The sequence below is a fragment of the Hibiscus syriacus genome, unplaced genomic scaffold (genome assembly GCF_006381635.1).
Source record: "Hibiscus syriacus cultivar Baekdansim isolate YM2019G1 unplaced genomic scaffold, ASM638163v2 tig00001478_pilon, whole genome shotgun sequence".
NCBI classification, from domain to species: domain Eukaryota; kingdom Viridiplantae; phylum Streptophyta; class Magnoliopsida; order Malvales; family Malvaceae; genus Hibiscus; species Hibiscus syriacus.
Window position 1 is genome coordinate 2,430,024 of NW_024061874.1, and position 72,089 is coordinate 2,502,112.

Here is a 72,089-nt window from a genome sequence, read left to right on the forward strand (position 1 = left end):
ACATTTTAAATCATCATGTGATGCTATGATCCTATTCATGCCTACGATGTATGCAATTATGCAATTTAATGCACTTTCTTTTTCAAGGGAACACCATCTCTTGATGGATCTCGGTTTTATCTTGGGCACAAAACATTTTACCAGTTTACCCCAATTGATAATCATAATTTTTGGCTTGGCAGGAGTTTGACTTCTTTCTTTCTTGTAACCCGCCAAACAGTCTCTTTGGGTGATCTATTAATGGCTGGAATTTTCTATGAATCCCAAGGTTTCTTCTTCCCATAATCATACAAACATACATGCTAAAATCAATGTTAGCTTCAGAATACCTGCATTTTTCAAAAACTTTTGCATAATAATACAAAATGATCTCATGTACCCCAAGTTAAGCTATATGTTTTAACCTTTTCAAAATCAGACGCTTGTAAAAGGGAAATTGAAAAGGGAAAATGTCTCTTTATTTATATAAACGCAGAGAATTTTTAGGCGACTACATGAAAAACTTTTAATTGGAAAAAGAACAAAAGGATAGGCGTCTTCAAATATCAATAACACAAATGCTTTTGATTTGGCATGCCGTCAGAATGACTCGAGTGTAGCTTCTGTCAAGAGGATCTCCAAAATTGTGATGACACCTAAGAGTGCGAAGCTCCTTCTGAACCCCATCTTCCTGTTCCACCATCTTTAGCAATTATGAAGGATATTACCCTTAATTAAATTATGTAAATACGTCGAGCTATGCACATGAGGCTAACATGCAAAAACTAATTAAAGTATGCCATGCATTCAAACAAACTTAAGTCTATAAAAAATATTTACATGCATTTATGAATTTTTTACTAAAGGAAATTTTCAATTATTAATATTTAAAAACATTAAACCTATCCTAATCATATTTTCATACAACAAGGATTCTTATTCTAGATTAATTAGCAACTAAAATAACGTTTATTTTACTAAAAAAAACTTACCTAAATTAAAAGGTACCTACCCCCATGCGTGCATACATACAATAAAAGGCTTATTCATTGAAAAAAAATTTACTACCAATGACTATATATCCAAAATATAAATCCAACAATAAATTTAACGAGAATGCTATAGGATCAAATTATCAAATAACAAAGTTACAGGTTAAAAATGCGAGAATGAACAAAACTAAAAAAACAACATAAACTCGTGGCTAAAATAAAACGTGATTACATTTCGAGAATCGAATTAAAAGACATAGCAACTTCAATTTAATGATCAAAATACAAACATTAAAAGCTAACAGAAACTAGAATGTAATTAACCCTATTTTGCCTAAAACACAGACGGTTCTTGTCTCTCAATACACAGTCGTTTCACACCCCTAAGAAACTACACCATTTTGGGAATCGAATATATCATTATTTGGGTGAGTTTTTTTAACCTAATTCCTATTTCTTTTCTCCAATCAAACATACCAAGAACCCCCCCAGCCGTTTCTCTCAACTCTTCCCAACCATATTCAAAACCCTCAGCCACACGACCCTCACCTATGGCAGCCACCACAGCTACCACCTCCGAGCCATCCCGACGACGAGACCCTCGCCACTAAATCAAAGCCCCAAAACCTAGGTTCCAATGAACCCTCGAGATCCCTTAAAACCAAACCCACGTCCACCGTAGGTCTCCCTCTCCCTAAGTTTCGACGAGGAACCAACTAGAACCCCTAGACCCGAGGACAACCCCAGCCGAGATCTACTTAAAACCAATCAAATCCCTAAATTCCATGGCCTAAAACTAACATGCATGACTGGAGAATAACGAAAAATGAAGGGATTACCTTCTCACGGGTTGTGGGTTCCTAGCAAGGGCGACCAAAGCTTCCGGGTTCAAGAGGTAAGTCTTTTTCTTCGTTTTTTGGACTGATGGTTTATATTTTTTTTGGACTGTTTTTTTGGTTTATTTTTTTGTTCTTCTCTGTGGCTGATGAATTGTAGACTCTAGGTTTTTTTATCCCCCCTTCTCGTTCTTGTGTTCACCGATTATTTCTAGTTGATTTCTTCTAGTTTCGTTCTCTTCTATTCCTGCTTTCGTTTGGTGTATTTGTAGGTCACGGGGGCGAGCTAGTCACGAGGCTTCAGCTGTGGGGAGCCGAGCTGTTGTCCAGTTGGGCGTGTGTGATCTGGCAGCGTGGTGGTGGCTTCAAGTGGGTCTATAGTGGATCTTATCAGATCCAACGGTGCGGGCTTCGTTCGACGTTAGAGCTTGACAGAAACCCTAGAGGTCCTTTGATCTGGACCGTTGGATGAGACGCAGATCCAACGGTCCAGGGCATGCGACGGCTGAGAACCAGAAGCTAGAAACCCTAACGGGTTTTAGGTTTTTTACACTTGGGCCTGGACTGCGGAATGTTTGGGCCTACTTGTTGGGCCAGTCTGATCCAATTTGTTGTAAAATGGACTGTAACACAAAAAAAACATTAATTATTACTTATTTATTTATTATATATTTATATATGAGTAGGATAATATTTATACTTACTCATCATACTCGTATGCATTACAAATACAAAATGTGTGACCCCTACGACACCATATTACTAATAATTTCGACTAATATCAACCTATAGACTCGATAACAACCAAAAAAAGAAAATAATAGAAAATGATATACATATAAATTCAAAAGGCGCCCCAGACAAAATGAGCATCTACACCATTGAATCAAACGCATATAACAAACATACTCATAAAAAATAGTACAATAAATATGCATTACATACATATCGCATCAACCAAGAATTTTAACCCGAATCTGAATCGCACAAGTGGTTCTGATGCCACTGTTGGGACTGTCGGGGCACCCTATTATGCTACGAAAAAAAACACGATGGCCTCACCAACGATCTAAGTACGAAAAACTCAGATTCAGGAGGAATAGATATGATTTCTCACCTTGGGTTCCTTGAATAACAACAATACAACAACGAATCACGATCTCATAAACGATTCGAATCCTAGCCTTCACGAATATTGTCTCGGTCTTTACTCAGTTCACCCAGTTGAAAAACCGTTGAGAGTAATTTCAAAATTTTTGAAAAAGGATAAAAAGGGCTACTAGACCAACATCTCCCTCTTATATGTGTCGCCCTAGCTATTACAGTTTTAATCCGAATTTAATATGGAATATAATTACTCTAATTATATTCTTTTAATTAAGTTTGGTATTTTAATGTGTAATTAAAATTACACGCGCATATATTTCGTATATATACATATTAATATAAAACGACACATTTTATTCATATACAATAAAATTGTGCATAACACATTTATAAATTGCTCTTTTCAACCATTGGGTGTGACCGTGTAGGTTCCTGTAACGTTAGTAGTAATAATTAGAAAAATTTTAAGATTACAAACAATGAGTGACATCTAGTAATATATCATTGTAACCTAGGTTACAGGAAGTCATGATTCGACATAACATGTTTGTGACTAAATCTTTTAATGTATTAAATCCTTTTGTCATTTATATCCAGAATAGGCACAAGTCTTGGAATAGTCACATTTGTACAACTCATCTATTATTTCTTGATATCTAGAACTGGCTATAATAAATGAATAATTTGTGATATCTCATAACAACTTATTCGAGCATGGTCATGAATTTCTAGTCTCTCGATTATTCACACCCCACAACATATGTCGTGATATGTTCAATGTCAGTCTTTATAGTACAACCAGTTACGTGCGTTTAACTATATCAAAACATACAACAATATATGTTGAGATAGTAATAATCTTAAGTCTAAGGATCATACATATGGTTGTCACCATAAGCAGTATTGTGACCGACACATAATAATTCAATACATATGCTCATAGAGGGTCAATCCAATATATTTTTCTCTAACAACATATTCATGCATCAATTCTGACATATCTATGTCAATGAAAACTTAGTGTCATCAATCAGTAACATGTTATTCTAAAGTGTATTATTATTTTCCATGTTCATAATAATACTTGACTAAGGTTCTTTTAACAATAATCATATTATTGTATGGACACTATTATCTTTTAGTATATTTAATACATAGAAATATAACAAAATAAAATAACGATAATGCATTTATTCAATAAATACGGAAAAGAAAATATGTCAATACAATCATCATATGATTGGTCTTTGGGCATACTCTAACACATATCGTATATGATATGTTGTGTGCTCGATATGTTTACTTGTGAATATAGGTTGATGCTGAAATGTTGAGATTTACTTTTATGTTGACTGAATTGTACTTGGAGAACACACTGAGTTTTGTAGCTCATCCTATAGATTCCTTTCCTTTATAGATTCACAACCGATAGGATGATTCTGGTACTTGGAGGATTGGTTAGAGATATTTTAATATTTTTCACAATATGATTATTTTCATATTACTTTTATATTTTCTACCTTAATCGGATTTAAGGTTTATTTTGTATTTGAATTTTTTGGGAATTTTGGATTATAATTTTGTATGCATTGATTTACAAATTTATGAATTCATTATTATATTTTATCTATTGATATGTATTTAGTCTACAAATCATTGTGAATGGTTAACGTTTCTTAACTAAAAGCTTTATATTTGTGATTTATTAATAATTTGATCTCCAAGACTTGATCGTAACGAATAGGCTGACTCTAGGGGACTATATTTATTTATATCAGAGCCGATTACTATATATTATAGATTCTGTTACGCAAAGTGTTGTAGTTGATTCTTTGTTCAAGGACATTTACCACTAAGGTAAGGTTCACGCTTTTGATTGCTAGTTGCTGAACTTTTTTTGAGAAATAAATTAAAGATACCATTTAGATCGCCAAGGATAACATCGTCATCAAGAAGATCAATATCGTCGTCCTCTAAATCGAAACGCTCCTCATTAGGGAGGGAACTCGGTTGTCGGTTGTCCCATTAGCATATCTCCGTAAGATGGGGGAATGATAGTTCGAGTATCATCACAATCCATGTCAGAGTTGAATTTGGGTGAGATTTTTTGGTAAAGGGAAAGTGGTTGCGAGAGAGAAATGTTTGATACTAAAACTAATTAAATAATAAAAACTTTAAAATTTTATTTAAATTTGCCCAACAATTTAGAAACATCCATACCAAATTAAAATTGATTTATAACTAGAGTAAAAATGTTTATACAAAACTAGAATTTCGAATGTGACATAGTTTAAATCAACATAAATCAAACAATTAAACAGTTTACAGATTGAAATACTAGCAAGATCCTATTAATACATATGCTCACTAAAATAAATCAAATATTGTACTTTGGATAGAAGGAGTTGGAATCCCTCAACGACGATGCTCCTTAAATGCGAACATAAACCTATTAACTTGTAAATAAAAACAATTCGAACGTTCAAATTTATATGCTCATTGGTATATATCAGCACTACTTTACTTCATGTAATTCATAAACATAAGCATTCAAATCAAACTTAAACATTGAGACATGACATGATATATGCATCTTATCTTGACATAAGCATCTTATCAGACTTAATCGTCAAACTTAAACAGACTTGCTTTCGCATAACGATTCTCATACGAGCATGGCATACGAATGATACCATATTCGCAATACTTAAATTATTGATTCGGGGTGTATGTTAAACATACAAATATTGAACGAACGAATACTAATAAACAAAATTGCACATGTGCTCAAATAGTATGAGAAATTGAGATAGTTTCACATCACAAATGACCATTATTCAAATGATTTTGAGTGTCTGAGCTATTTTCCCTAGTGACACAAATGACCCCAAATCAAATAATTTAATCGAGTGGCTAAGGTGTTTTCCTGAGAGAAATCAAATTACCAATTTAACCAACTATCATTACAACAACTTTGATATGCAAAGCGCAATTATACGATAAGCTCAATCCAACATTGAAGTTATTTTAAAGTTTTATGCTTAATTCAAATCTTAATCAAGTTATGTTGTATTATGTTCAAGGGTAATTAATCATTTCAATCCTTATGGTCATTTTTAGGCTTATCACATTTAGATATTAATTTTTATTAACATTAGAGGCATTTTAGTCACTTGTGGTATTAAGACCCTCACTTAAGCTTACCTGTTTGTTTTGAAGTAATTAGAAGGTGATTAAGTACAATGAGAAGTGTTTCTAATATTTTAGTAAGATGAGATTTGAGTACTACAACAGAAATACAAATACTACAAATTCAAGAGTACATACACTACTAAGTCAAGAGTATCGATATTCTACCTTGAGTATTGATACCTAACTATGAGTATCGATACTAAACTAGGTATCGATATTCTACCTTGAGTATTGATACTTAACTATGAGTATCGATACTAAATTAGGGGTATCGGTACTAAAATGACACACTGAAATTTTATGAATCATTCAATGTCGATTTTACATGAACAATATTAATTTTGTATGAATCAATATGAATACTCATCCTGAAAACCTATATTTTCAAGGCTATAATCATCTACTTTCGATACTACATTAATAATATCGAGACTACAACCCAAATAACATAGAACAGGGCTTAAAACATTTATCCAAAATATCTCTAAACAGTTGTTTTAAAAACCTACATGATTCTTAAAGCTTATGGGATTACTAGCGCATCATATGGCACCATTTTAAATGTTTTCTAACATAAAATGTACTCAAGTCCTCGTATCATGCTTATCACCCAAAAAAATCAAAATTAGAGATTTAAATTACGAGATTTAAATTACGAGTCATGTTTTTTGTTGCGAACATAACTAATGTTGTTGCGGTCATTATGAGTATTGTGGTCGTGAATTATTTTAATTCGCACCACTTATTGTAAAACATAATAATTTTAATTGATGTTATATTTTTTAAATTTTACCGTAATGAAACAATAACAGGAATAATAATATGTTAGCCTCTATTGGTCATTACTCATTAAATTACAACTATGATCCAAAGTTATTGATGTGCTTCTTCTTCACACTATTATTTTCGTAATTATAGTTTCGGACGGTGTCGCTATCGCTATATAGCAACAGCTATTATGCTACCCGACCATTATTTAAATTCTTGCTCAAAATGCATACATTTGACACACAATGCATCACATTTATGATTCTTTCTCCTTCCCATTAGCTCTAGAGAGCTCACTAGCCTCTTTAGCTAATCAAGTAAGAGGGGAAATAGAACTACAAGTTTACAATTTAAAAATGAATTAGAACTAATTGAAAAGGCTTAGAAAGCCTAAATCCCTCCAAAACCTTTCAAGGAGATTCACACCAAATTTTAGAGAAGATCGTGAATTTTCTTGAAGCTCATGGAATGAGAGCGATGATTCTTACAATTTTCAATCCCATACAATTGGAAATCATTAGAGAGATCACTCTTTTGAAGACTAAGGCTCTAGTGTTTTTGGTAGAGAAGATGAGAGAAGAGAAGTGAAAAAACTGAAGAGAGGGTTGATATCACGATGCTCACCTTGGTCTCTCCCCGTCCAAACAAATATATTGAATGAGATTTCAGCCATGATTTTCATCCAAAGCCAAATCACACTTTTAGTCCATTTTCCTTTTCAACTCAAAAATCTCGTTTGTTTTTATGATCAATTGAGCTTAATTCCCACCCTTTAAGCCCGAACTTTATCTAATAAATCTAATCATATTTACTAATTCGATTCATCTAAGACATGGATCAACCTTCGAATATTGATATGAGAATTCGAGTAGTTACAATTGTATCGCAATTATTATAGTTGTGAATGCACTGGTAATCTCAAAAAATACTTCTTTTATTCATGAAATAAAATATGTTGTAGAAATAAATTGCCAGGATACTATTTGCCATTTCCTTATCATTTTTGCTTCTCTAGCGAATATTTTGATTTGTGGCGAAGATTAACAATTTCACTTTTAATTATGTACATTAATTATCTGTATTAAAAGATAATTTCAGGCTCATGCTCATTTAACCGATTTAAGTGGGAAACTGGGAAAAAAGTGTTAATATATCTTGTAATATAAATATTGATGAAGCCGCCCTAATGCTACTGTTATAGAGTTAAAACTGATATTATAAATATATATTCAAAAATTTCATATAAAATTCATTTTTATTATTTGTTTTCCCTTATAATTAGGGTTTTAAATATATTCAAAAATTTCATATAAGAAAAGCTTTTTATATTTTATTTTTTAAAAATTAAAAGAAATAAAAAAATTAGATCATATGTCAAATATTAATTGATTTTTAACGATTTTTTTAACAATCATGAGAATATGAGAACTTAAATTAAAAGGAGAAGGAGGTATAATTTGAGAATTTTTTTATATTAAGCCTAAAGTGAAAAAAAAAGTAAAAGAGTCAAACTTTAGAACCCTGTTGGCTGTTGCTACCTATAATTACAGTTTAAGAGGGCTTAGGTGTTTCAGTTAATTAATAAAATAATAAAAACCCAATCCCGCTTCTATAAATCCCCCACTTCTCTATCTTCCAATATCGAAACCAACCCCTTTCTCTCTCCCCCCTTTCTCTATCCCTCCCCATTTATTTGTTCATCTCTCTCCTCTCTGCCTAAAAAAATATCTTTCACTCAAATTTAATCATTCTTTTTTTTCTGAAAGGAATAATCAGAAATGGATGTTAAGGCAAGGGAGTGTGCTCCAAATGTTCAAAGCAGTGAAGAGGAAGACATGGAGTTGAAACGAGGCTCCTGGACTGTAGAAGAAGACTTTAAGCTCATCGATTACATTGCCACTCATGGCGAAGGTCGATGGAACTCCCTTGCTCGTTGTGCGGGTAATAATAATATTGATTGTTATTGGTCGGTATCCCCTTTTCTTTTTCGGCTGATTATAACATGTCGGCTTTCAACTTTATATTTATGGCTCATCTGGTCTTGTTCTATTATTCATGCCGTTTTTCCTGGTTTTGTTAAATGAAAACTTTTTATTTGGAGTTTAAATCAGTGATTTAAATAACTTTTACGGTGACGTTTATTGTGGCTACGAATATAACAAATATCATCGCAGTTATTTTAAGTGTCGCTATTGTGAATTATTTTAAAATTTATACTATTTATCTTAAAAATAATAATTTTAATTTTTTTAAAAAAATTAATAATTTTTTAATAATTTTTTAAATAAAAATAATATATATATAATATAATTTAATCAAATATTAAACTCAATAGTAAGATAAAATAATTAATTAATAATAATATTATGAATATATTATTATTTAAAATAAATAAGACTAATAAAAATATTAAAAAAATAAAATTGATAAAAATAATTACTTGTTATTTTTAATTTGTCAAAATCAACATATTATAAATTAAAATTTATAAAATTAAAAAAAAATATGTTATTTAATTTAAAATAATCTATAATATTATAATTAAAAAAATATTAAATCTCAGATATAATTAATTTATTAAATCTGTTTTGGTTCAAACTCAAAACATTAAAAGTAAAAAATTAATTAATTTATTACTAAACCTATTTTGATTCAAACTCAAAACATTAAAAGTAAAAAAATAATTAATTTATAATTGTGTCTATTTTGATCTAAATCCAAAACAGAAAAAGTAAAAAAAAAAATTATTTAAAATATAAAATATAACTAAAAATTTATAAAATCTATTCTTTTTCTGTATCGTACATAATTATTTAAACAGAGCAAATTATTATGAAAAATAGAATATTTTTTGTTAAAATTTGTCCTTTTTATTTTTTTTTATCTTTTTATATTCTTAAATTTTCTTTGCTTAGCTTGACTCTGATAAAAATAAATAAAAATATTTATTTTATTATTGCATGTTACACAAAAAAAAATAAGAAAAAAAATAAAATAAACATATACTTCTCAAAGTGAACTTTTTTTATTTATTTTGAGTTTGGATAATAAAATTTGAGAAAAATTTTAAAGTTTTATTTTAAGTTTTCTGTTGACTTGGTGTAATAGAAAATAACAGGAATAACGAGTCGTTATCGTTGCAATCGACCTTTATCCGTTAAGTTACGACCGTTATCAGTGTGATTCCTGCATCATACCGCTTTTTTGAACAATATTGATTTTTAACGACGGTGCTATCGTGAAATAACAGTCACAATAACGTTTTTATTCCGCTATTTGATACATTGACTTCAAATGTTAGATCGACGTTTGACTGTAACAGTTTATGATTCTTTTTCTGAGAAAAATATAGATCTCAAAAGGACCGGAAAAAGCTGCAGATTAAGATGGTTGAATTATCTCCGGCCGGATGTTCGACGTGGGAATATCACTCTTGAAGAGCAACTTTTGATTCTGGAACTTCACTCTCGGTGGGGAAACAGGTTATTTGATTTATTAACCTAAAACTTATGTATCGATTTATATTTTTTTCTTACTTAGATCGTGGATTTAAACGGAGGTCCTATTTTCGGTTGTTTTGTGTTTATCGTGACTACAAACATAACTGATGTTATTTTGAGTTTCGCGATCTTATAATAATTGTTTCGATCGACACTCCCGTTAATGTTATTATGATAACAAACCATCATTTAAATCGATTGAGATTATAGAGATTAATTTTCATGTTGTACCCTTTTTTTGTTTATTGAAGATGGTCAAAAATCGCCCAACATTTGCCTGGAAGGACCGACAATGAGATCAAGAACTACTGGAGAACTCGAGTCCAGAAACATGCGAAGCAACTCAAGTGTGACGTGAACAGCAAACAATTCAAAGACACCATGCGTTACCTTTGGATGCCTAGGTTAGTCGAAAGAATTCAAGCTGCTGCTGCCTCCTCCACGGTGGCTACCACGGCATCCACCACCACCTCAACTTCGGTTGTGGGATCGTGGAAAACAGTATTCCCCGATGACCACCTTGGGGGCACACAAGTGAACTCCTCGAATTATACTGTAGAGAATTCCAGCACCACCACAGCATCGTCGGACTCTTTCGCGACTCAAGCCTCACTGGTTTCGGATTTCTCCGATTATTACAGCAGCAACAACATCTCCATTAATAATTCTAATCCGAACTGTGTCGAAGAGTTCTCCGGTAATTTCTACAACTATGGCATAGATTTTCAGTCTTTGGAGCAAAGCAACAACCCTTGGCTAGATACCATTGATGCCTCAGACAATCTCTTCAACGCTGAGGAATTTTACTTCTTACAGCAGCAATTCAATTTTAACATGTGAAAAACAAAAATATCTCCAAATACACTAATAAACAAAGAAAATCAGATTGGTAAGATTTTAGAACACACATAGAATTAGCCTAAATGTGGATGATCACTTGATTAGTTTGTATTTTGTTGCAATGAATTTTTATTTGAGAGGGGGAGAGAACTTAATTGTAATGTTTTTTTTTTATTTAATCCCATTAATTGATATTGACAATTTATTTCCTTTTTTTCTTATAGGATTTACAGAAGAAAATTAGTTAAATAATGGGTTAGATTTGAATAATTGGTTCCACCATTTAAATATTTTTATATTATGAGTTATAAGTATCACAGGACTTTGCGTTATATTTTAAGAGCTTTTTGAGTGCTTCTTGTTGTCCATGGGGCATGAACCATAAAATACTTCCAGAATTAGATTATTACAAAAGGTTTAATTTAGTTTTGGTCCCTAAACTATACTGAAATTTGAAATTCAATCTTTATACTTTAAAATTTGAGTACACTAGGGGGTGAAATTCGTAATTTGACCTTGAGAAACAAAGCTTAAGACTAAAATTTTAATTAATGAACAAAATGTAGGAGAGACGTGGTGGAATGTGATTCAAGGAATGATGTTTCGTTTTGTGTTTATCACGTTTGGGGTGAAAGGAAGTTAAAGTACAATGGCGAACTCCATTAACTTTATTAATCTATTTTTATAGTTTGCCTTCGTACGGACACAGTGTTTTGTTCCATTCATCCCATTAACCGTGCAAAGGTTTTACATTGGTGCGTTTAAAAGTTAAATTCCTTTCACACGTTAAATACTTTTACAAATATATTATTATCCAGATTAATAGCTTAATAAATAAATAATTTTATAGGCGTTTTTCCCGAAATATCACATATATCTTATAATTTTTCTTGTCAGACACCCTTCATACTATTTTTACCTATCTAACACCCTTTGCAGTAAGGCGTGCCCCTGTAGTGCGCTTTACGTTGATTTGATGTCACGTGGGGTAAGGCGTGCCCCCTACAGAGCCTTTATGTTGATATGGACACACGTGGCTAAAGTGCGGCCCCTGAGGCACGCCTTACGTCACGTAGGGCTATAGCGCGGGTCAGAGGCCGCGCTTTTCAATTATTGCATGCTCAATTATCAGACATGCATAATGCAAGAAGTGATCATTATTTACCCGGACCTATCGGCTTTAAAGCATGCGCTCTCGGCTATAAATAACCCTCTCCTCGTAAATTCTCTCACAATTCCCTCTCAACCGAGAAATTAATACAACAATTCTTTCAACTAGTAAATAACACCCGACAATAATCTTATATTTAATTCAGAAGTTCGTTCGATCTTTCGTTATAAGGTAACTTTGTTATAATATTTTTATTATACTTATTGTTTATTATGATTATTTGAAAAATATTATAGTAATTGTTTTCAATTAATTTCTGTGTCAGTTCAAGGAGAAAGCAGGAGCATACGTCGAAATATTTTTGCGGTGCAAATAATAATATAAAATTATATTATTTAAATTATTTACGTTTATGTGTAAAAATTTTATTGTGTTATATTTTCGTTCATATATTATTTATTTAATCAGGTTTGTTTCAGTTGTTTTTTTGCAGATATGATATTGTCGCACTTTTAAACTATAAGAATGGCGCGACTTTCAGTTATTGTTTATTATGATGGAGAAATTCGATAAGATGAAACCGGCGTTGTTTTCGTATCAAATGAGCGTGTTAAAATATCATTCAAGAGAAACATAACTCTTGAGGAGTTGATAACGAAGATTTCGAGGAAGGTTCATGTTGGAAGTAATAGAAGAATGCCGTCATTGCAGTACAGATTTCTAACATCATTGTTGTCATTAACTTATACAGCGTTCGAACTATCGAACAATGATGATGTTGAAATGATGGTTGATTCTCAAAGTAATTATTCAGACGGCGATATTGAGATGTATGCAAAGTTTGTTCAAGTGTGTGTTGTTCGGGGTTTGTCATTAAGCTCTCACTATGGGCTGGCTGAACAAGTTGATCAAGTTGACAGCCCGACTACAGTAATGTGTAATGATTTTAACGCCATAATAGGAAATCTGTATCATGGTGCCGTCACATCAACTTCAATGGGGAGACATTCATCCGCAACTCCTTATGATATGTACCGAGGTGGGTCTACGAACAATCCGTATGGCAACATCGCATCCAGTTAAAGGGGAAGGCATTCATCTACAAATTTCTTTGACCTTAATATGACGCAACAATCTGTGCAGTTTCCATTTGACACGATGACTTCAAGCTCCAGGGGAAGGCATTCCACTGCGAGCTTTTCCGATCTCAATGTTGATATGCCTTCTAGTTCAAGGGGAAGACGTGCAAGTAGTAGGTTCTTTGATCTAAATGTTGAGAGCATGGAGGAATCATCATCTCCACCAGAAGAATCACTTCGTGAGCCTGGTACAGATGGTGCTGAGACTGGACTATTCATTCACCCAGAATCACTACACTTCAACTTCGATGATGATGATAATGTAGATGAAGTTCCATTAAATGTAGCACAAACTGACTCTCCAGCACACATGTATGATACTGATTATGGTGCAATGTACGGGCCAGAATTTGCGGATATGCCTCATCTCGGTAACTATGGATATTACTCATCAATAAATAATGGTGAGTTATCTTTAGGCATGGAGTTTTCAAGCAAAGAAGAAGCGATGATGGCTATAAAAATTACAATATCCGTAATTCTCTTCAATCAAGAGTCGATCGCTCCACGACAGAAAAATAATTATACTACTGTGCCTGACGTGAAAACAGATGCAATTGGATGGTTCGCGTATCGAAGAGGAAGAGGAAAAACAACAGATGGGAACTAACATTATACAACGGTCCTCACACATGTTGTGCTGGAGGAGTCAACCAAGATCATCCCAACTTGGACTCTGAAGTGATATGCCAAGCCATCATGCCCATGGTAAAAGCAAGCTCTCGTATAGCTGTTGTTGTGTTGATTTCAACTATACAATTGCAGTATGAGTACACTGTCTCCTATAAAAAAGCTTGGTTGGCAAAACAAAATGCCATTGTCAAACTTCATGGCGAATGGGATGCATCTTACAACGAACTTCCAGGCTGGTACGGAGGTTGAATCCTGGGACAATTGTGGACTTCGAAACCTCCTATGCATACCATAATGATCGAGTTCTTCACGATCGATGCCAATTCTACCAGGTTTTTTGGACTTACTCACAGTGCGTTAATGCTGTCAAATATTGCAAGCCTATGGTCCAGATCAACGGGACTTTCTTGTATGGAAAATACAAGCAAGTTTTATTATTGATAGTTGTCCAAGATGGCAATCGCAACATTCTTCCAATTGCTTTTGCTCTTGTTGAAGGAGAAGATATATATTCTTGGGCTTTTTTCCTCCAAAACTTACGTGTACATGTTATCGCGAGGGAAAAAACCTGTGTAATTTCAGATCGCGGAGCTGGGATCAAAGCAGCAATGGAGTTTTTGGGTCCAATGTGGAAACCACCCTTTGTCCAACATAGGTATTGTTTCTGACACATTGCTACGAATTACCATGGAAGGTACAAGAAGAATGATGAGCGTCAATTAATTATGTGCATAGGTAAGTGAAACTGATGTAGTTTGTTGTCTTTCGATCATTTTAATTTTTCAAAGAAAGCAAGTTAGTAAGTTATACATTTTTTGATCAGGTGTAATAGAAACATCCTGAAGTGTAATCGTGCACTCTCCGCACAGAAGATGGAAGAAGATGGAATGGGTGGGTCTCCGACCTCTACCGCTCCACTAAGGCAGAAATAAGGTATGATTCTATCTTACAGTGACCCTCATATCTACCTATGTGACCGAATCCAACCTCTACTAAATACGGCAAGACACGACTAGGTATCACTAACTTAAGGTTTCTAATAAAAGGAACTAATACACGATCCCTCTCCTAAAATTAAATAATTACAAAAATTAATTTTTAAACTAATAATCATTCATTAAATAAATAAATAAATTATTACTAATAATTTAAATTAAATTAAAATGTTGAAATATTACTGTATCAGCAAAATGTCGCGATATATGATTTTCATCCAAGCGAAGTATACCTCCTTCATTTTATATATACAAAAAAATTAATTAAATAAAATATTAAAAAATTTAAATACTTAAATAAATTAAAAAAATATTAAATATAATAAAATATACCTTAAACAGTTAAAATAGAATATAAGAGTATTTGAGAGAAGTTGACATGATTTAGTGTGATGAAAGTGATTGAGAATGAGGTATTTATAGGGAGGGGAGGGGTGTGAATGGTCGGGGTAGGTGGGTAATTAAACCTAAGACGCGCCGCAGGGGGCGCGCCTTTCTGACGCGTGTCAGCTTTAAAGGTAAAGCGTGGCCCCTACCCTGCGCTATACCCCACATGGTGCCAGATCAACGTAAAGCGCTCTGCAGGGGCACACCTTACCCCATGTGACGCCATATCAACGTAAAACGCGCTGCAGGGGGCGCGCCTTACTGCAAAGGGTGTTAGATCGGGAAAAATAGTCTGAAGGGTGTCTGACAGGAAAAATTATAGGGTATAGGTGATATTTCGAGAAAAACGCCAATTTTATGTCCATGAAATTGAAATACTAATAATTAAAAAAATATATGTATATGTACGAATCAAGTGATATTAACAGTAAGAGAATTGTTGTTATTACTTGAGTTCTCAGGTTCGAACACTAAAAATATCATAATTTATATTAAATGTTAAATGGTAAAAATTTATCTATAAATATATATTATCTTATATTTATCTTAAATTAATAATAAAATATATACGTGATTCTTTTAATTCGACTTGTGAGACTAAAAAAAACTTTATTGACTGTGGGTGGAATATTGATTATTTAATATATATGTATATTAATTTTTAATTCAGTACATGTAAATGTTTAGAAAAATTCAAATGTTGAATAAAAATATCTACCTATTTGAGTGAAAAAAATCAACCAAAAAATACTTAAAATATCTAATACATAATGAAAATATCATATTTTATATTTTGAATATTTTTATATATTTTCATTAAATTAAATTAAAAATAAAAATACTAAATAAAATATAAAGATAAATTTAACTGTTAATATGTATATATTTTTATCAATTTGACTTTGTTTGATTTTTTAATTTTAGTCATTAAATTTTAAAAAAGTTAAATTATAGTTTTTAACAAAAATATTAATAAAAATATTGATTTTTAATGATACTAATATGATAACTTATATAATTATCCACTTGAAATTATGATATTATTTAACTTTTAACATAACATATAAAATCAATAATGTTAAACTCTACATGTGTTGCTAGTTCACTTTTGTTAAAATTAATTTTTTTGTTAACATTTTTATTTAAAAAAGATAATAATTTTATTATTTTGAAAACTTAAAGATCAAATTTAGCAAAATAATAATCAAATTAAAAACTTTGTCTGGTACCCAAACATGAATATAAAATATATTTTATTTAAAAACAAAAAAAAAGTGTTATGAGCCATGAGATATACTTTTATAGAATTTACTTATAATAATATTTTCCCTTAAAGAAATGAGAAGGCGAAGCACGTGATGGGATGGGATAGTGTAGTGAGAGACGGCACAGAGGTAGGGAATTCATGATAAGCCGCGGGCCATGTGGATGAAGCCACCGATGTGGTCCACTGCCTATATCTTGTTAAGACGGCGACACGTGCATATTTATTTTAATAGGATACATTACAAATTTAGTACTTAAACTATCATATGTTTAAGAACTTACAATTTTATTTTTTAAAATTATACTTAAAATTTAGTTTTGTTTCATTTAGTACCTATGATCTAAATTTAACGTTAAGTTTAAAAAAATTGAAAGTTTAAGTACTAAAACATACCAAAATTAATTGTTTAGGTACTAAACACGTTAAGTTTTTAACGAAGAGATACTAAAATAAAATAAAAATTAAACTTTAGGTATGTATTTAAAAAAATAAAAGTTTAAATACTAAAACAAATTAAAATTGATAGTTTAAGTATTAAATGTGTAGTTTATCTATTTTAATAATAAAACTAGAGTATCTTCTATCATCTTTGGTTACTCGTCTCGCTCCAAATCCATAATTTAAAATTTTTAAGTATATATACACGAATCTTGTTATTTTAGTGGTCAAAGAACTTGTTATTTTTTTAAAAATTTACGAATTTGAGTATCAACAGAGGTATGAACATTAATTATCTATTGCTTGAGAATTTTTGAATAAATTTTTAACAAAAAAAATAAGATCAAAAACATTAGACACTTACTTTTAACAAAAAAAATACTTTATGCATCTAAAGGTATACTTTGGGCACTTATTTTTACATTAAGCCTAATTAGAACATGAAAATAATTAATCATAAAAAGATGTATATAATTATAACATATCTTTTCATAATTCATATTACAAAGTACATAGTTATACTACAAAATACATCATAATTAAGAATACTTTATTGCATAACAATTACTAATAGTTCAATACACCATCAAAGTTTTAAATATAAATCTTTAACAAATATAAAATAAAAACGATAACTCAAAGCCTCTAGGATCAAATCACAATTTAGGGACTAATTTATAATTAGTTTCAAAGTTTGGGGATGAAATTCAAATGTTCAAAAGTTGAAGGAATAATTTAGAATGAGAGTCATAGTTTAAGAATGAGATTGAAATATTTATACACTAATTTAAAATGAAAGTAATAGTTTAAGGACATATGATGCAATTAAATAATTGTTAATTTAATATCATACTTTGGGTCTACTAAAATAACTTTCCAAAACTATTAAATTAATTTACAAATTATTTTGATTCTTTTGTATATGAAAAAATATAGTTATTTAAATTTAATATAAAATATATTACTTTTATACTACACAAATAACTTAATTTTACAATATAAAGATATCTATTTTTTATAATTTAAAATTAAAATATTATCGATGATATAATAATATAATATAATTTATAAATATATTTATAATAATATTTATTCAAACATAAATAGCATATTATTATTACTTTTAAGTTTAATAAAAATATTATATTTATAATTAAATGTTAAGTATTTAATTTAAAATTTTAATAAATAATAAAATTTATAATTAAAATTTTTATTTTTTAATCAAATACATCACATCATAAACTTTTAATTCCGGATAAATAAAACAATATTACAAACTCCAACATATCTTATATGTCGCGTTTGAATTAAATTATAATCCGTAAATGATAATTGAATTTGAATTAAATTGAACACAAATAATAAGATTTAAAAAAGACCCATTTTTTAAAAAATATATCAATAATTCTATATATACTTGATTTGACTTGTACTCAACTCAACTTGAATTGACCTAAAGATCCAAAGTTAACACAAATAGAAAATAATTGATCGGATATTGATCCGACCCGAAAATCAACCGATCGGATTTGATCAAACTTGAAATCAACTGATCCGATATTAACCCGACTTAATACTCAAACCGATCCGACTTACTATAGACCCGAATAAAACTGAAAACCGAAATGACACAACCTGACTCGACTTACTATAAACTCAAATAATATTGAAATTCGAATAATTTGACCCAACCCGATTATGACCCGAATTAAGTCTAAACCGAAATGATCTGAATTAAAATAAACAAATTGAATGACCCATTTACCACCTCTAGATTAATTAAACTCGGATGTTGTTAAATTTTGTGCATACGTGACTTGGATTACTTAGCCTAATGAAATTGGAACACAACCAATTGGAAAAGCTTACTATTTGACATTTACATGGAAAATAAAACCCCCAAAAGCAATGCAAAGACCAAAGTAAGAGAAGGGGGCATTGGAGTCCACGATGCAGAGCTTTAAGTAGCCATTGGAGCCACGTTTACTACCTAATTAAAAAAATAGTGTAAACTACATGTTTAGTATTCCAACTATAACTTTGTTTTATTTTAGTCACCTAATTAGTTTTTTATTTCATAATCATACCTAACATTGTGTTTCGACTTCAGTTTGATAACCCACCGTTAAAAAAATAACAGTGATATTGATGTGTCACCATAAAATAATATCATGTCATCATTGAATTTTTTAGAAAAAATATTACGTCAACAGTATTTTAACGACAGGACACCAATGTGAAACCAAAACGTAACGTTAAATATAATTTTGAAAACAATAATAATTAGGTGACCAAAATAGAATAAAAGTGATAGTACTAAATGTATAATTTACCCTAAAAATAAGCTCATAGTTTAACATAATATTTTAATTGCTTTTGAGAGTGATGCATGGTTCCACTTGTAATTTCATTCCCTGTTAGCATAGTATATTGATATAGGTATTGTGAACACTTCTTGTCTGGAAAGCAACCTTGCAGCTCGAAGCACTCTCACTTTTCCATTTCATTCTTTCTCCATTGGCTGCTACTGGTTGATTAACTTGAAATGATTAAATTAAAAAAAAGTTAGTCTTTAAACTTGAAACATTAAACTCTAATTCAAGAACTATATTATTGAAATATTAAAAATGCAATTTTTATTTAATCAAAAGGTTAATAAGGATTATATTGAATTGATAAATTATTGAGGGGGTAAAAGTATAATTGTCCCATTAGCCAATAGGGGCTAATTCATATTCGACTTTATCTAAAATGATGAGAGAGAAAAAAACTCAAAATAACATGATTAACTCGATCGTAAATTATTTTTTTGTACATCTGAACTAAATACAAAATAGTATATATTTAAATATTTTCAATCATTTTACAATAAATGTTTATATTATTAATCATCAAGGTCGTGTGATTCGTAGATAAATTAGCCCATACACTTAGGAGCTATTCTAGAGGCAAGGAATGGCGTTAACCCTTTTGATTAATGGTCCAATTGCTATTATAGTCCTTGCAAAAATTTTATAGTTTAATTGAATAGAAAATTTATATCTCCAACTCAAAGCATTTAAATTCATTTCGACCCTCGAAATGAAATTTAAGCTACGTCTACCTATGTCCTTTTGCATATCATTGGAATGTGATTTTTCATTTTGATTTTTCGTTGGTCAATAGAAAAAAAGGAAAGAAAAAAGAAAAGTCTAATTCATCCCACTCGCTTACAGTTATCTTTCATCACTATCAATGTTTAATTAATTAATTAATTAACTAATTAAACAACATTAGAGCCACCACTATATGCGCTTTGATTGGCGATGGCGAAAAAATCATACTCCACGAGTTTTAATTTGATCAAAATTAATAATTTTATTTTTTAAATAAACTTATATTGAGTAAAATTTTAAAACTAATTGGATAAAATTGTGTTTAAGTTTAATGAAAATATGAGATAATTATGAAAATATTCTTTATATGCTTATATATTATGAACAGAGCCTGCTATTGGCGATAGCACTATAAGTAATTGCTTAGGGTTACACTTATAATCTTTATAAATAGGGCTACTTAATTTTTCTTAATCTCATAAAATCCTTAATTTCCCAATCTCTTCCTTCATCTTTCTCATTATTTTATTTAATTTTAAATTAATATAATCATATTTTCCTTTTTTATTCAAGTCTCATTCTTTAATTTATTAAATATATTTTTAACTCTTCTTCTCCAATATCAACTCAACGGTGAAATAGTATAATATTCTCAATTTTCATTTTCCTCCTCTATCTTTCTCATTAGTTTATTTAAATTTTAAATTAAATATAATCATTTTTTTTCATCAAATATTCTTTAACTCTTCTTCTCTGATATCAACTAATTCTTCAATTTATTAACTATTTTTTAACTTTTCTTCTCCATTTATGTAGACACATATTTTTGTCCGAGATTTTTCGTATATTATATTTTAAGATATATATATATATATTATAATATATTTGAAAATATATATAGGATATGTATTAAATTTAAAAATATATATAATATAGTAATATATATAATATTAATATAATATATATAGTTTTACATATATATACACTATATTATATATAGTATATATTACAATTTAATATATATATATATATAGTTTTGAAAAATATATATTATATAGTATATATACGATATTACATAGTATTATAATATATAAATATATAGGTTTTAGGAAATTATATAGTATATTATATACAATAAAATATATTAGTACATATATATTGTAACACCCATAATCCGTATAAGCGAACCAATACGAGTTAAGATGCCACATCAGAAATTCAAAACATTTATTTATTTAATTGTGTAAACTTTTGTTTCATTCAAACATCTCTAGTTTCATAACTTGAACAATTATTATAAAATAATTATTCAGAGAAAAATCATAATATTTATTCATATTACTAATTATATTTAATACTGACTATATTAAGAAACTGCAGACATTTTATTATCGTATACATGCCAGCTAAGACTTTTAGAACACAATAGGATGTCATCATTGTTACCTGTAAATATTTCCTTGGTGATTGATGCCAAGCTCAGCTCCTTACTCATTTTCTTCCATTTTTCCTACGCATGAAAATCATCACACGCTAAATGTACACTTAGTGAAGCAATCATATGAATGATTAAAGCAATGCAACACGTAATTTAAAGGAATTACAATACTCAATACAATATGATCACTTTACCTGCATATCATTCATGTTACCATAAATTAACATGATATAACCGGGTAAAAGTTTCTTACCAATATACTTGCCATTTATCCCATAAGCATGTAATCTTATTTGCCAATTTATCATTATTAACCAATAAACCATAGCTCAATTTAAACCTTGAGAACCCTGGGTACACGAGTCAATTATATGCACCGTAGTGCTAAACCTGCACTAAGCTTACGCTCTAGTGCTAATCCGGATATGATAGGTAGGATCGTGCCCACCACCTACACTAGGTTTACACTCTAGTGCTAATCCGGATATGACACATAAGGTCGTGCCCACCACCCTCACTTAGTGTCCTTACACACTACTGCTAATATAAACCTACAACTGCTATACTATATGGCATGCCAACTATACCCTGTCCCTCAATCACTTGGGCCTATAGTCTATTTTTTTTATCCATGGAAAAGTATATTATCATAATTTAACATTAAGCAGTTCATACCCGAAATAACATTCACAATAAACATCATATATAATAACTAGTGATCCGTTGCGACTCCTGGTGAGACTTAGATATGATAAATGGTAAGTTTAAGGTGTTAGATCTACCTGGTGATTCCATCTTTTAATCTAAGTCAGAACACGAACTTGGGACCACAAGAAGGACCGTTGAGATAACTTGGCGACTCCGCTGGGGACTTTGAGAGTCAGGCTAAAATCGATTATCAGTTGTCTTCTTAGGCTAAAATTGTAAGTTTAGGTTTTAATTTATGTTTGATTCGTTTTATTTATGTTTGATTTTTTTCTTCAAATAAATAGTTATACTAATCATTTTCTAATGTTTTTAGTTTTTTAAAAAAATAAAAAACCCGCATCTTAAGCTCTATACCTGACTTCTGAACCCATTCAAGTAGAGGTGAAAGAAACACCTACGTGAGAATTTATTCTCCGTGTCAGGCCTAATAATTAGTTTTCTGGATTCGTATGCTTATGTCTTCATAGGAATTCATTCCTTGTGTCAAACATATTGGAATGTTTCCCCTCGAGTTTAACTCTATAATACCCAAAATATCAGGTCAAAGACTATGTTTAAAAGATTTAAAATTTAAAGATTTATTTGAATAAATTGTAAAAGATGAGAAAATGATTTGAAATAGTGTGTTGAACTAAATTGTATCAATAGATGAATTAAGAAGGCTTTTTGGTCCTTTAAGGGGAGAATGAATTTAAAATTCTTTTTTAATAAGGTATTAAAGTAAAAGGGGGAAAGGGGAAAATAAGTTACCAAAAGCCATCTCTCTTTTCTTCTTCTTTCTCGTGGAAATAGCTCTCCTCCATAGCAAAGGTAAAGTTTTAATTGGTTAGTGTTTCCTTTCGATTCTGATTGGTTCTTGCAAACTTAAGTGATATGTAAGCTTAAAGAAAGGTTATATAAGATTAAAACTATAAGATGGAGGAAATATTAGAGATTTAAGAAAATGGGGTTTGCAATGATATGTTAAGATATAAGTGTTTATTGATGTTTACTAGTAGATTTGACTTGTCAAATAAGTAAATGAGAGATTAGAAGCATTGGATGAGTTTAAAAACAAGTTAGAAAATGTGGTGTGATTCTTATATTCAAATGATCTTGAGAGATTTTGGATGTTTTAAGGAGCTAAATGAAGGAAAATTAGTAGGGATAAGTAGAGAAGAGTTTAATAGTATTATTGGGGGTAAACATAAGGAAATTTAGCCAAATTTGGGTAAGATTCGAGTTGAAAAATGGAAAATCTGGGTAAGAGTATCGGTACTGATAGAACAGTACTGATACTATAGGCTTAAAATCAGTAGAATCAGCTGAGTAGTGTCGATACCAAGAGAGGGTACTATACTATGAGGATGGTATCGATACCATTGATAACATAATGCAACAATGGTATTGGTACTGTAATACAATATCAGTACCATGGTATAGTAGTATCGATACCATGGTAGGGGTATCGATACTCATGAGCCAAAAATGTGAAAATAGGATAAGATTGTTATAGAAAATATAATAATAGTATTTTTGAGTATTGTTTAAGTATAAATGTCAGTGAATATACTAACAATTGATATTGTACGTGTCTTTAATGAATGCTTGAGTAGATCGAAATCAAACTCCCGAGTCAAGCAAAACTAAATGCAAAGGCAAAGTAGCTGAGTAATCAGATTGACGTATTGGTATAATAGTGAGGCAAGCCAAGAGAGTGCATTTATTATGTACTTATTTGTTATAATAGTTATATATACATGTTGTTTAATATATGTATAATGATTTCCAAATGGCACTATGTGTGCAAAACTAAGAAATTCATAATAAGTTTATGAATTTCCGTATGGGCACTTTGTGTGCAAAAATAATAAATTCATAATAAGTTTATGAATTTATGTATTGGTAATGTGTGCAACCCACGTAAATAATAATAAGTTGTGAATTACTCTAATTGGCACTACGTGTGCAAACTATATAATTGATTATGAGTTGAAAGAGTTGTGCATTTGACAGAAAGTTACCAATTATGCCAGTTAGATAAAAGGTTAAATACCTTTGAGTAAAATATTAATAGCCTAGCTGTTCATTTGGTAGAAATGTGTCAATTATGCCAGTTAGATGAAAGGTTAAATACTTTTGAGTAAAAGATTAATAGTGTAGTTGTGCATTTGACAAAAAGATGTCAATTATGCCAGTTAGATGAAATGTTAAATACCTTTGAGTAAAAGATTAATAGCCTAGTTGTGTATTTGGCATAAAGACGTCAATTATGCCAATTAGATGAAAGGTTAAATACATTTGAGTAAAAGATTAATTGCCTAGCTGTGCATTTGGCAGAAAGGTGTCAATTTTTCCAGTTAGATGAAAGTTTAAATACCTTTGAGTAAAAGATTAATAGCCTAGCTGTGCATTTGACATAAATGTGTCAATTATGCCAGTTAGATGAAAGTTTAAATACCTTTGAGTAAAAGATGAATGGCCTAGTTGTGTATTTGGGAGAAGGGTGTCAATTATGTTAGTTAGATGAAATGTTAAATACCTTTGAGTAAATGATTAATGGCCTAATTGTGCATTTAGTAGAAATGTGTTAATTATGCCAGTTAGATGAAAGGTTAAATACCTTTGAGAAAAAATTTAATAACCTAGATGTGTATTTGATAGAAAGATGTCAATTATGCTAGTTAGATGAAATGTTAAATACCTTTGAGTAAAAGATTAATGGCCTAGCTGTGCATTTGGCAGAAAGATGTCAATTATGCCAGTTAGATGAAAGGTTAAATACCTTTGAGAAAAAGATTAATATCACAGTTGTGCATTTGATAGAAAGGTGTCAATTACGCCAGTTAGATGAAATGTTAAATACCTTTGAGTAAAAGATTAATGGCCTAGCTGTGCATTTGGCAGAAAGGTGTCAATTATGCAGTTAGATCAAAGGTTAAATACCTTTGAGTAAAAGATTAATGGCCTAGTTGTGCATTTGGCATAACGGTGTCAATTAGACCAATTAGATGAAATGTTAAATACCTTTGAGAAAAAGATTAATGGCCTAGCTGTATATTGGACATGAAGATGTCAATCATGTAAGTTAGATGAGCGACTATAAGTGTTTGGGTAAAAGTCTAAATGTCTAACACTGTAATTTGACATAAATGAAATGCATAATGGTACATTAAAGGCATGAAAGGATGCCATAAATGAGATTAATGAATAATTACTAAAGAATAATGGGAAAATGTACAGAAAGAAATGTATGTTGGACATACTAAGAATGTTTACGATGATAGTACAAAATAAATTTGGTTTAAATAATAGGGACTTATATAATTCTTATGGATGATACGAAGTAGTTCGAAACCAAATAAACATGATATACTTATGTATATAGAAATGTTTCTTTACAATACTATGTCTCACTAAATAAGTATTTAACATGTGTTGATTTCACACGTATGTAAAGGCAGAGATTAGTCGAGTAAGGAGTGCAATAGTAACAACAACTATCATCAATTAAGGTTGACTCGTCAGTAACTATAGGACAATCTGGGTTGTTTTGGAAAATTTAGTTGGCATGTAATTAAAGTACGAAAAATGCTTTGAATTGTATTTAAATAGAACCTCTTATTATATTTCAATTAATTTTTTCTTTATATTAAAAATGTTATGTTTTAAGAAAATTTGGAAACAAAATTTTACAGGTTTTTAGAAGAGGAAATATTTTAAAAGTGATGTGCATCTGTATCTCATGTATGAAAAGGTATACGGGAGATGAGTATTACATTTATTGGTATCAGAGCTACATGTTTAGTCGATTATTGGTAAAAAATGAGTTTATTTGAAATGAGAAAAAGGTATTACATGCCACTAAGATTTTCAATGTTACTGATATGGTGTCATTAGAGTGTAGTTGATGACACTCTTTACTAACTATAATGTTATTATTATGCATGTTCTAATAGATGTCAGAATCCTCGAACTCGCATAGAGCGGGGGAACAAGAGATGAGAGAAGGGACTGGTAGCAAAAGTTATGAGGCTAATAATGAGCAGTCGGTCTCATCTGAGAATGCTAGTGCACCTGCACATCAAGAGATATCAGTACCAGAATATGGAGCTTTTATGCAAGCTCTCGACGCTATATTGACCTGTTTTCAACCTTCTTCGCCTCCTCCTGCTCCTCCAACACCGAGAATATTGATTCCAAAAGAGCTGAAGAGCTTGGGAGCTCCAGAGTTCTGGGGATAAGAGGGTGAAGGTCCTATGGAGGCCGACTTATGGATAAATGATGTTATAATAATACTCGAAAGTCTTCACTGTTCGAATCCAAAAAAGTTAGATGGAATTGTATCTTTACTTAGAGGATCAGCTCGAGTATGGTGGTTAAATACTATGATGTATGCACCACCGGAGCAAGTGACCTGACAATTCTTCTTGGAAGAATTCAAGAACAAGTATGTGGGTGAACAGTTCAATCGAGCAATGCTGTTAAAGTTCCTTAATTTGAAACAAGGTGATCGAGCAGTACATGAGTATGAGGCTGAGTATAATAAGTTAATCCGTTTTGCTACTGAGGTGGTCCCTAATGAAAAGGCCCGAATTGATTGGTTTATTGAGGGGTTGAGGCCAACGTTAAAAGAAATGATGTTGGCTTTGAGTTTTCCTAGCTTTCAAGAAGTTATTAACCGAGCCAAAGCTATTGAGAGAGCCCAAGCGGAGACATTAGCAGCGGATCAGAGTTTGCAGATGGGGAAAAGGGTTGGAACGCCTTCAATTCCCCATTATGTTTAGAGAGGCAAAGGCTCGAGTTCTAGATATATGGACAGAGTGGGTTCAACTGCAGCTTCACAGAAAACAAAACAGTCCTAGTCTGTTGCTGCTAGCTCAGGTAGAGCAGTAGGAGAAAGAAATGTATGTCAAACATGTGGTAGAGTACACCGGGGAGTATACAGTCTTCTTAGTGGAGCTTGCTTTCAATGTGGGGAGACTTCTCACTTTGCCCGAAATTATCTAAAGAAATCTGGGGACCATTCGGTGCAATCTGAAAGATCTATGGTAGCCTCTAATATAAGTAGAGGAAGGGGAAGATCAAGGGGACAAGATGAATCCTTGCAGTGACAGGAGACTAGGGGAGTCACCAAAATCTATAATATTAAGACCAACGAGGATCGGGATGACCCAAAAATCATAACAGGTACTTTTCATCTTTTTGATGAGCCTGTAGTTGTATTAGTTGACCCTTGATCTATGCACTCATACATTAGTACAAAGTTGGCTAAAGCTAGAGGAATTCCTTTAGAACCAATCTTGAGTTAAATGATAGCCGTAAACCCTAATGGGTCATGGTACAAGTATAAGTGGGCAGGTAATAAACAATTAATTAAGATTCCAGGGGCTATGTTCCCGTTGAATCTGATGGAATTACCAATTGATGAGTTAAGATCATATTGAGAATAGGTTATTTGTCTCCAGAGACAATTAGTTTAGCAAGATGTAGAGGGTATGGAATTATAGTTTTCGAGGGAAAGTAAAATCATTGCTTAAGGCGATATTGAAACCGATTATGAAGAAAATGATGTCAAAACATATATATATATATATATATATAGCTTTTCTGGCTAATGTGATAGATGGATAATTAATTAAAGTAGAATTATCAGATAATTTCACAAAAATCAAGAATTGATAGATGTCTTTTCAGATAAATCTATGAGGTTATACATAGATTGTGACAGTTAAATAAGACTATTCGAGAGAAGAACTTGGCTTATTGGTTACTATCTAAGGTTAGTGAAAAACTTTTCGACATTTACTTGGATGCTAACCAAGTTTTAAGGAAAGATATGTCTTTTGTAGAACGAAAAAGGGTCAAGAGAGTTTTGAAATGCTAAAGAGAATTGTAATAGAGACATCAGTGTTTATACAACTTGAGTTGGATAAAGATTATTTGGTTTTTACTAATGCATCTATCATCGGTTTAGAAAGTGTTCTTATGCATAAAGGCAAGGGTGTGGCATATGCCTCAATAAAGTGAAAGACTCACAAGAGGAATTATCTACGCATGAATTAGAGTCAACAGTAGTTAAGTTGCCTTAAATGAATTGACATCATTATTGGTCTAATGAGTGGTGCTATAGTTGTGCTAATTATAAAAGCCTAAAATACTTATGGAATTGAAGAGACTGAACCTGAGATAGAAAAGATGTACAGAACCTCTAAAGATGTATGAAGTTATCGTTGATTATATTCCAGGAAAGGTCAATATTGTTGTGGAGATACTTGCTCAGAATCTTTTGCAGTTTTGCGAGCTATGGATGTGTAATTAACATTGAATGAAAATTACATTATGGGATGAATTAAAGATGAAGCCAATGTTTTTATTATATATGATAATAGAATTACAAAGAAAAAAAAATTATGTATAAGAATTTTATAAGTAGAAAATGAATAGATTAAGGACTTTTGAGGTCAGGTTCGACAGATTTTCGTATTATCGTGGGAGACTTTGTATTCCCGACAATTAAGAATTTAAAAAGATATTCTTTTTGAGACAGTAAATACATTGACTATGCATTTAGGTGAAAACAAGAGGTATCAAGATTTAAAGAATTGAGTTGGTGACCTGGTATGAAATGACCCATCATGAAACTTTTTAGCAAAATGTCTAACGTACTATTAGAGGAAAAGTTGAACATCAAGTATCTTCTAAATTTTTTCAATCAATCTTGATTCATGAAGGGAAAATGGGCCATGAGGAAAATAGAGATTCAATTAGAATTGAATTATAAAAAAGAACAAATACAAATCTGGATTAGACAAATCCAGAAATCGCGTAACAAATGGTTTTCTCTAGTTGAAGTATTGTGGTAAACGTATAAAGTCTTTAAAATCAATGATGAATTTTCTTAAGGGGATAATTGTAATACCCCAAATATCAAGTAAGAGACTATGTTGAAAAGATTTAAAATTTGAAAATTTATTTGAATAAATGGTAAAATATGAGAAAATGATTTGGAATAGTATGTTAAACTAAATTGTATCAATAGATGAATTAAGAGGGCATTTTGGTCCTTTAAGGGAAAAATGAATTTAAAATTCATTTTTAATAAGGTATTAAAGTAAATGGGGGAAAAGGGAAAATAAGTTACCAAAAGTCATCTCTTTTTTCTTCTTCTTTCCCGTGGAAATAGTTCTCCTCCATAGAAAATGTAAAGTTTTAATTGGTTAGTGTTTCTTTTCGAGTCACATATGTCCATGACAAACATTTTTGTACTTGAAAACCCGCAAAATTTTGTTTCTTTAAATAAACAATTTAATAATATAATTTATAAACCGTTCTTCAACTATTGATATATAAAATAACATTTAAAAATCCATCAAATAGTAGTTTAAGTCAAATGTAATATAATAGTACAAGAAAATACCAAGTATTTTATGAGAGCATCACAACATATCTAAGTACATGACAACTAGTAATATCAAAATAAACATCGAGAGATGTCATACTGTTACTGATGAGGAAATCCTTGACATATGATATTAGCTACACTCCTTACTCCGATTATACTCGATTACTTATGCATGAAACAATCACATGCTAAGTATTCACTTATTGAGGCATAATAATATAAATGAGGTGTAATAAAAACATAAGTATATCATAATATATGAAAATACGAATTTAATCGTATAAATCATAATAATACATAAAACTGACTTGGAAAACCAAGTTTCTTTCACATAACATGTGAAATAATATTTAGTATTCCCAATATACCCATCAACCAGTATTTTCCAAAATATCCATTTATTGCCCAATGTTTGTGAAATGAGAATACAAGGTACATGAGTTGCACATAAGTGCTAAACGAAAGCATAGGTTATATAGTGACAGCAACACTATACTAATATAACGAAATGATAATTCACAAACTCATTATGAATACCATGGATGCACACATAGTGACGAAAGCACACGAAGTACTGATACGAAAATGTAACATATGCATTAAATAAAATTGATCGATAATCATCATACACAAAGTATGTTGAAATGCACCTACGTTCTTAATGCACATATAATAGGCCTTTAAATCAAATTCGCATATTAAACATTTATTCTGAAATATCGATAGTTGTTAAAATAATATAAAATTTCATCCATCTATTTTAGGGCAGTTCATACCCTAAAATTATTTGTAAAATCATTTTCATAAACTTTATGAAAATGCTTCAAAATATGATAAATCATGCTTTTATAAAAATATTCGAGGTTTACTCATCGCAAGTCATCCTTATATCATATAAGTACATAATAAATCCACTCACCTAGTATGCCTCACTATTATGCCTTACTACCGAAATCCAATTATTCTTGAACTTTTTTCCTTGCCTTTCACTTCGTTCGTATCACGAGTTCGATCACAATCTACACAACCATCCATACAAAGTATGTACAATTATAAAATACAATGTTAGTATCCTTACTAACATTTTTACAAAATAATAATACTCAAAAGTACTATTATTTCCGAATTCCTTTAAAATTCATCTGAACTTTTCCATTTTATTCATAATGGGCATGTAACACCTAAGACTCGTATACTTATACCAATACATTTATAGATGTCACGTAAATTACTTAAAACATTTTTTTTATTGTTTTCCAACTCAAAAGTAAATTAAAATTTATTTTCTTCAAATTGTAACAGGTAATATAAAAATATTAAATCACATAAAACCATCACATAATATTTTAAACATATATTAATAAAAAAGACGTCCTTTTATAATAATAATTCTGATTCATACTATTCATAGTGAAATAGAGTGAAACAGTTTAGTTTAGCCCTAGAAACCAGTTCCAAATGTAACACCCATCTCCCGTACAGGAGATACGAATGTCACATCACTTTTTAAAACATTTTGTCATTTGAAAACTCGTAATTGTTTTTTCAATTTTAACAACCACAAAGTATGATATTCATAGAAGTAAATTGCTAAAACTATCACTTTAAATACATTACAAAATATTTACTTTAGTTCCATTACATGCAAAATAAGTTTTCAAAATGAATAAGATTGTCCCAATGTTACTGACGAGTCAACCTTTAATTGATGAAAGATTTTACTGCACCACTCCTTACTCAGCAAAACCTTGATTGGTCTCTACGCATGAAATCAACACAAGTTAAGTATTTACTTAGTGAGACATAATAATGTAAAGATATCACAATTTATACATAAGTATTTTATGACTATTGAATGACGAATTAAATTTCATAATCCATAAGTACCTGATAAGCCTTTCTCAGTTAACCATAATTCTTTCATACAATTATCGAAATTATTCTTAGTAGGCCCAAAATACCTATCCTTCTGTATATTTTTCCCAATTATTATTTATTACCATGTGTTCATCAAATGAGAAAATACTATACATGTATTGCACCAAAGTGCCAATTGATCATGTATCTTTTATAATCATCATGGGTGGCACCTTAAACACTATTAATACACCATTTTTTATTTTCATTTGGGGCATCCTTTCATGCCCATTATGTATTGTTTACGTTTTCCATTATGACATCCATTCATATCAATTATGCATTGTTGTACATTATAGATATATGGCATCCTTTCATACCACTTATGCACCGTTTATATCAAAATACATTATAAATTCTTTAATCTTTTACCCAAAGGCATTTAGCCTTTCATCTAACTTGTATGATTGAAACTTTTCTTCCAAATCCACAGCTAGGCCATTAATCTTTTACTCATAGGTATTTAACCTTACATCTAACTGGCATAATTGACACCTTTCTGCCAAATGCACAACTAGGCCATTAATCTTTTACTCAAAAGTATTTAACCTTTTATCTAACTGGCATAATTGGCACCTTTCTGCCAAATGCACAGCTTGGCCATTAATCTTTTACTCAAAGGGATTTAACCTTTCATCTAACTGTCATAATTGACACCTTTCTGCCAAATGCACAGCTAGGCCATTAATCTTTTATTTTAGAACTATTTTTACTCTAATAATTATTCATAATATCACTTAGCTCTTTCAATTCATTATAAATTCTATAATTTGTACACGTAGTACCAATACGGTAATTCACATTCTTATTATAATTTACTTGGGTTGCACACACACTACCAATACAAAAATTCATAAGCTTATTATGAATTTATTATTTTTGCACACATAGTGCCATGTGATAATCACCATACATATAGTAATCAACATACATTTATAACTATCATAACACTTAAGTATATAATGAATGCACTCATCTGGTAATCCTAACTAATAAGATGTAGAGATGTCTGGTTAATCAACAACTTTATCATTCCTTTTTTTCTTGCTAGATTCAGGAGCTTGGTTACTATCTACACAAGCATCCATTAAGTACACATAACATACCAATGTTATTATTCTCCTTAACATTATACTTTAATAATTTCAAAAGTACCATTATTTCAATTTCTATAAGAATTTCAACTATCTTGTAGTTCCAAGCTCAATAGTAACGATACTACTACCTTGGTATTGATACTTCTATACTAAGGTATTGATACTCCCTTGCAGTATCGATGCCATTTCTATATCCTGTGTTACATGGTATCGATACCTTTATTTCAGTATCGATACTACTATACTATGGTACCGATATTCCCTTTCAATATCGATACCATTTTTACATCTTAGATCCATGGTATCGATACTTCCCTTTGTTAGTATCGATACACCATCAGTATCGATACCACTTGTGTCGGTACCGATACTGTTTGCCACATTTCTACCTATTTACACCTATAGTATCAATATTGTTCTATTAGTACCAATACCCTTACCCATATTTACCATTTCAGCCCTATTTTTACTAAATTTTCCCCTTTAATCTCTAACTTTTAACTCCAACAATACTATTAAACTTTTCTTTACTTAACACTAACATTCCTTCATTTTACCTCTTATAACATTTAGAATCTTCATAGAACACTTCAACTCAAAAATCATATCATTTTTCTAAACATGTTTTTAATCAGTATCCTTTCTTTGTTTTTCATTAGATGCACCTCTTGGCTCTTGAAAGGTCACGTCTATTATTCTCCCAACTTGACAAATTTGTTGCTTGAAACATCCTGCAAATCAAAGAAACATTTTGCATTTTCATGGTTAGAAAAACGTTCTTCGATTTTCCGTCTTGATAATAAGCATTTCTGTAACAAGCACTTAGATGTATAGGCACTTATTTTTTGACTAGTTTCCTCCTTGCTTGATTTCGATTTTCCTTTCCTCATAGCCTCAACATTTTGCTTCATCTTGATTTGATCAATTTGGACTTGTTTAGGAATCAAAGGCATGTGAATAATCTTCTTCCCTCCATGTTTGAACGAATATTGATTGGTAAAACAATCATGGATAATCCTTTTATCATATTGCCATGGCCTTCCAAGAAGTAAATGGCTAGCATGCATAGGAACGACATCACAAATAACCTTCGTCCTTGTAGTTTCCAATTGAAAAGGAACCATCACCTGTTTATTGACGTTATGTTCTCCTCGTTCATTGAGCCATTGTAGTTTATAGGGATTGGGATGTTTCAACGTTTTCAATCCCAATTTCTCCACCATGATTGAACTTGCGACATTGGTACAACTCCCACCGTCTATGATCATGAAACATATCTCTTCATTCACATGGCATCCAGTATGAAAGATGTTTTCCTGTTGTGCATTGTCCTCTACCACTTGAGTACTCAGATTTCTTTTAACCACTAGAGCTTTGCCTTTTACGGGAGCCCTAATTTCTTCTTCTTCCTCAACTTCAGTTGGTGCTACTTCTTCTTCTTCATGGTCATATTCAATATCACCATTTCCAAGTAGTAACATGGTGTTTCGGTTATAACATTATGTAGAAACATGCCCTCTCCCAAGACATTTAAAGCACCAAATGTCTCTTGGTCGTTCAGGGGTCTCTTTTCCTCGGTTATCCTTGTTGAGTTGTGGAGCACTGGATGATTCAACCTTCTCTTTGCTAGGAGTAGGAGTAGATTTCTTCAAGTTGTTTGGACTCTATTTTGAAGGTGTAGGTATGACAGTGCGAGAGGTAGATCTTCTATGTATTTTTCTTTCTATTTTCATCGCAATTTGTACTATTTAATCTATCTCTATGTAATGGTATAACTTCAAGGTGTTGGAAATTTCTGGATTGAGTCCAGAAGAAACCTAGCCATGGTTGCTTTACGACCCTCCTCAATATTGACTCAATTCATTGCTACTTCCATCTCCTTATAATAATAATCCTCCACACTCTGATGGCTTTGTTTAAGATTCTGCAGTTTTTGAAACAAGTCTAGGTGATAATGAACAGGAATAAAACGTTTATGCATGATACCATTCATTTTAATTCATGTTGAGATTGGTATCTCTCTATTCCTACTTCTAGTAATAGTAAGTTGATCCCACCATATCAAAGTATAATTGACAAACTCCATGGCTTCCAATCTCACTTTTTTTTGTTCAGAGAAATTGTGTAACTAAAAACATGTTCCACTTTGCTTTCCCATTCAAGATAGGCTTCAAGATCAGTTTTCCCTTGGAATTGAGGAATATTATTTTGATGTTACTCATGTTATCATAAACATTGGCACGTCTAGGTCCTTGTAACATTGTTGGTTCTTCTTTATCATAGTTGTCTAGGACACGTCTTCTTGAAGAGGTTGTTGTCTCCGATGTGTATCATTGTTTCAAGCTTGTGGTGGATGTTAGTCTAGTTTATCATGAAGAGCATCAAAATCTTCACAAAACATTCTCATCATTTATCCAATCAATTCTTGCATTTTCAAGTTTAGTTGACATGCATTTCTTTTAGGACTTTGAGACATGGTTAGTAAAAAAAAACAAAACAAAATAACCTTACCAGCACACTCACAGAGCCTCACAAGTTTCGCTCCAAAGAAATGATATGATCACTTCACTCAACACTCGTGTTTACTCTCAGAAATATGATTTTGGCCTTTATAATTCCCCTTCTAATCTCACTCACTCAATCAGCCTTTTTCCACTCGATCTCTCTTGCTAAGTTCTTTGAAGAACTTACTCAAGATTCAAACAAGTTAATTCTCTTATTGTGTGAGTCGGCTGCAAATAGGTTAGGGTAGAAAAGGAAAAGAATAAATGGAAAGGTAGAAAAAATGATTCAAGGTAATGAAAAGAAAGGAAAGGTTGAAGACAAGTAAAAGGAAAGTAAAGAAAGTAAGAGATGACTTACAACCCAAGAAACAACACTTACTGCACCCTTTCACAAAAAACAATAAGGTTATCTTCTCTAGTGTAGATATGACTCTTGATGTACTTGCAATAGTAGAGAACTTTTCTTGGCTTTTGATTTTCTTTTGAAAATCTCTTTTTCTTATTTTTTTCTTCTTTTTTGTCTTTGAAGTTCTTTTTTTGTTGTATGAGTTTTTTCTTTTCTTTTTATATTTTTTTATTTTTTCTTTTGTTGTTTTCACTCCAATGACACTTTTGTTGTCAATCCAACTATGCTCTAAATATCGCTTGATGTAGGTTGAATCTACACTCTTCAATGGAAGTGAGTAGATAGTCTTATTTTATCCCGATATATGATTGACAAGTACTGATATCCTTGAGTTATAAGTTTAGGCTGCAACAAAGATAAGAAAGAAATATGATTAATGATGGAATAATAAGATAAGTAATGAAATGAAAGAATGGAATAGAGATGGTTGCGGAATTATGAAGATGTTGATGGCCTTGATGGAAGATATTGATGGTGTTGATGTTGAAATGGAGATGGTAGTAATGTTGTATCTCAAGCACGCCAAAGAAGAAACTATGATAGGAAACACAATCCGATCTTCACAAACTTGCTTGAGGGGTGGTGAAAGTGTCTTCAACCCACTAGATAGAAATCTAGGAATTCAAGAATCAAGGTAGAAGGATTGACACCACAAGTATAAGAAATTATACTTGTTTAATTGATAAAGTTCACAAAGAACTTTGAACAGAGATTAAACTCACAAAGGTTTGTTTATAATATGAATGAGATGTGTACAAATGATGGCAAGCCTCTCAATTTATAGGAAATAAGAGGGCTTGGCCGAATGGTCACATATTGTTTGGGCTAGATACATGTCTCTAAATGGAAGTACATAGTGCTTGAGATGAATGGATGAGTCCTTTGGCTTGGTGATAGTTCGACTACCTCTTCAAGGGATCATGATGTTTCCGGAAAAGTGGGTAAACATCACCCTTAGCCGAATGGTGCATGTTTGTTCATCTTAGTACCAAAGACATCTCTCTTAGCCGAATGATGATGCGCTTCCTCAAGTTGGCGCCAAAACTCTCATATGCAAGGCATGTGGTGTGGCCGAATAGTCATGGAGCTTTATCTCATATCTCTTGGTTATTTAGGCCTCCAATGGATACAATCTATTCACCAACGTGCTCCTTGATTAAAGAGCATTTTCATGGAAAGCATCATTCATGAAAGGTTACAATGTTTGAAAAGGTAACCTTTCATGTTTGAGCTAGTTCTACAGTGAATGAGCTGGAGGTGAGCTGGCTATAGGTGATTTGTAGCATGGTGAACGTTATGGTAGCTCCTTGTAAAAAGGTACCTCTTGAGGTGGCAACTATTCGCGAAAAGGTACGATTTCAAAAAATTTGACTTAGGACATATTTGAAGTTTCCTAAGTGGTGATGATGATGATGCAGCTCCCCAGCTAAATTGAAGTCATCATGTAGCTCAAATCTTCAGCTCAATCCAGCTATGAGCTCAGGGGTCTCCGGACAACTTTTCTCCAATTATTCCTTATGCTCTCCTAAATGTCCCCATGTAAGTTTCCTTGCTTTTTCCTTCTCAATTTAGCTTCAATATAGCTCCCAAGTTATGGTCGAATGTACCTACATTCAAAACATAAAAACTAAGTTAAGTATATCAACAATATATATATATGTATAATATAAAGATGTGTACTATAGTATATAATAATAACTTATATCTCACATAGTAATGGATAAGTTATCATCATAATAACTATAGATGTAATATATGTATATGAAAATAATTATATCATAGCATATGAAATTAACATTATTTTGTATAAAGATAGAAAGTTTCTTCCCTTAAAAGGTTGGAATAGCCAAGTTAAACATGATGTTGAATTGGATCACATCATGGCATATAGTTGTTTAAATTTAAATCGTGAGGACATGACCCCAACAATAGAGGAGTATCACTCTCTATTGAATCTACAGAAAATTAAAATAGTCAATGTTTATTCTAAATTGACAAAAGGGCCGACCCTCAAAGTTAATCTTCCAAAGATATATGACACAAGTGAGAAATGGGTGACTAGTCGCATGCAAAAGAAAAACTATAGTGAAGGAGTATGGCGGTCTCATCTGCAAAATATAGTTGTCGAGCATATTGATAAAAAAGTAAGGAGAGATATTTTTGCTCTGGGGATAACTTAATGATCTTCCCTAAATGCATTGGTCGCGTCGAGCTAGATTTGGTTGAGTTATTTTGAGAAATTAGAAGGAGAATTGAACCTTGTGCCTACAATCTTGGTTGAAACATTTAGATCATCGAACACTTGTCGAAGAGTTGAAGGTGATCATTTCTCGGGATGAGCACAATTACTTACTATATGAATTCAAAGTCAATTCTAGAAGGAAGATAAAGTTAATTATGATTGTTTCTTAAGGGGATACTCTACTATCACATATTATCTCAAGAAGATGTGGCATGTATTCTAGCACCCAAACTATTGAATTAGCTACCTAAGGAACATTCAAGACTATGATATTGCATGGAGAACAATGTTGTTGATGCATACTCAAATTTTGTATAAATGTGGCAAAGATTTGATCACGCTCCTTGGACTGTGAGAAGCGATAGGATATACCCCTTTGTTAGTGTTACGACAATATAGGACCCAATAATTTTTCCTAATGACCTTTGGACTTGCTTATGTTGAGTTTGACTTTAAGTCAGTCAACTATACAAAAGGGTTCAGGAGGCTGTAAACTCATGGGTAACAATTTTAGAATAAAACTGAAGGTAACTGATGTCTTGTTGACCCCGAACTATAAAGCATGGAGATTCAAAAGAGTGAATCACAAAATCTCTTTATCTAATAGGAAATGATCAACCTCTATGGGAGAACATTTTAGGGTGGTCTCTTCAGATCTAGAGATTCAGATAAGAGAATTTGAAGTAGAGAAAGTCGAAGATACCAAAAGAATAAGATAATTGGGAGAAGAAAACTTCACGATGTCCATCGAGGCCGAGTTCCATGCTAGACAGTTTCATATGATGTGGGAAAGGAAAAATAAAGTTAAATCCAGATTGGTAAAATGAAAGAAAGACTATCAAGATTTTTCTCAAATAAGAAGGCTAGTCAGGTCAAGCAAGACGCCTAAAAATGGGCTATAGAGGCGGCAGAGGGAAAATGTCGAATTAATAGGCTAGAAGTTGAGAACAAACGTGAACTCAATGTATTAGAGGCTACAAGGAAGAAAATGAAGGATCTAGATACTGATAAAAGAGAATTGATAAATGAAAGAAAGGTCAAGAACCGTGAATCAGAGAAGTTGAGAAAGGAAAGATATGAGAATCCGAGAGAGCTAAAAATGGATAAAAATCAAGTTCAGGGGCTAGAAACTAAAATGAGCACTATAATTGAGGACTTTAAAGCCAGAGAGTGAAGGATACAAGAACTGGAAGAACAAAGAGAGCAAAAGAACGATGAGATATGGGTTGAAAGACAAGGATGGAATCGTTTCCTAGATAGAAAGCAAGACGAAACTCAATCCTGGAAGTAGAGGTACTACACAAAGAACCAACAAATTGAAGAACTTAACAAGGAGATGGTAGAGATGCAGTTTAGGCATGAAGAATAGTTGAACCTTACTCTAGCTATAAATCATGACTTAAGGGATCATATCTCACAGCTCATGGAGATTCTTCGCCAAGAGCAAGTCCATCCATTCTTAATGAATTTGAGGCTTTATCGTGAAAAAAACAAATCCATTTGTGAACAAGTCAGGAGGCTAGAAGTTGAGTACCAACAATCTCGGATTTGAATAACTAACTTGGAGAAATAAATCAATAATATCAACGTTGGATGGAAAGACACATAAGAGTATTACAAAGTAATAGTGGCTAAACGAGAATGTATGATGAGCGAGGTGATATCTCAGATGGGAGATGTAGTTCTCTACACGAGAGAGCTGGCCAATAGGGTAGAATTTATTATATATCTTACTAGTCCAGTTTCTGATTATGGAAAAAAGGTCACTGAGCTTATGAATAAAATCGTAGACCTAAACATGAGGGTCATACCTTATCTGTGATCAAAATTATTTGTGATGGTTGAGACATTTTGTCAAATGAAAGTATTTCTATGATGTTCACTATTAAGGATCAATCTTTTTATATTACATTTATTTTCCTCATCAATTCATTCGATAGAAAAATTCAACATTTTTTGCATACATTTGTACATTCATTTTACATTTTGGTTACTTATATTTTAACTACATATTTACACATTCATTCATTTAAAAAGGCACATTGCATAATAAAATAAGGTATCTGATCATTTTTAATGACACTGGCTTTGCCACCAGCAAGGACACCCCAGACCCGTACGAAACAAAATATACTTAAGAAGATATAAAAAAGATTAGCTCGATAGAGCAAGAGAAAAATGACATGCAAGAGAATGTGAGAGACATACTAAATAATATTCAGGTTGATAGTTCAAGCTACAACTCAAAATGTTGAAAAAATAGAGGATATATTAAAAAAAACACTCATCGACTGAAAAGGCTCCTGCAGATCAACCTACATCCTCTAATCAAGACCTCCCTTGTCTACCAGGTTTCGTACTAGACCCTCAATATCGTCCGAGCTTCACACTAGATCCTTCACATCCTCTGAAATTCACTCTCGTCCATGTTTCCACTCTTCCTCTAGCCTCGTAGGAAGCTCATCTTAACATCTACTTCACTAATCAACAGCACTATATAGGACCATTTTTCCAAATAAAACATCCACATACACTAGGAGCAAGGCCAGAAGAACATGGTATTGAAGACCTACCCCCAGACCTAAACGAAATAGACGAGAATGAGAAGTACCCACTCAATAACTCAAAAATATGGAAGAAAGGGTGAAGTCAATTGAGGTGATTGAGGTATCCTACGGGGTCAACACTAAGGAAGTGAGCTTAGTCCCTAACCTCCTCCTCCTACCAAAGTTCAAGTTCCCAGACTTTGAGAAATATGATGGAACCACTAGCCCCTCATCACACATTACTGTTTTGAAGAAGAATATCCAACTATGTGGAGAATGAGAAACTGCTAATTGACAGTTTCCAGGATAATTTGACTAGATCTATGACTAAGTGGTATAATCAGTTGACTAGGTCGCATATCAAATCATGCATATAAGGATCTAAAAAAGCATTTGTATAACATTACCGCTATGTCATTGACCTAGTACCAAACCAGTGGACTCTCCAAAACATGAAGAAGAAACACAATGAGACCTTCAGGTAATATGTCCAAAGATGGCATGAGGTGGCTACCCATTTTCAACCCCCACTACTAGAGAAGGAAGCCACTATCTTTTTTGTGAACACTTTGAGGGCTCCATACCTTGGAAATATGCTTGGAAACGCCACCAAGAATTTTGTAGATTCAGTTATTTCTGGTGACATTGGACATCTCATAAATATAAAATGGAAAATAGAAAAAGATAGTATAAGGAGAGTAAGGGTCGATCCACGAGGAGTAAGGAATATTTTTATGTAGATTATTTCTTGATCTTTGATCTAGGTGTGAATTTGCAAATAAAGTAAAAAGGGGTTTGTTTAGAGATTAAATAAGTAAATAGAGATTTAAAGAAATATAAAGAATTGAAGAAAGTAAGTTAGAATTCAAGATGATTAAAAACAACCTCAGGTGTATGCTTTGGCTCAAATTCCCCTTGAATAGGATTTCACTCTGATTAAATGTCAATTTAAGTCTGCAAAGTACAATCGTTGTAGCTCATTTTTCTGTCTGGTGATTTATTTTCCCAAATCCATATTAGAAATCTCAATCCTTGTTCGGGTTAACTATCATTGTTAACTCAAAACAATTTAAAAGCGCTTCAAAAAGTCTGACTCTAATTATGTTTCCTTTATAAAGTTTGACTCGATCCCAATCTCCCCTTAGTGTATATCACTAGGCGTGTTCAAATTAATTATAAGAAATTGATTCTATAATCCCAATGATAAACCATAGCAACATTCAAGCCAAAATCTATTTTTGAAGAGAAAGCGTTTTGATTTTAAGAAAGACTATTCGCCAATCTAGTTTATAGAAAATTAAGAAATTTAACAAGAAATGTATTAGGTGCTTTTCAATTCTCACGTTAGGAATTGAGTCGTCGCTTCAACCGTTATCTATGAAAACTTAGCTAAGCTTGATACAAATCGTACTTAGCATTATTTAATAAAAGCTTTAAAGAAAAATAAAGAAAATGTAAATCAAGAAAAAGACCAAACTTTTATAAAACTAGAGAAAGAAATAACAAATGAATCTGAGATATCTTTTTATCTTATCTCGATGGGAATTTATAGTCTCCTGAAAAACCCTAAAAGAAGATTAAAAATCCTAAAAGATAATTCTTGAAATTAAATCCTAAAAATAAAGATAAATCCCGAATTTAAATTTAATTTCACAACTGAGTCTTTTGTTTTCACGCAACTGCTAACTGAAACTTCTAGAAGATGCTACTGGATTCAACGTAAATGCTTTCATGCCCACTAAGTGGCCCATGATTCTGGAAAAATAAAAAAAAAATGCATAACTTCCTATTTTAAGTGTAATTTTTAGAATTCAGGGTCTGTTATAGAAAACAATTTGAAACACCCAAATAAATAACAAAATCTAATGAACATTGAGAATTTAACTATAAAATATTAACTATTTAAAACACTAATCAAATTCCCCCTCACTTATTCAATGCTTGTCCTCAAGCATTTCCCAATTAACATGTCAAAGTCACAAATTACCTTATCAAATTTCATAAAATTTCCAAGATTTCCAAGCAAATCAAAATCAAGGCAATTATCGAAATGCAAGAACAATCAAGAAATGGCAAAAAAACTCAACGTAAACAAATCATGACATCCCGATTAAATGTTAATTTCAAAGATACAAGACTTAGCACCTCACATTGGTCCACTCATTCCAGTCAAGTGTTTCGGGTAACAAGAATTGCCCAAGCCTAAACTAATCATCTCATTACCATAAGGTTGTAGTTAAATCTAATTATACAACTATGTGAGAACATGATGAAATAATCAAGGGGGTCTTTCAATTGAAAGTTAAGTCAGAGATTCATCGGCATGTATGAAATTATAAAGAGAGTTGATTCAGTAGCTTACCAGTTAGTATAAGCTCTGGAGATGGAGAAAATTCACAATGTGTTTCATGTATCGATGCTTCGGAAGTATCAATCAGATCATTCGCAAGTGATTTCAACGAAGGAAATTGAGATCCAATCATATTTTTGTATAAGGAAAAACCAGGAAAGATATTAGCATATGGAGTCTAATAAATAAGGAATAAGACGATTCCAGTGATAAAAGTTCTTTAGCGGAATCACAAAGTTGATGAAGTAACTTGGGAGCGAGAAGAAGATATAAAAAACTAGTTTCCTCATCTTTTTACTTCAGGAATGTAAATACGTAAGGAAAATTGAAGGATGAATTTTGTTTACGGAGGGGAGAATTGTAATACCCAAATTTTTGTCAGTGACTAAAATGTAAGTTTTAAAAGTTTAGTGGCTAAAGTATTAGTTTCAAAAAGTTTAAGGACTAAAAATATAAATTTTGTAAGTTATATTTTTTGGCAGTAAATATTTTGATTCGGAATTCGTATTAAAAGTAATAAAACAATAAAATCTGGTAAAAAATCGGATAATCGGATCGAACATAAATTTCAAGAAAATCTAAAGGATGGTAGATGAAGGTCGAAAATATTATTTCCATATTTTAGAATAGTGAAATTTATTCAAGATCGGAGGAATTAAAGTCATTTTCCCTATTTAGCCAAAATTGGGAAAATTTAGTGACTATATTACAATTTTTCAAAATTTAATGGTTAAAGTAGAAAGTCAATTTCAATTTGGTTCATCTTTGACTATGATATATTTTTCTAGAAGATATTTCAATGGAAAATGGTAATTATGACGCTTCTTGAATGGAAAAGTTTGAATTTCTTATTAAATGAATTTTAAATTCATTTAGTTTGTATTAAGTCATGTGTATTTAGTAATAATTGGGGGGAATCATACAAAAATTCAACCAGCTGTGATTTCCATTGAAGGTAACATGTGCATTTTAATTTGATTTTCAAGCTTCCATGGTCGATTTTGGGATTAAGCTATTAGATAGATAATTAATCCTCTTGAAATTCTATGTAATTTGGTATAAAAAATACATGGTTAACATGTTTTTATGATGAAATTGGAAATTTGGGTTTATGAATGGTTTTTTTAATTTGATGATTTGATGAAGGATTATTATGTTTTTGATATTGTGGATTAGTTTTCAAGTATGTGTGATGGTTACAAACAAGTGTATAAGTATCTATAGCATTCAACCATATCAGGGTTTATTGAGGTTGGATGAATTTTGATTTAATTTCACATTCTTATCTTAGTGTATTCGGCCATAGGAAAGAAAATTAGGGGAAATTTTTGATAAATTTCCTATGGTCTAAAATTGACATTAGAAGTATTCTACATGTTTTGGAGATTTATTTGGATCAAATTTGAAACTTGAAATAGAAAAAGGGTTATTTTGCAAGTTTTGAGAATTGTGAGATATTGATGTATGAATTGTAAATTGGGGTATTCAATGTTGAATATTAATTGTGGAATACTGAATTTTAGGTTAGATTAATGATTTGGGACCAAAGTGTAAACTTGGTGAATTTTGAAGGTGGAATGCGAATGGTCTTAATATATAGGGACTTGATTACAAGTTTATTAAATGTGAAAGTATAATGTTGGTATAATACTACAATGTTGGAAATTTATTACTTGGATGTTAAATTTCAATTTAAGTGTTTGTTTAGGATTAATTTGTAAGAATCATTAAGTTAGTGATTGGAATAAATGATATTAATAAATAAGGATGAAATTACAAGTTTTTAAATGTTGAAGTATTGGTTTGAGTATATTATTAAGGTGTTGTATTTTTTAGTAATTATTGTGAAGTGATTATAATGGTAAAGGACGATCATGAATCAAATGGAAAAAAAGTTGATATGAATTCTAAAAACAATTCATAATGGTATTTTGAATATAATGTTGGTAGAGGTTGAAATGTTGATCATGAAAAATAAATATTTATGAAATTGAAGGATTATTTTGGGAAGTTTAAATTTGGGATGGAAATGTGATTTAGTTTGATGTCGATTTAAGTATTGATTTTATTTTATAGACTTTTATATTTTATGTTTAGATTATGTTAGGATAATACTAACATATAGTTAAATATTGTGTTATTGTGATGATGTTGTCAGACCACAATAAATCTAACAATCCGAACGACTCAAATGGAAAGGGTAAAGTATGTGAGTAAATGAATATTATATAAATGTTCGGTAGTGAGGCAAAGGTGAGTATAGTTTATTTATTTAATTATTCTGATTAAGGAAGACTTATGATAAGCAACCTCATATGATTTATTTTTTAAAGAATGATTTAATTATGATTATGGAATATTTCCATAATGTTTATATAAAGGTTGTATTAATAATTTTAAGGCATGATTGGCCCAAAGTATTTTATCCGATGTTATATTTTAAATTAAGGATGAATTCGGGTATGAATTGCCTAAATTATGAATTTTATATTGGTGAGATGAAAATGATTCTACTTTAAAATGCTTAATTAATAAATGGATATGATATTATCTGAAGCCATGAAGTTGAGTAAAGTCTGATTATGATTCTGATATAGTACATTCGTGTACATTCTGTGTTGCACCGTTCGAGCAGATGATATGATTTCACTTTTAGTGCATATTCTGATTTTGATGATAGCACTGTGAAGTGCTCAGTGCGTACATATGCCTGACTCATGCACCTTGCATTCTCTTAAGATATACATTGAGCTATGAAAATAAATGTGAAAGTTATGAAAAGTATCTAAAAAGAAAATAATATGATGATGAAAAATGAAAGTTCTGAAAACTGCCTAAATGGAAAAGTATATGAAATGATTATTTTGTTTGATAATATTTATCACGATTTTAAGTAAAATCTTGAAGATGGTTTTTAGGTTTCTGATGAAGAAAAATGGCTTTAATATTCCAGTTTGAAAGTTTTGAGATTTTATTTCAGTTAATTTTAATGCTTTATCGTAGTTATGATTATTTTAATTATTTTATATCACCTTGAGTTATTATTGTCTCACTAATTTTTACTTAGCACATGATGATTTTCATAAAAGGACATGAAGTAAGAGCCTCCTAAGCATATTTTTGGAGAGCATACTTACTACCTGTATTAGTAAGACATCTCTGATTTTACTTTTCACTATTAGTGGCATGTATATTTATATTTGTTGGTTGTTTTATCGAATTTGTTTAAAAATGTCTGTAATAATAAACTAGAACCATTTTATTTTGGCTAGTTTAGTTATGTTCATATTTATAAATGAATAGAATATATATATTATGTTTTAAAATGTTTCATAAAATAAGCAGTGTTTAGGTAATTTTATATAGTTTATGAAATGGAGTTAAACTACCTAATTGTTGCCTAAAATCGGATTCGTTTTTGAATCACTAAATATTACTTTATATAATTTTACATTATTAAGGAAATAGTTTTAAAGTTGAAAAATAAATGTTTTATAATGATCAAAATTTTAAGCATTTATGTTCAAAGAATTTTAAGCACCTCCCCCTCCTCTACTTTCACATCCTCTTCCAGCTCCTCTGGCCCCGAGGGTGTCAATTCTGAAAGAATTGAAAAGTTTAGGGGCATTAGAATTTAAAGGTGAAGCGAATAAAGGCTCAGTTGTGGCTGATATGTGGATGAATGATGTGAAAATTATGTTGGACAATCGTCACTGTTCAGATGAGGAAAAAATAGAGGGTGTAGTTTCACTATTGAGAGGTCAGGCTCGTATTTGGCGGACGAATGTGACTACACAACTTCCTCAAGCTCAAATTTCTTGGCAATTCATTCAGGAGGGTTTTTAGAAAAAAGTATAGTAGAGAGTAATTTATTACTCAGATGAAGCATGATTTCTTAAATTTGATTTAGGGAAACAAATATGCGTATGGGTGCGAATGTGAGTTTAATAAGATCACCCTATATGCTTCAGAGTTGATCCCTACAGAGACAGATGTATGTCAGAGGTTTATTCGAGGCCTCCGCCACAGACTAAAGGAACTCTTGTTCACTACAAATTTTACCATTTTTCAAGAAGTGGTAAACAAAGCTAAGGACTTGGAGATGGTTTAAAATGAAAAAAAAAGTTATGATTGATCAAATACGGTAGTCAAAGAGATCATGAGCATCATCTCCTTCTAATTCTAAAAGAAGATGAGGTTCAGGTTATCAATACCATAATAAATCAGAAGGTGGTGTTTCTGGTTGAAAGGGTTGTGATGAAAAATAAAATGTTCGATAGACTCAATCGGTAGCTACTAGAGCTAGTAGACCGGCTAAGGCACAGAATCAGTTTTTTACCATGTCAGCATAGTGGTAAATCTCACCCTGAAGTTTATAGAGTGGCTTCAAGAGCTTGTTTTTCGTTGCGGAAGAACTAGTCAGTTTATCAAAGACTGTTCGTTAGCAGGAGAGATATCAATACAAACAGAGAGGTCTGTAGCAGTGTCTTAGAGATGTGGTCAAGGTAGAGGTGGAGGGAGGGGATATGTAGAGAAAACTTCACAGTCTGATGTACGTGCCCCAGGTAGAGTTTACAACACTAAGACTGGGGAAAACCAAGATGATCCTGAGATCATAACATGTATTTTCCATCTTTATGATGAGCATGTACTTGTTTTGATTGATCTTGGTTCTACGCATTCTTATGTTAGATCAAAATTAGTTATAGAGAAAGGTATTCAGTTAGAACCCTTTGATAGTGATATGATAGTTATGAATTCGTTAGGACATAGTGCCAGAGTAAAGTGGTATAGTAGAAATTGTTTGATAAAGATTTAAAAGGTTATATTCTTGAAGAATCTTATAGAATTACCAATTGATGAGTTCGAGACCATTTTGGGCATGGATTGGTTATCTTCACATTATGGATGGGTATATTGTCGCATGAAGCGATTGTTTTTGAAAAATGTGTAAGGTTCTGAAATAATAGCAATCAGAGAAAAAGTGAAATCCTTGCCCAATGTGATATCAGCAGTGATTGCAAAGAAATTGATGTTGAAAGGTTGTTTAGCTTTCTAGGGAATGTGATTGACACCTGAACATTTGAAGTTAAGTTGGAAGATATTTAAATATTTCAGGAGTTTCCAGATGTATTCTCTGATGAATTACCTGGATTGCCTCTTGATCAAGAAGTATAGTTCAAGATTGATATTTTTCGGGTACTGCGCCTATATCAATGGCCCCTTACTGAATGGATCTAATTGAACTTAGAGAATTAAAGACTCAATTACAGGATTTGTTGGATCGAGGTTTTATTAGATCGAGTGTGCCTCCGTATGGTGCACTAGTACTTTTTTTCAAAAGAAAGATGGATCAAGGCGACTATGTTATAGATTATCGTTGGCTAAATAAAGTGATGATGAAGAATAAATACCTCTTCCAAAATTGATGATCTATTTGATCAACTCAAAGCTGCTTCAATATTTTCGAAGATTGAACTTTGGTACGGGTATCATCAATTAAATATTAAAGAGAAAGTTGTTCCAAATACGACTTTCAAAACCCGATATGGTCATTATGAGTTTGTAGTGATACAATTAGGATTAACTAATGCCTCTACAACATTCATGGATTTAATGAATCAGGTGTTTCAGTCATATTTGGATCAATTTATGATCGTGTTCATTGATGGCATTTTGGTATATTCTAAGACTAAAGAGGAACATGACGCACATCTCCGTATAGTACATAAAACACTATGGGATAAAAAGGTGTATGCTAAGTTGACAAAGCATGAATTCTGGTTGTCAGAAATTACTTTCCTTGGCCATGTGATTTCAGCTGAAGGAATCAGGGTGGATCCAAAGAAGGTGCAAGCAATAGAGGAGGGGAAAACTCCAAAGAATGTATAGAAAGTTTTAAGTTTATTGGGTTTAGTTGGATATTATCAGAGATTCGTGAAGAATTTCTCAATAATTGCTTCTCCACTTACTAAATTGGTCAGGAAAGATGTGCCATATGTTTGGATTGAAAAATGCTAGGAAAGCTTTGATATGCTTAAGAACATTATGTCAGAAACACTGATTTTAGTGCAACAGAATCAAGTAAAGATTATGTGATTTACAATGTATGTATCATAATGGTTTAGGATACATATTAATGCAAGAAGGTAAAGTAGTAGCCTGTGCTTCAAGACAATCAAAGACACACGAACAAAATTATCTAATTCATGATTTGGAGTTCGCAACTATAGTTTTTTCTTTAAATTTTGGGTGCCACTACCTACATGGTGAGCGGTGTTATATTTATACAGATAATAAAAATCTAAAATATTTGTTAACTCAGAAAGAATAAAATTTGAGACGAAGGATATGGATTGAGCTTCTAAAAGATTATGATGTGATTATTGACTACCATCCTTGGAAGGCTAAAGTAGCAGCTGATGCATTAAGCCGAAAGACATTCTCTACTTTGAATGCATTAGATGCCCGATTATCGATAAAGAATGATGGTGTGCTTGTTGTAGAATTAAGGTTGAGACTTGCACTTTTAGATCAAATTAAATACCTTCAAAGCAAATATAAAAATGTTTAGAAAAAATCGAACGAGTAAAGAAAGGTGGAACGAAAGACTTTGAAATTTCTTCTGATGGATGTTAGTATTATCGGGGTCGAGTATGATAATTGATGATGAAAAACTGAAAAAAGATCTTTTTTCTGAAGCTCATTATAGTCCTTTGACTATGTATCTAGGAGGTAATAAGATGTATCAAGATTTGAAGAGCCTATTTTGGTGGGCAGGTATAAAAAGTGCGATAACTAAGTTTGTATCCAAATGATTAACCTATCAGCAGGTAAAAGCAGAGCATCATGTGCCATATAGATTGTTGCAACCTATTTTCATTCCTTAGTGGAAATGGAAAAGGGTTACCATTGATTTCGTGATCGATTTATCTTTGACACCCAGTAAGAAAGACTTGATATGGGTGATTGTGGATAGGTAGACTAAGACCGTACACTTTATTCCAGTTTGAGTGGTTTACTTGATGGATAAATATGATGAGTTATATATCAGGGAGAGTGTTAAATTACATGGAGTACATGTCTCGATAGTTTCTAATAGAGACCTGAGATTTACTTTGAGGTTTTAGAAGTCTATAAATACAGTTTTGGGAACTCGATTAAATTTTGGCATAACTTTTCATTCCCAAACAGATGGTCAATCTGAGCGAACCATTCAAATACTTGAAGACATGCTAAGGGCATGTGTTATTGATTTTAAAGGATCATGGGAAAAATATTTACCTTTGGAAGAGATCGTTTATAACAATAGTTACCAGTCGTGTATTAAATGGCTCCTTTCAAAATACTCTATGGAAGAAAATTTCAGATGCCATTGAACTAGTATAAGTTGAAAGATCGAGATATCTTTGGACTGGATTTAATCAAAGAAGTAGAGGAAAAAGAAAATGTCATTCAAGATAATCTCAAGATAGTTACTAACATATAGAAATCTTATTCAAATTTGAAGAGGAAAGAAATTGAATATCAAGTTGGTGATAAAGTATTTCTCAAAGTATGACCATGGAAAAAGATTTTGAGATTCGGGCACAAAGGAATTGTCAGTCCGAGATTCGTTGGCCTTTATGAAATTATAAAGAAAGTTGGTCCGGTAGCTTACTAGTTATCATTACCTCCGGAGATGGATAAAATTCATAATGTGTTTCATGTATCGATATTTCGTAAGTGTCAATCAGATCCTTCGCATGTGATTACATTAGAGGAAATTTAGATCTAGTTGGATTTTTTGTATGAGGAAAAACTAGTAAAGATATTAGTATATGGAGCCAAAGAACTGAGGAATAAGACGATTCCACTGGTAAAAGTTCTTTGGTGGAATCATAAAGTTGAGGAAGTAACTTGGGAACGAGAAGAAGATATGAGAAAGCAACTTTCTCATCTTTTTACTTAAGGTATGTAAAAAAGTAACGAAAATTCGACAAACAAATTTTCTTTAATGAGAGGACAATTGTAATAACCCAAACTTTGGCTAGTGAATAAAATGTAAGTTTTGAAAGTTTAGTGGCTATAATATAAATTTGAAAAAGTTTAGGGACCAAGAATATAATTTTTAAAGTTATATTCTTTTGGCCGTAAATAAATAGTTTAGTTCAAAATTAATGTTTTCGTGGGAATCAGAATTTTGATTCGGGACTTGTATTAAAAGCTATAAAACAATAAAGTCCTATAAAGAATTGAATAATCGGATCGAACCAGAATTTCAAGTAAATCTGAAGGATGGTAGATGAAGTTGGAAATATTATTTCCATATTTTAGAACAATGAAATTTATTCTGGATCGATGGAATTATTGTTAATTTTCCCTATTTAGCCAAATTTGTGAAAATTTAGTGACTAAATTATAATTTTTGAAAATTGCATGGTTAGAGTAGAAAGTCAACTTCAATTTGGTTCATCTTTGACTATGTGATATTTTGATGGAAGATATTTCAATGAAGAATGGTAATTATTATGATTCATTAATGAAAAAGTTGGAATTTCTTATTAAATGAATTTTAAATTCATTTGGTTTATATTAAGCCATCTGTATTAAGTGATAATTGGGGGGAAATCATAAAAAAATCAGCTTATTCTTCCTCAACTAGCCATGACTTCCATGGAATGTAAGGGGATATTTTTAATTTGATTTTTAAACTTCCATGGTTGATTTTTGGATTAAGTTATTAGATAGAAAATTATTCCTCTTGAAATTGTCTATCATTTGGTATAAAAATTACATTGTGAACATGCTTTTATGATGAGATTGGAAATTTGGGTTTATAAATGGTTTGTTGATTTTGAAGATTTGATGAATGATTATTATGTTTTTGATGTTGTGGATTAACTTTCAAGTATGGGTGATGATTAAAATCAAGTGTATAAGTATCTATAGTATTCGACCATGTTAGGGTTTATTGAGGTTTGATGAATTTTGATTTAATTTGATGTTGTTATGGTTGGAATAACATGAATTTAATGTAGGGAGTTGAATTCATGCTTGAAATTGAATGGAAATCAAATGAAAGTATGCTAAGGGTATTCGACCATAGGAAAGAAAATTAGGGAAAATGTCGAAAAAATTCTTATGGTCTAAAATTGATATTAGAAATATTCTACATGATTTGGAGATTGATTTGGATAAAGTTGGAAGGTTGAAATAGAGAAAGGGTTATTTTGTTTTAAATTAGTATGTTTGAATGCATTAATTTCATAAATTTCATCTATGTTTAGTTTATGTGTGTGTACGTGCGTGAGTGTGGATTAAGTCTTATCGATTCTTATATTTTTTCTTAGTAGAGGTGAATGTTTTATAGTACTTTAAATTCTCAATACAAGATTTTGTTGTATAAAGAAATATAGGAGCATAGTTTTTGTAATTGTCATGAATATATGTTCCAATAACAAATTTTGTTTTGTGTTTTCTCTATTTTTAATTTTATATATATATATATATAAGTGTTAAACTTTATAATTGATGAGCCTTTATGTTTTATTTGGTTGGATTTAACGAATGTATTTGAGAATTGTGAGATATTGATGTATGAATGTATAAATTGGGGCATTCAATGTTGAATATTAATTATGGAATGCTACTTTATAATTGATGAGCCTTTATGTTTTATTTGGTTAGATTTAACGAATGTATTTGAGAATTGTGACATATTGATGTATAAATGTATAAATTGGGGTATTAAATGTTGAATATTAATTATGAAATGCTGAATTTTAAGTTAGAGTAATGATTTGGGACCAAAGTGTAAACTTGGTGAATTTTGAAGGTGGAATTCGAATGGTCTGAATATCTAGGGACTTGATTGCAATTTATAAAATATGAAAGTATCTTGTGGGTATAATACTATAATGCTGGAAATTTATTAATTGGATGTTAAATTTCAATTTAAGTGTTTGTTTAGGATTAATTTGTAAGAATTGTTAAGATAGTAATTGGAATAAATGATAGTAATAAATAAGGATAAAATTACAAGTTCTTAAGTGTTGAAGTATTGGTTTGAGTATATTATTAAGGTGCTGGAACTTTTAGTAATTAATGTGAAGTGATCATAATGGTGAAGGACCATTACGAATCAAATGGAAAAAGTTGATATGAATTCTAAAAATAATTCATAAATGGTGTTTTGAATATAAAGTTGGTAAAGGTTGAAGAGTTGAGGAGAGAAATAAATATTTATGGAATTGAAGGATTGTTTTGAGAATTTTAAATTTTTGATGGAAATGTGATTTAGTTTGATGTTAATTTAACTATCAGTTTTATTTTATAGACTTTTATATTTTAAGCTTAGATAATGTTAGTATAAGTCTAACATATAGTTGAACATTTGTGTTATTATGATGATGTTGTCAGACCACAATAAATATAGCGATCCGAACGACTCAAAAAGAAAGGGTAAAGTGCATGAGTAAAGGAATATTATATAAAGGTTCGATAGTGAGACAAAACTGAGTGTAGTTTATTTGTTTAATTATTCTGATTAAGGAAGACTTGTGATAAGTCAACCTCATATGATTTTTTTGAAAGTATGATTTAATTTTGATTATGGAATATTTCCATAATGTTTATATAAAGGCTTTATGAATAAGTTTTTGGCATGATTAGCCCAAAGTATTTTATATGATGTTATATTTTAAATTAAGGATGAGTTCAAGTACGAATTGCCCTTGTTATGAATTTTATATTGGTGAGATAAAAATTAATCTACTTTAAAATGTTTGATTAATAAATGGATATGATATTATGTGAAAGCCCGTTGTATGTTGCATGGAGAGTCATATGTACACTTGGCATGCCATGAAGTTGAGTAAAGTTTGATTTTGATTATGATATAGTATATTCATATACATTCTGTATTGCACTGTTGGTGCAAATTATATGATTTCACATGTAGTGCACATTCTGATTTTGATGATAGCACCATGAAGTGTTCAGTGCATACATATGTCTAACTCATGCACCTTACATTCTCTTTAGATATACATCGGGCTATAAAAATAGATGTGAAAGTTCTGAAAAATATATGAAAAGAAAAGAATATGAAAATGAAATATGAAAGTTTTGAAAAATGTATGAATAGAAAAGTATATGAAATGATTATTTTGTTTGATAATTTTTATCATGATTTTTAATAAAATCACGATATGATGATTTTCAGGTTTCTTATTAAGAAAAATAGCTTGGATATTTGGTTTGAAAGTTTTGAGTTTTTATTTGAGTTACTTTTAATATTTTATTGTAATTATGATTATTTTAATTGTTTTATATCACTTTGATTTATTATTTTCTCACTAAGTTTTACTTAGCGCGTGATGATTTTCATGCGTATATCCAGTTAAGAAAAAAGGACATGAAGTTACTTTTGACTGTTAGTAGCATGCATATTTATGTATGTTAGTTGTTCCATCGAATTTGTTTAAAATGATCTATAATAGTGAACTAGAACCATTTTTTTGGCTAGTTTAGTTATGTTCATATATATATATATATATATATATATATATATATATATTATGTTTTCAACATGGTTTTTAGGAAGTTTTATATTGTTTAGGAAATAGCGCTAAACTACTAATTGCTGCCTAAAATCAGATTCATTTTGAATTATTAGTTATTACTTTGTAATTTTACATTATTAATGAAATAGTTTTGAAGTCGAAAAATAAATGTTTTATAATGAACAAAATTTTGAGCATTTATGTTCAACAAATTTCTGTAATGTTTGTGTAACATCCTTAACTCATATTTCGATAAGCATACAAGTTATGGGCGCTACATTTCAAGTGCACGGAATGCAAAGCAGGCCACCGTGTCAAATCTTATGTTTATGGATAAAAGTTGATAGCCCGAATTTCAAAAAGGGGTAATAAAATGATGATGATCTATTTCACTCCAAAGCATATCTTTCGTCATACCTATTCATAAATAGGTAAAGGAGCCATTGTTAGAAAGAATACCATAAGATGAAAATCTAAAAGGGGGTGTTTTAAGACTGTTAAGGCAGAAACCCATAGGAAATGCTAAAGGGGTAAATCCTAAGTTGAGAAATGAAGAGAAATAGAGATTACAGTTGAAGAAAAAACCTCAAAGAGGATGAAGTGAATATTTACAAGACAATGATGCTTGTTATACTAAAATGACATCATGCATACATATATAGGCATTTGCAAAATATGAGGATACACATTCATTTTTATCAATTGTTTAATGTTTGACAGGAAATTCAATAAAGATTCGGCTCATTCATCACAATAAGGAGTTGGATCAGCATTTCCAAGAGAAGAAGTTCATAATGAGAATGACTTGTTCAACCTTTGCTTGATTCCATCACATAAGGAGTTGAGTCAGTATTTTCCAAAGGAGAAGTTTATAATGAGAAAAACTTGTTCAACCTTGGCTATATTCCATTACAGAAGGAGTTGGATCAACATTTCTAAGAGAAGAAGTTCATTATGAGAAGAACTTTTTGAACCTTTACTCGATTCTATCACATAAGGAGTTGGATAATCATTTCCAAGAAAATAAACTCATAATGAGAACTTCTTTAAACTTTTCTTGATTCCATCACAAAAGGAGTTGGATCAACATTTCCAAGAGAAGAAGTTCATAATGAGAAGAACTTGTAGCTCAAGAAGCTTGGTGGCCACACCAAAAAATTGTGTTTATATCTTTGCTCTATTCTAGTTCCATCGTAATGAGAAAAGAGGGGCAGTTGTAATCACCATTTTTTACACCTATTATTATTACTAGTAGTATTAGTATTAATACAATTAATAAGTAAAAAGAGGCCCAAAAACTAATTAAAAGAGTTTTTAAAAAGCCCAAAAACTATTAAAAATAATTTTACAAAGCCCGAGATTAGAAGGCCCACAACCCAAATATTTTGGGAAAAAACCTTAGCTAGGGTTACCATACGCCGCCTCATCCCTACCGTTGATCCAACGGTCGAGATTGAAGGAATTTACGGTTTCACCATAAACTTCTGTCAAGTTGCTGCCATCACAAGCCTTCCCTTATGCCCATGTGAGATGCATGTGATTGTCTAGCCAGTTCCACACGTAAACCGATTACATCATTTTTGTCAGATTCCCTACCGGTAACCACAGAAAAGACGAAACAAGCCTTGAGTAAAAAGGTTTTAACCTGTCCTTGCGGTCATATCACCATTGTTTGCTAAGGGTGTTATCCCTCATTGATCAGACCATAAAGCCCAAAAAGTGAAAAAAACAAGAAGAGTTAGAAACACTCTCCCTTGTGACATGCAACCCAAAAACATGAAAGGGGAGGGGAGAGGCTCTCAATATAATAAGGGAGAACAAAAACTCAAAAGAGAGAACACGACGAGGAGAGAAAATAAAAGAAAGAGAGTAGAGAGGCTTACCTTACTTCATTGTTCATCGAAAAAACCAAGCGGCACCGGGAAGTAGATTTTATTAAGGTAAATCCCTAGATCTAGGGAGTTTTGTTTGTTTTTAGGTAGAAATGGGCTTAGATATCAATATAGGTAGGGAAAAGGATCATTTTTAGTATCTTTCTAAATGCCAACCACTATAGGCAATTTACGGCAGTGTCTGTGCAGAGTTGTCAGACTGAAACGGCCTATCTCCCATGACGGAGAGATGGACGAGCGAGGGGAGAGTAGAGAAAAACACTAAGTTTATCTTTTAGGTAAAAAATATAAATGAGTAAATGGGAGAATCAATCCTTTTTTGCCTTGATTTAAAATATATATATTAGGCACTAAACGATGCCATTTTAAGGAGTAAAAAACCATGTGTTTAGCACTTGAGTAATTTGTGCGAGGGGTCCTCTACTTTTTTATTCGAACTACTATTTTTTTGAAAACAAAGAAGAACTTTTTTCTTTTGCACATGACTTCTTTTCTAACACCACAAAAATTCTTATGTTCATGGAGCATGATCATATACTGAATAAATTGTTCACTTGTCCTAAAAAAGGTAGAAAAGTGGGATAAAATAAAAAGGCTCGGGTTTATAAATGTGGTGAAAACAAAAAATGGGAATAGGCTCAAGAGTGGTTAACTAGGGTAAAATGCATGGATAGGCAATTTAGTGGGGGAAATGTAGTAGTTAATCCTAATGTGCCCAAATCATTTTTAAGCATCATGTTCATGTGTAATCTCGATAGTATTTAAAATGCAAGTTCTATAACACCAATGTCAAATTCGACACACTCAATCCAACAAAATGAGAGCAAAATGATACGCTTATAAAGGATCAAATCTCGCCAAAGTGTTTTCAAGCATTGAGCTAAGCATATTCAAACCAAAAAAAATCATAGATTATCACAAGAAATTCAACTTGATCACAACTCATGCTATCCTCTATCAAGAATATCTTAAACTAAATAATTATGTGTTCCCAAACAAGCATGGCACACCAAAAACATTCAACATGACAAAAAAATCAATGGAACTTTTCGCAAATCCAACCAACACATACTACCATTAAAAAAAAGACAGGCAAGGGAAATTTTAACTTAGACTCTACTGTCCCTCACATAAGGCATTTTGTCCCAAAACATAAAAGTAAAATGTAAGAGAAGAAATAGAGTACTCCCCAATTTTACTATCGATCACGGCCACGGCCGTGGCGTGAGGCGCTGGGACGAAGATATGAAAGGATTTCAACAATATTTGTCTTAATGGTGCTGAAATAATTATAGACCTCATCCATTTATGTTTGCATGTTCGGGTGATGTGCTGCAGGTGACGGTTGTAATGCATTACGATGAACAAAGACATGCTCACTGCGAGGAGTAAGGACACCAAGTAGAACAAAGTATAGTGTGCTCGGGGTTCCAGCAAGTAAGCCCATCGAATCCAAGCATCGCTCATCCATTGCATATGTTGAAAAAGCATAAGTAAACCTGGTAACATCAATATTAGCAATGCGAGAAGTTAAATCAGTAATATAAGATCCAAGGATAAGCGGGCGATTGGATTGAATAATGATCATAAAAGCTTGAGCAAACCAAAAACCTAAGTTCACCTGCTGGCTGGTTAACATGCACCATAAAAAGAAAAGTTGAACTCGACTCAAGGAAGAAGATAATCATTTCTTTCTGAATAATTGTAAGTGAGGAAACGATATATATAACGTAAGTTCGGATCGTGGACAGTAGAGTGACCGCTTAAGAGTACGATGGTGTTAACTGGTTCAGAAATGAAGGCGGTCGGAGCGGTGGAGGTAAGGCTCGTCGATGGTGAAAAGAAATAGAGGGAAGAAAGATGATGGGTGTTTTGTTTTATGGTGAAAAATATGAAAGGGTTTTGCTTTTGTTTTTGGTGCAAAAAGAAGGGCACGTAGGGTTTTAATTTTATTGAAATTGGTTTGGTTTTAAAAATTAAAATAAATGATAAGTGGTAGTGTAAGGTTTTGTTTTTATTAAAATATGGTTTAAAAAAATGAGATAAAGTAAAGAATTTGGGGGTTGTGGTGAAAATAAAAAAGAAAGAAAGAGGGTATAATGGGAGACGACAAGTATATGTTTCAAAATGGGTGGCAAATGGTTTTTGGGTTTGGCTAAAATTGGCCAGCCTTCAAAATGAAATGCTAACGTGCGTCATTTTTAATGAAACGATGCACACGACTTTGGATCAGATTTTTCCAATGCCTTCGCGATTGTTACTACTCCCAGGGTCTGAATTTTACACTGTTCAAATGAAAATTTTGAATTTCTTTCGTTTAAGCTTGATCAAAAACATTGGGTTCCTGAAAATAAAAAAAATAGAAAAATTATATGAAATAAATTACTAACTAAAAATGATAAAAAAATATAAAAAAATAAAAAAATCAGAATTGAAAATGGGTTGTCTCCTACAAAACAATTTTGCTTAACGTCGTTAGCTGGATGAACTGGTTCAGACTATAAGTTATTCTAAGTCGAGCTCCTCAATTAAGCAAGTCTGATTATTCTCATAATATTTTTTTAATCATTGTCTATTAACTTTAAATTGATCTGTCGAATTATCTTCAAGTTCGACAATGGCATAAGGAAAAACTGCAGTCACCATGTAAGGTTCACACCACTTCGATCGAAGTTTACCAGCAAAAAGTTTCAACTTTGAATTAAAAAGAAGAATATCTTGTCCGATAGAAAACAATTTAAAAATAATTTTTTGATCGTGAAATTCTTTTGTTTTTCCCTTATATATCCTAGCGTTGTCATAAGCATCTCTCCGGATTTCCTCAAGTTCATGTATATGTAATTTACGTGCTTCGCCTATCGCATCCAACTTCATATTACACTGCTTTACATCCCAATATGCCTTGTGTTCTAGCTCGACTGGAAAATGACATGGTTTACCGAATACAAGGCGATATGGCGACATGTTGATAGGTCCTTTATATGCAGTTTGGTAAGCCTATAAGGCATCAATTAATTTTAAGCTCCAATCCTAACGATCCGGCTTGACTATTTTATCAAGAATTGTCTTGACTTCTCGGTTTGATATTTCTATTTTCTGTTCGTTTGCGGATGATAAAACGTGACAATTTTGTGAGTTCTCCATGCTTTTTCATAAGAGAATCAATTACCCAATTGATGAAATGTGTGCCTCAATCGCTTATTATTGCTCTTGGTGTGCCAAACCTAGAAAAAATAAAATTTTTTAGGAATTGAACAATAGTTTTGGCATCATTGTTTCGAGTGACTTTGGCTTCTACCCATTTCGAAACATAGTCAACAACAAGAATTACATAACAATTTCCAAAGGAAGAAACGAAAGGACACATGTAATCGAGTCCCCAAAAATAAAAAATTTCACATATGTGAATAGAATTAAGGGGAATTTCGTTTCTTCGGCTTAAATTACATGCACATTGGCATTTATCATAGGATTTGCAAACTAAGTCTGCATCACGAAAAATGTGAGCCCCAAAAAACCCGGATTCAATAATTTTATGAGTAGTCCACTTTAGTTCGAAATGGCCACCGCATGAATAAGAGTGACAAAAATTTAAAATGGAGTTTACCTCCCTTTCGACAACACATCGCCAATTTATCTGATCTGAACAATGCTTCCAAAAATAAGAATCATCCCAAATGAGAAAGTGAGATTCTCTTTTAATGTGGTTCACTTCAGCTCTTGACAGATCAGGTGGTGACTTACCTATAGCTAAGTAATTAACTATATCCATAAACCAATGGATTGATTTTTGCGCCATCATCAAGCTTTCCTTCTGGAATTCCTCACGGACTGGAGGATCATCTGTAGGGATTGGAAGCTGACTTAAGTGATTGGCCACCAAATTCTCATATCCCTTTTTGTCCTTGATTTCCAAATCAAACTCTTGGAGGAGGAAGATTCAACGGATTAATCATGGTTTTGCCTCTTTTTTGCTATAAAAAGTACTTTAAGGCTGCATGATCAGAGAAAACAATAACTTTAGTGCCAAGAAGATATAATCTAAAATTTTCTAATGCAAAAATGATAGTAAATGATTCTTTTTCACTTGTTTAATAATTTCGTTGTGCGGAATCTAAGGTTCGTGATGCATAGGAGATAACATGAGGTTCTTTTCAAATATATTTTCCGAGTACAACTCCAACACTTCTATTCGATGCATCACACATGACATCGAAAGGGAAATCCTAATTTGGTGGTTGGATTATGGGTGCCGAAACTAACTTTTCCTTCAAAATGTCAAACAATTCTCTGCATTCTTGATTGAAATCAAAGGCTTTATCTTTTTGCAGCAATTCGTACAATGGTTGTGCCACCTTAAAGAAGTCTTTGATAAACCTGCGATAAAATCCTGCATGACTAAGAAAAGAACGGATTTCCCTCAGTGGTGAGTATGGAAGTGTTCGTATTATATTGGTTTTCGCTGTCTACCTCAATCCCTTTTGAGGAAACAATATGACCTAGAATTAACCCCTTATCAACCATAAAATTACATTTTTCATAATTTAAAACAAAGTTAAATTCTAGGCATCGTCGAAGCACAATTGTTAAATTTAATAGACATTCATTAAATAAATTACCGTAAATAGTGAAGTCATCCATTAAGACTTCAATACCTTTCTCGATATAGTCAGAGAAAATACTAGTCATACACCTCTGGAATGTGGCAGGTGCATTTTAAAGTCTGAAAGGCATAAGTCGATAAGCAAATGTTCCAAAAGGACATGTGAATATCGTCTTTTCCTTATCTTCTGGTGCCATTAGAATCTGAAAAAGTCCTAAAAACCCATCAAGACAACAATAATGAGATTTACCAGCTAACCTTTCTATCATTTGATTTATAAACAGAAGAGGAAAATGGTCTTTTGGATTAATGAATTCAACTTTCTGTAATCGATATAGACTCTCCATCCATTTTGAACTCGTGTTGGCACCAATTTGGGAAGCGTAGACACTAAAATAAACAAATTTATTATCTATTCCTATCAGTTTAATATCTGACAAGAGGGCTATTGGATCACATGGTATTAAATTTATTTTTTGAGGGAAGGGTCCACCACAGCAGCTTGCTACTGGGACTATCAAGTGTCGCCCTAACATTGCACTATTGCTCGGGCCTACAGCACCCCCAACAAATCCCAAGTTTAATTTTTTTTATATATTTTGGTCTACCAATGAAAATATTTTCTTCTCACAAACCATGCTTTCCATATCAACCTTACACCCTCTACGCCTTCTACATTAGATATATAATTATTTCTCCATGCATTTTGTTGTCTTTTCCTTATAATTTCTTTTTATAATTGATGTCTATATCGCACTTTTATTTATTTATTGGGTAAACTATGTTCTAATCATTTTACTTTTAAATTACTTTGTTTCTAGTTATTGCTTTTTTACTAAATTTTGTTTTTATGTTCACGATGTCGATGAACAAAATAATTTATACATCAATTTTTAAAGCGCAGTCCCCGATCCCGTCATCTGTATCATCGAACCCAAAACACCTCTCAATCCCATCTTCTTTATCCTAAACCTTTAATGGTGAAACTACTTGAATATTAAGTTCTAACATATAAGAATAAGGGTCCTCAAACTTGTGTAAACTTGTATTCATGTTTTTAAATAGTAAACGTTGATATAATAATATTAGTATTCGAACAAGTTTAGAGTTTCTCGATTAACTCATCAAGATATCTCAAAATTGGGGATTAGATTCTTTATGTATCACAAGGGTTCAATTACAAATTAAGTTTATAGCTCCCAACATTCGATCGGGGTAGTCCGTCTGGGATACCAACTGTTACTTTAGTCACTAAAATAAGTTCGTACATAATCGTCATTAAAAGCTCATACAAAATCAAGTTACATATTTTATGGGTATTTGTGTCTTTCAAAACATCATACGAAAAGCGTTCCAAAATATCTTTAAAATATATATATATAACATTAAACGTAGTAAAATGAAACATGCAAAGTTTCAAAGCAATCATACATCAAATCGACTCTTAATTAAGTTGTTTTGAGCATTTTACCTTTCGATTCAATTTGATTTTCACAATTAAGTTTTGTTTATGATGTAATTGTTTTTTCAATGTATCCAAGACATTATGAGACATCAAATCAAGTTCAACAACAGTCAAATGAAGTTTAAATGAACAACCAATGTAGCTCAAGAATTGAGGTAATACATTATTACCTTTTGCATGCTTTACATAACACGTTGGTATTGGTTAATTCACGAATGAATATGATTGGTAATATGTGTGTAATTAATTATTTCTAAACTCGTACTTAATGTGTCAAAAAGTTAGTGAACTGAATAAGACTCAATTGACTTGCATAAGAAACTCAAAGGCCGATAATAAATGTTTCCAAGTTTAGTGATTAGTCAGTGAAGCAATTAACCTTGGAATCCTTAGATTATGATTATTTTCGTTAAAAAAATTAATGATGGAAATACTTAGATAAGAAATTTAAAAATTACCCTTTTGATGTAAAAAGGACATGGGTTATCCCTGAAAGCATAGATAACCCTTAAAAGTCATACTTGATCTTATCGAACTATTGATTCACTAGTTAAATACGTTATTTGTTTAGAAAAATCATGATAATTGATTTTTACCTTTGAGATGGAAAATTAGTTAGAATTTCTATTTTCGGAAAAATAGTAGAAGACTAGTTTCACCGAAAGTATTTTGATATTGAATATTGAAATGACCTAAATGCTATTATGACCTAGAATAAGTGAATATCATTGGATAAATTTTGAAAGCACTAATAAACATAAATGTTGTATAATCGCTAAAGGTTATGGAGCATGACTCATGTATGTCGAAAATTCTTGATTTTTTATAAAGCTAGAATAAAATAAATACCACATGTATACAAACTCGTTTCCTCGAGTTACGTTCAGTGATAATTTGTGAAGGTGGTTTGTTCAGTTATATAATGTAGTCGATATTGATAAATGGAAATTATGAATTTTTCCATCTGAACACTTGCTAAGTACTACATCACCGGGATCTACTCAGTTCCATTTAACTTGGGAGAATGATAAGTTATTCAAATCTTGAATACTACAAATCACTCTTTCCCCTTATTGACATAATTTACCAAAATTTCTTAAAAAATCAAAATGTCTAAAATGCCCCTAATGGCTAAATAATGGAATTGCTCATGTTGTATCTCAATCTTAAAAAGTCTTGATGTAACTATTTGTGGATAACTTTATGATATATTCAAATCCTTAATGATTTTGAATTATCAACTACTGAATGTATAAATAGATATGCTAGTTATAGAAAGCCCTTTTAATATGGATCTTATTTATGGAATCAGATCAATTAATATAAGTTTTGTGTTTGCTTCTTCGTAATTACCAAGTATCACTAAAAAATAAACTGGACTCTTTATTGTGTTTCATATGCATTTGAGTATTTTCTCTTATTTGAAATTGTGATTGTTATCTCTATTTAAATGTATGATTTTGTTATCTAAAGTGAAATCATGATCTCTATTTTCTATTTTCTAATACAAAATATTTCTAACACATGATTTCTGATATTATTGCTTACTATTTAATCTAATTTATGTCGGCGGACTATCTGGATTTGTTATGAGTTCTTCGCAGGTTCAACATCGATCAAGCTGGTAATTCCTTGTGGACTCAAGGCGACAGGCTCTTAGAACCAATAAGCCTAGGATAAGACCTTATGAATCCTAACGCACTCCATTAAGATGGCTCCTACGCGCAATGAGTATAGGGTAAGTCCTTATGAACATGAGGCACCCCTTTTTGTAGGCTCCTACACTGCGGTCAGGGTAAGTTCTTATGGACTCAAGGTGCTCCCATAGGTTGTCTCCTACGCCCAAAGAGACTAGGGTAAGTCCTTATGGATGCAATTTTGTGAATTCCATATCAATGTTCTATTGTAGGGTGTTAATGTGATTTTAAAAGCTACTTTTTTGAAATAAATTATTAATATTTTTAAGTTATCTATACCTATTTCTCTGGTTTTGTTGGAACACACTAGATTCCCTAACGCAATCTCCAAAATCTCTCTCTAAATGTTTCCTATGGATTATAGGTTTCTTGTCTGTTACCTGAAAGATTAATTAATAAAATTTCAACTCATCACTATAACATGTAGATGCCTGGTTACTAAGAAAATTTCATGTTTTACCATATATTTGCTTGACCTTTAGCATCATATGTAACTTATGTATTTCTGAGCTTTACTAAATCTCACTTCATTACTTACCATTTCAGGTTAAAGGAATTGATCATGTGTAGTTATTGACGTCAGTAATCGGAGTTCCTTCGGTGTCACTTGCGGAATACAATACATGTGTAACTAGGGGGCATGTTGGTCATATCTTATTTTTATAACATGTATTCTGGAATTATGTTTATCATTTAAATGATTTCTCAACTTATATTTTAATTTTGTTTGAGAAAATTTTTATTTTTCTTGGATTTACAGTGTGAGTTTCTCCGAAGGCACTAATATTACACGACATATCAAATTGAGCCATCTATATCGGTCTGAGGGTGTTACACATATACTATCATTAATTATTTGAATAAGTCTTATAAAATATATAGATTCAATGATTAAAATCATATTTTTAAAATAAGAATTTAACTACATAATCCTAAAAAGGAATAATGCCTTTGGAGCATCAAATTTGGTCCTCATTTCAAAATAATCCTTAAATTGATTTCATAAACCAAGTTAGCATAATTCAATAATAAATTCAAAACTGAAATTATTTTAAACCTTATGATTTTATTCTTTCTAAAATATTTTTCTAATTTAATAGTGAAAATGGGTTTTCTAAAAATTGATTTGACTATTCGGTAACTATTATTAAATATTGGTCACTATCAAGTCAAAAAGAAAGATGTTACAAGTTTTTATACGTAAGTTCGATGTTTTGATATGTTTGAGTATGTTAAAAAAATTGTGTAGAATTGATATATAAAAGTTATGTTATGATTTTGTATACATTGTTATCTTAAAATTGTAGTTGATGCGATTTATGGTGTTTGATTGAATTGAGTTATGTCTTTGTCGAAGCGTTGTTAAAAATCAATAAAATCGGGAATTTTAAAAAAATGGTTGTCTTGACTAAATTGGGACTCTAATTTGAAATAGTAAAAAATATTTCGTAGAGTCGCCACCAATATTTGTGTTATGTGTGATTGGGTGCCCGAAATAATTTTGCATTTTAATAAAATTTGATTAAAATAACATTTTATGATCTATGTATCAAAAATTGAGTTTGGGAGTCGATTATGCGTGGGGAAGGGTTTCACCCTAATCCTCTTATCCAAGTCACCTCCTCCACACACCCGAAAAATTCCCACGCACTATGTTACCAACTGTAAAGTGCACCCGTGACTCCTCGGTTCCCCATGCAAGCCCGATGATGTCACTACCGCCAGGTCCTTCACTCATCATAAGAGAGAGAGAAAGACAAATTTTAGGGTAAAGTTTTTTACACGTCATTTCCACCGCCTGCCAGGGCTTTGTACCCGCCGAATCCTCTCATCGGTCAATACACAAAAATGAAAAGTACAACAAATCAATAACAAAGTTAGAAATATTTCTTCCTTTTTTGCATGGAACACCAAAAACATAAGAAACTAAGGGTTTTAGTTATAAAAATGGGGTCTTTATTCGAATGAAAATAGAGATTTTGGGGATGAGAGAAGAGACTTTCGAAGAAAAAAATAGAAAGAGAAGAGAGAGGGACTCACCATCGAAGCATCGAACCTCTCACCGAAGCAAACATGGCCACTGTTTTTTCGAATTTAATCCCTTTATTTTGTTTAAATCTAGAACGATATGGATATGTTTAGGATAAATGAGATTGGATTTCAGGTTTAGAAGAGAGAGATGGTCATTTTGGAGAGAGTTTTGAACTTCGATCGTTGTGTGCGGGGGTGGAGCATGTCGATAGCGGTGGTCGTCGACTGTCTGCCTCCCCCGACGAGGGAGGGAAAAGACAAAGGGAAGAGAGAAATGGGACTCCCCCATTTGGTAAAATGAAAAAGTTATAAAAGGAGATGTAATGGCCATTTTTCTGCCATATTTTGGGTATATATACCCAATTCAAAACGGTGTCATTTAGGGGTCATGGGACGCACGTTTTGGGCTTGTGGGCAAATCATTTTCGTAGCCTTTCGGGTTTTGTAAACTTTAAATTTTGGTCACTAAATGCAATTTTTTATTATCTCTATTTTGAGTTCCAAGTTTTGCCTTGTTTACATTTTAGTCACAATTTATACTCTATCATGCCTTGCCCGAATATCCATTTTGATCCTTTATATTTTGGGTTTATTTTATTCTAGTCCTCATTTTCTTATATGTTATGTAGTGTAGTATTTATGTTTTAGGTCATCCTAGTTTATTAAATGTATTTTTGGTCACTAATTAATGTTGATTATCAGGTAACATAAAATTGAAATACCTGCTAATAGGTCCCTATAGTTCTAATTTAGTTCTAACCTAGTCCTTAAATTTCATTTCATTAACATTTATGTTTTTTTTTATTTTATAGGTTAATGTTGATCCATATGCTCTAAATATTTTATAAATAAAATATCCTTTGAATAATAAAAATAATCACTAATTACTTCAATACTTGGAATAATTTTCAAGGAAAAAATATCGTAGAATAGGCGTGAAAAGTGCGACCTATCGAGGTAGTACGATTCAATACAACGTTTTAACGAAAGCGAACTTGAAGAAAATTGATATGTCTTAATAAAAATGAATATTAACTACCTTTTAATAATAACATTGTATTTGATAATGTTTGATATGTTACTTTAATTTTTAATTCGTATTTTATTCATGCTTAATATGAAACCCTAATTAAAAAATGAAGAAATATTCACGTATATGGTAGAGATAGACGGGATAGCCTTCATGTTGGAGGATGTAACCGACTTCTGATCCCTTAAAATGAATTTCTAGTGAACGCATATAAATTTTGTTTTAAAATTGATTTTCACTTTCACTTAAATTATTTTTAAGGCGCTTTAGGTACTCGACCTACATAATCCAAAGGTCGATGGATGCTCCAATTCTTTTCTAAATTTCATCGAGATTTAAATTTTATTCAATTTTTAAATAAATGAATTTTTACACCTTTTAAAAAATCATTTTTATTTTAAAAAATAAACGTTACTATAGCTTGGTGACTCAGCTGGGGACTCGAAAGTCAGGTCGATAATCACTTATACATCATCGTGATATTGGATATTAGAAATTTTAAATCAAGAATTATCTTTCGATTTACTTTATTAAACATTGATTAATTTATTTCGAACTATTTATTGATAGTTTTACTAATATTTGAATTTATTTGTTTTCAAATTTATAGAGTATTTTCAAAGGTGATTCTTTGTTTGATTGGCATATTGCTTGGTTAAAGGTTGGGATGCTCCTTTTCACACACCTCACCCGCATTGTATAACATAAGCTCTATACCTGAGCTCTGTCCCAATTAAGTAGGGGTGAATGTTATACATTCGTGGTGAATCTATTCCCCGTATGAGTTATAGTTACTAGCCTATGAGATACACGCCTTGTACCTCCGTGGGAATTTAATTTCGCGCATGGGTACATGGAGGTAGATCTTCTCGAATTGAACTCATTCCGTTTGAAGCCTATAATGGGTGAGGATCGAAGGATTGACACCCCAAGGGGGCACCAACATCAAGGAGAATTCGAGTACCCTTTCGCATAGAGACGAAACCATTCATATAGTGAATTGTAGACCGTTCACCCTAGGTAGAGCCGTTCACCCTAGGTAGAGCCATTCCGATCCTTTTTCTGTCAGTAGGTTCTGAAATAGGTGTACACAAATGAGGAGCATACTCTAACCTTTTTTTTTATTTTAATTTAAAGTTATAAGATAGATTTACTTTTTTCGAGTAAAAGCGTGATAACTAGAAAACTATGTTATTAGGTTTTAATTACCCGAATTAATTCATGGGGGTAGAAAGCATGTTTGTGTATGATCCATTCTTAATATATATCATGTTTACGGTAGATCGCATGAGGGTAGGAATAATTAAATTTATTTTTACATCCTTATTTATTTCGTATACTGATCGATCTATGTGTTTTGTTTTGCTTTGTTTCATTTTTTTCTTGTTCATAGCATTCTGAAAGGTGATTGATCCCGAGCGTACATTTATGTTGAAAGACATTTTAATATGGAGAAAAGTTTCATAAACAAAGAAATAAACCCCACATATGTACGTGATTGGTCTAAGGTAAAGCAATAACAATTTCAGGGATAGTCTGTCTTCGCAGTATGTGTCAGAATTATCTAGCTTCGTACCTACCACTTTCAAGATGATTGATATCTGAGGTCTGAAAATAATTTGGGAAGGTTGGAGCAAGAGTGAGAAGCGAGTATTCCGTCAAGATTATGGGGCCATCCTTCTTTTGATGTACGTTGAAATAGACTCAATCTTCATCTGAAGTTTGATACAGTTCTGGAATCCGGTTTACAGTTGTTTAACTTTCAATTGTGAGGACATGACCCCAATGTTGGAGGAGTACCACTTCTCGTTGAGTATGTAAAAAGTTAAAGTAGACAAGGTTTAATCCAAATCTACAAAAGGCCTGACCCAAAAGCTAAGCTCGCGAAGATTTCTAGTACAAGCAAACAATGTGTGACCAATCATATGCAAAATAAAGGAGAAATTGAAGGAGTATCGTAATGTCATCTGTAAAAACTAGTTGAGAACCACATCGATGAGAAGATAAGGAGAGATGTTTTTGCTCTAGTGGTCTACATCTTTGTGATTTTTCCTAAGTGCATTGGTCATCTAGCTAGTTGTAGTTGATTTGTTTGAGAAGTTAAAAGGATAACTGAACCTTGTTTTTGTCATCTTGGCTGAAACATTTAGATCCTTGAATGTTTGTCGAAGGATTGGTGTCGTCGTTTTTCAGGGTGCATGCAATTGCTTACTGTGTGGATTCACAATCACTTCTAAAAGGAAGAGAAAGTTAATTTTGATCACTTCTTGAAGAAATACTCACCTATAACTGAATATCTCACAAAGAAATGGTCCGTAGCCTCATGCCCAGATCAATGTATTAACTATTTAAAGAACATTTGAGACCAATACATCACGTGGTGAACTTTGTGGTTGTTGCATACTAAAATCTTATATAAATATAGTAAAGATAACAGGGTCACACTTCTTAGGCAATAGGGAGCAATAAGATATACCCCGTTATAGGCATTACAATAATATAGAGTGTGACATTTTATCCCGATGAACTTTGTACTTGCTAGCCCTGAGTTCGACAACAAGTCAGTCAGTTATAATAAAAGAGTTCAGGAGGATACATTGTCATAGGAAACGACATACCGAATAAAATTAAGGGGAGCTGATATCTTGTTAACCCCAATCTATGTAGATAGAGAGCCACAGAGTGGACGACAAAATCCCTTTATCTGGTAGTTAGAGATATCAGGGTGGTTTCTTCAAATCATAAGATTTAGAGAAGAAAATTTGAAGCAAAGAAAGTCGAAGATGCCAAGAGAATAACATAACTGGGTGAAGAAAACTTTTGATGTCCCTTGAGGCCAAATTTTATACTAAATAATTCTAGATGATGTGGGACAGGAAGAATGAAGTCGATTCTGAACTCGCAAAGTGGAACAAAGACTACCAAGACTTGTCTCGAATAAAAAGGCTAGCCGAATTAAGCAAGATGCCTCAATAGTGAGCTTGGAGGTAGCAGAAGGAAAACATTGAATCAAGAGCCTAGAAGTTGAGAATAAGTATCAACTCAAGATGTTAGAAGGCACAAAGAAGAAGATGGAGGATCTAGACTCTAAAAAGAGAGACTTGATTAATGAAAGTAAGCTTAAGAGTCGTGAAGGTGAGGAATTAAAGAAATAGAGAGAGAAAATTTGAGAGAGCTGAAAAAGATAAAAGTTTAGTTCAAGGGTCGAAAACTGAAATGAGCACTATAATCAAGAACTTTGAAGCACAAGAACAAAGGATCCAAAAGTTTAAAGAATAAATAGAACAAAAGAATGATGAGATCTAGGCTGGAATCGAGTCCTTGATAATAAGCAAGCTAAAATCCAATCTTGGATGTAGAGGTACTCCACAAAGAACCAAAAAATTGAAGAACTTAACAAAGAGAGGGGAGAGATGCAGCTGAGGCATGATGAAGAGTTGAACCTTACTCGAAATAGAAAATAGGAGCTAGGAGGTCATGTCTCGCAACTCGAGGATACTCTTCGTCAAGAGCAAGTTCCTCCAACCTCAATGAATTTGAGGCTTTCTTGTGAAGAGAATAAAGCTCTTCGTGAGCAAGTTAGGAGGTTGTAAGATGAGTACCAATAATGATGGGTTCGAGTCACATACTTGGAGAAAGAAATCAACAGTATTAATGCCAGATGAAAGGACACTTTAGAGTACTTCCAAACAATAGTGGCAAAGAGAGAGCGAATGATGGGCGAGGTGATAGCTCAGATGGGAGACGTAGCTCGCTACATAAGGGAGTTATCTAATAGGGCATAATTTATTTTAGATCTTACTAGTCCAGTGTCCGATTATGGGGAAAGGGTCACTAGACTTATGAATAAAATTGTAGAACTAAGCCTAAGGGTCAGGCCTTATCTGTGAACGAACAACCTTTTAATGGTTGAGACTTTTCGTCCAATGAAAGTACTTATGTGATATTCACTATTGAAGATCAATGCATTTTACATTGCATTAATTCATAGAAAAATTCAACAATTTTACCTACATTTATAAATTCATTTTGCATTTTAGTTGCTTACATTTTATCCACATATTAACTTTCATTCATTAAAAAGAAACACTTAATAATAAAATAAGGTCTCTGATCATTTGTAGTAACCTTGGACTTTTTCACCAGCAAGGATGGCCCATACCCGTAAGGAACCAAAAAGACGACCAAGAAGATCGAAGAAAGATTTGCCCATATAGATCAAGAATAAAAGGACATGCAAGATGAAGTAAGAGGCAAAGTGAATAAGATTGAGGCCAATATTGCAAGCTTGTAACTTGATCTGAAAAAAATAGAAGACATCATCAAAAAGCATGCTACTTCTGAAAAGGATCTTGCAAATCATCCAACCTCTTCTAATCAATACCCCTCTTACCCTCCAGGTTTTGCACCGGAGCCGTCACACCCTCCGATTTTATGTTAGATTCTTAGTGACCACCGGGCTTCAGATCCTTCTTATCCCTAGGCTTCACTTCTTTGTACGTTAATGATCGTCTTTTGGCTCTGCATGAAACTCTTCTTGGAACATACTTCACTAATCAACAATATCATATCGGACCCTTCTACGGTGTATCTCATTAATAAGTTACCTACGAAGGTGCTTCTTGGGACAACATCGTTTAATAAGTTGTTTGGTCGTCGCCCCAAGTATGAACATTTACGTGTTTTTGGTTGCAGATGTTTTCCATGCCTTCGTTCGTTTCAATCTCACAAATTTGAGTATCGATCACAAGCATGTACTTTTCTTGGATAGAGTGTTCAACATGAGGGTTATCTTTGTCTTGTACCTGGAGGTCAAATTTATATTTCTCGACATGTGCAGTTTGATAAGAGTGTTTTCCCGTTTGCAGGTCAAGCTACTGCTGTTCATCCATCTCCTACAAATGAGTTACAACCGTCTGCCATTATTGATGTTGTACATGGCATCGACAAG

General features: G+C 31.9%; 1 protein-coding gene and 1 non-coding gene across 2 annotated transcripts; both read left to right on the forward strand.

Moving 5' to 3' along the window:
• The first annotated feature begins 8,590 nt into the window (after window positions 1–8,590).
• LOC120127357 (transcription factor MYB108-like) lies at window positions 8,591–11,260 on the forward strand. Its single transcript, XM_039145270.1, has 3 exons — window positions 8,591–8,815; window positions 10,227–10,356; window positions 10,626–11,260. Exons 1-3 carry the CDS (start codon window positions 8,653–8,655, stop codon window positions 11,212–11,214), a joined length of 882 nt encoding a protein of 293 aa, XP_039001201.1. The 5' UTR covers window positions 8,591–8,652; the 3' UTR covers window positions 11,215–11,260.
• A 50,023-nt stretch (window positions 11,261–61,283) lies between these two features.
• On the forward strand, window positions 61,284–61,481 carry LOC120128177. Its single transcript, XR_005516608.1, has one exon. It is a non-coding gene; the product is annotated as a U2 spliceosomal RNA (small nuclear RNA).
• Window positions 61,482–72,089: the final 10,608 nt, after the last annotated feature.

Excerpts from the sequence above, each read along its gene's own strand:
- LOC120127357 (XM_039145270.1), top strand. The coding sequence starts at position 8,653 with ATGGATGTTAAGGCAAGGGAGTGTGCTCCAAATGTTCAAAGCAGTGAA. Across the intron at positions 8,816-10,226 it reads CTCCCTTGCTCGTTGTGCGG|ATCTCAAAAGGACCGGAAAA; the intron begins GTAATAATAATA and ends AGAAAAATATAG. Across the intron at positions 10,357-10,625 it reads CACTCTCGGTGGGGAAACAG|ATGGTCAAAAATCGCCCAAC; the intron begins GTTATTTGATTT and ends TGTTTATTGAAG.